Here is a 72089-nt window from a genome sequence, read left to right as displayed (position 1 = left end):
ACAAAGGAATAAATACACACAAAAAAAAAAAAAGAAAAATTACGTTGGGTAGTGTCCTTGATAAAATTAATGGATATCCTCCCTCTTTTTTTAACATTACAGCACAGTGTATTGATTATTGACATTGACATATAACTTCATAGATTTTTCTGGCTAATTGCTTTGAAGTGACTGAACGCCATATCCAGACTCCATAAATGGAAAGCAAAGGCTATTTACTTGATGTTGATGAATGTACCACCAGATAATGTAACAGATAGAAATACTGAACGCGTATGCCACAAGCCCAAAAATGTGCTGGAAGTTTTTCTGTTAGCGTTTTATGTAATGCATTTACATCAAGGTTAAAAACCTATTGTTATGTTTAAGTTATTGTAAATACAGAGCTATGAGACATCTGGTTTTTTCAATCAAATCGGTTCTGTTCGTTCAGCTGGATCCATTTACACTGCTCATCTTGGGTAGATCCTGTGCAATAACATTTGCCATAATGCCACATGATTTGTACACTAGCCTTGTCTTTGCTGTGATATGTCATGTTTCTCTTTTGAGTGTATTAGTGGAATAATAAACTATTCTATGCTGTCAGGCTGATGATGATGGTGAACAATGGAACTGATTGCACGGACGACCGTTTCGGATGTTGGGGATCATTAACCCCGCGCAGCATTTAATTGCCTGTCAAATGAAGAAGACACAGCAAAACGCTGTGGTGCACAAACATGTTTTTGACTTGCTATTCTCAAAATGATGACTATGAGGTGGCAACTTCATTCACAAATAGAAATGAGACACAACTCCTATTTTGTTCCAGCTAAATCTGGCTGATTTACAAAGTTTTTCTATAATGCATATGACTTCTTCCATCTGATTCCCATAAGGTTTCATGACATCCTCAACAGAAGGAGTTGGAACAAATAAAAATAATGGTCAATGTGAAGTTTATGGGTTTTATTCATGCATTGTAGTTGTACATCTGTGGTGTTTCTGGGTGGTTTTGATAGGCTGTAAGAACAGTAATGAGTGAGACCATAATAAGAGCAGAGTGTACCTTCCTGGTGAGGAAGAAAGAGGCCAGGAAAAAAGTGAACCTAAAGAACAGGTAGAAGATGAAGTCTCTGAATTACCTAATAGCACTGAATATGATCTAGACCTTGAGTCAACTGGTGGAGAATAAATAGTTGAAGAGAAATATGGCACCACTAAGGCAATGAATGATAGAGTTGTGGCTTTCAACCCCCTTAAAAGTCATGACAAATTTGGATGTGGATACAGCAATAGCTGGAAGGTGGTGGATCACAGAGAAACATAGCGCTTATTTTGATTGTATCTGGTGTATATGAGTAGCGAAAGACCACTATATTATTGCATACCACGTCTGGTCAGGATATTTTGGACTATATCACTCCAGATCTTTGACTTGACAATAGAGACATTTGACCTGCCTGTCACTGGGACAACTTGTAGCAGTCAGAGATGTCTGGGACATGTGGGTTGAGTGCCTGGCAATCATTTACAGTCCAGGTCCTGAGGTTGCTGTAGATGACCACCTTATCCTTCTCAAATGTTGCTGTCCTCAAAAAATACCGGCTAAATAAACCAAAAAATTCAACACAGAAACATGCAGCGCATACAATGCCAGGACCAGCTATGCTTAAAACGTACAGGTGTATACCAGCAAATGTGTTGGTGGATGGACAGGGGAAAATTCAAAATATTTCTCTCTTGCTTGAGATGACAGCTGATCTTAAGAAAACTGACCATGCTGGAGACAGTCTGAAGAAACAAGCTTGAGCTTCCTCCTGCACTGTTGGCAACAAAAGATAGGGCTTGACTCTCCTCAAAATTTGTGTTCATAGACACACATACTGCCCAGAAATACAAACATTTCCTTTTTATGAACACACAACAGAGGGAGATGTACCTGAAAGATGTAAAAACCAATATCATGGTCTACAAATACAGTAAATACTTGTGTAAGATGAATGTCAAAATTTACATACTGCCACTCATGTGCTTGATAGGATATACTGAAATTTGCCCTCACAACACAAAATGTGAGTTCATTTTTTCTCATAAGATTTTTAGAAATTCAATTGTGATGTCAACACCATGAATTTTACTTTTAGTCTTTTTTTTTATAGATCACAACAACATCACATCAGTCACTTTTAACCAGGAACACAGGAACAGATGTCATTATGTGTTGAAAAATTTTACAAAAAATTTTAACATGTCTGAAACAAGCATTGAGATTAAATGTTCACACACATACTGTAACCTTAACAAATATGAGTTATGAATTTAACTTACTTTTTAAAAAACTTTTAACTTCTTTTACCATACCTAGGCTGATTTAAGCATTTTGCATGAATTTTTCTCTTTTTTCCCAGAGATTAAATCACAAAAGCATTGCATTCTGCGTGAGGAGTAGACACTGACTATAAAGAACAACGGACCTCTAAAAACACAGGAATTTCTCCTTTCTCATTTCACTTCGAGGATCTCAAATCACTTAATTAGAAATTTTGTGGTGCAAGCTAATTTGTAAAGAAATATTTGCTACCCATTTGGATAGTGAACAGCTGGATGGTATTATGCTAACTGAATTCTTATTGTAAGTGCATTTTTATTCTCAGCAAGAGTTTGATTAATGGTTAATCAATGCTTTTTCGTCTTTTAAGCTTAAGTTAGTTTCAAAATCCTCTCGTGTCAATGTCTCCTCTTAAAGATACAGGAAACACTCACTGTAGTCAGATTTAGATAACTATGGTCTGGCTGGGTTCTAAACAATTTTTATATTTTTGTACTGTGTGTACCCTTATCAGTAAGATTACAATGCTTTGTGACCCACAAGCATTTTCTTGCATTTTCTTTCAATCTTTTTTAGACTGCACACAAATTGCCAGATGTGATACCCTTTTAGTGCAGTATTCACTACTGTACCTGCAACTAACTTAAAGAAACAAGAAATTCCAGGATGGTCTTTTCATTTCAGGTTTTCTCTGTTGTTGAAAGTTGAAAAAAGTCATGTACCATGAACCCAGCCTGAAAGAAAAATAAAATGCAGTGTTCCTAATACTGCAGCCCTGAAATAAATGCAAGTACACCACTACTGCTCACCAACAGCAGTGACCACAATTTCCAATTAAACTTATCTACTGATGGATGGAAAGTAGGACACATTTAACGTTATAGTTTTTTTTTTTTTTTTTTCCTGTTTTGCTTTATTAATTTCCCCCGAACATAAAGAGTGTACCTGCTGTGGGAGGGCTCAGTGACCTGGTGACTGTATATCATGGATTGTCATTGCTATCAAAGTTCACGTTTATGGAGTGCCACATAAAAGACTCTGTTAATTGAAAGCTAAATGATATAGTGGAGAACTATGGCAAAATCATTTACCCAACCTAGAAATTACAATGGAAATTCACTTCATAAATCAAAACAGCTCAGCGGGATCACAGGTAAAAGTAATTCAGTCTTGAGATAATGAGCAAAACACTCTTTCCGAAGTGCTAAAACTACCAGACAAAACAACTACCAAAAACAAATTCACCAGGAATTTGTCAGGAATAGAGAAAAAATATTATCATCGAATACATACAATACATACCAGTTTGACTCCAAACACTGGCTTATTTACAATTGATTGGAAACCTAACAGTTCCATTATTCATTTCTAAAAAATTGTGTTATACGACTATCAATATAGCTTGTGTAGTTTCTATTCAGTCTGAATTTTGATGAGTATACTGCTTGCCTTAATAATGTGAAAGTTTGATGTTTAAGTTTGTACTGATTCCCCCATGTCGAGAGTAGGGTATGTTTCACGTATGATTTCGATATAAGTAACTTGATCAAGGCAGGGTACTTAACTAGAGGAATGTCATGTTGCTAAAAATATATTTAAAAAATGACAAGTAAGAATAATAATAATAATAATAATAACTACAAACCCTAAACACTAATAATAATAACTACAAACCCTAAACACAACACTACCTCTTGCCCATTTATGTCAATCGTTCTATTTTAACAGAATGATGGCATGGCACCATTAAAATTTTTAAACCTTCTGTGCTCTGATTCCATGTTGTTTTTTTTTTTGTTTTTTTTTTTTTAAGAAAAATATGTGTAATATTTTGAGAACAGAAGCGCACACACACAAACAACCGAGGGGGAACCACCACTTTTGGATTTATCACCAACAATAACATCACTCATTTATCCTTTCTGCCTCTGAGATAAAGCCTCACTATTAATACAGTTTTGTGTCAGTACACATTTATTTCTCCCCAGTCTGCACCTATTGGTGGTATTAGACCTGTTTAATCTTGCTTGATCAGAAATGACACCTGGCTATTAAAATATATAGTCTCATAGAGAAGCAATTTCATAAATTATGTATGATTGTGTTTTCCATTTATCCTTCCATCAAAAAAGGGGGGAGGGGAATAAAAAAGAAGATAGCTGGTGTATGATTTAATATTTTATTTCAAAGTTCATTTCACTTTCTTTCTGCACATTTATTTGTATGCAAAAAAGTATAAAGATGTTGTTTTTATATCCCTTCATTTTGCTGTCATTTTGATGAATTGATCTTTAATGACTGACCATGCTACATTCGGATGCCTTTCACTGTGGCATAAGTGCTACATCACCTCATTAGTCAGAGAGGTGATTTTGTGCCAGTGATGAGGTTATTAAACTTGTTAAATGTCAAGTCTGGTAAAAATCAGGATAGATACAGATGGGGCCAATATACCCAGCTTATCCTGAGTGTGTCTTTGAGACCATCAGTATGAAGGTTAAATTAAGTCACCGAGCTATGACTTGCAGCCTGGAGGGGGTCTAACCTGGCAAGGGCCCTCAGAAGAGCCAAGCGAGGTCCACTAATGATCGTCCACAATCTGGGTCATGGCGAGTCGTGGCACTTCGCCGGGACCAGGACTTCATCATGCTCCATCTTTTTCATTTTCACAGTGCCCATTCCACCTCATCTGGAAAGCCACATTGCAATATCAATTCAGCTGTGAAAAGGTGCCTACTTACCTGTATTGGCAGGTGACCACACAGCAGCCCAGTGCTCACCAGAAGTCATAAATGCAATATAATAACAGTAGGTTGTCAATGTTTCAGATGGACGGTCAAAACAGGGTTGCATTAACTGCCAGTCAGTATTTTGCACATACTGCCCTCATGGACATCAGTGTACAGTCACGATACCCTGAAAATGATATTTGCTCTGCAAATCAAACAAGATCCTGGTGTTCCTACTAATAATGTATTTGTGGTTTATTCACATGGTGTGAACTCCACCATAACTCAGGGTGATCAATTCTTGGTGCTGCCTATGCCATAGTGGATATACAGTATGTGCTGCTCTCAATGTCCATCCAGCAATAAAACATAAACAATCTGGGTTCCACTGAACATTGTGAGATGACACTGGCAGTCAGCTAACCGATAATTTTAAAACATCTTAAAAATTTGATTTCTTGAAATATATGTTATTTTCTTATGAAATCTGAAAACCTTTTGTAATTGATGGCTTCCTTAAAAGAGGAAGGAGAACTTTCATTTTCTATTAATGTTTTGACATGAATGCCAGAACAAAGACTTGCAAGTGTCACTGGATATACAGAATGTCAAACACAAATTAAAACTGAATGAAAGTTTTATGTCACTGACTGTTTAAAATGATGACAAGACTGATGGGGTTTTTCTCTGAACCTTGGAGCACACATTACTAACATTTGCTCAGTTTAATAAGAACGAACAAGATCAATTGGAACACTTACCAATACTATCAATTTCTGAGTTTCCAAAAATATGTTATGGTATTGTGACCTGCCACATAAATCATACTAACAGTGCACAGCAGCTCTCAGGAGTTTTCAGATCTGCCCTTGATTCCACTTCAGAAGTGAGTTGCTGTCATGTGGTCCTGGTGCTTCCCTTCACCTCACAGGATCCACACTGAATCCAGAACATCATTAAAGTGAGACGAATGTGGGAAGGGAGGCTGAAACAGAAGACTCTTACAAAATGAATGATGGAGGATAGTGAAATGCTGGGGTTGGAAAAAAAAAAAAAAAAAGTTCTGACCTTTGATCCTAGTGAAAACTGAAAAGAAGCCAATTTGGAGTGATATCACTCAGAGTTTGTGCCTTTTCAAGTACAGTACACTCAAATACTATTATTCCCCTTTAAACATCTACCTAAAAGAGTGAATCATCCATGTTATGAAGTGCATAAATTACATTTGAGCTGGCATGTGAGTAGACACTGCTTATGCAACACATAAACTGCAGATTTTAAGTGGCATAAATAATGCATTTTTATTACAAAGGGGTGGGAGGATGTTATCGATGTTGTTAAACCATCAATGAATGTTGTACTTTATAGTTTTCATATATATTCAGTTTATAATGTTCTGCTTCCCTCAGCTACTTCACTTGGCTGGAAATATAGGAACACCAAGTAATTGCCTTAATGTCAGTTTTGTGCTGTGCATCAAGAGTCCATACTTTTGATGAATACAACAGATTATTGAGTTGATGGACCTCCAGTTTAGTGTACAAATATTACTATGCATAGGAGAAATCAGCTGTCAGGTAAAATGATGTCTGGCTGTCTGTTTTTTGAGTTCTACGTAAGTCTTCCACAGGACATTGGAGCATTTACACCAAAAAATTTACTTCAGACTTGGAGAAAACATCCAGATCACGTCAGGTGTCCTTCCTTGTAGCATGTTATCGACCGTTTTTCAGGGTATTGCATCACATAGTGGGGATGTGTTTTAAAATGGAGAAAAGGAATAGAGAATAAGATGGACTCATCATTTGTGAAGCAGAGCTTGCTTTGGGAAGGAAACTTTTTTTTTTTTTTTTTGCAAAATGCTTAAACCACATTTAAATGAGGAAGTAATGAAAACTGCCATTGCCATGGGAACAACATGGCAATGTAAATGCTGAACCAGAGAGCCACCAGAAAATGTTAACGGATACTATGTTACCAAGCAAACTTTCATCAGACAGACTTACAGCTGCTTCGAGTTATAAAACGGAAGAACAAGTAAACATTTTACATGACTTGAATTCGCCAAGAAATCCTTGCATGTTTTACATTGTATAATGTGTACGGTACAGAAATTTTGATGTGTTAATGAGAGCAAAAGTTATTGTCTATGGGTGAACAGAAAGACTGTCAGGTCTTTTCTCCACGCAGAAGCCTATTCGGTGAACCTCTAACAATTCGGAGGGAGACATCTCAGTACAGAAATGTAAAGAGAGAAAAAAAATAAAGTGCAACAGTATCATGTGGTTTACATTATATGAGAAAGGAGGAGATATCTTTCCCTTTTTGGGAGGAAGAACATTTAAATATTGCATGTCCTAATGAATCAGTTCATAAATCATTCACTTGTTCTTCCCTCCACCCATAATCACATTCTTCTACCCACCCCATATATCATCATCTTTTAGATGAGTTCCAGGACTGGACTTTTGTTAAATTCATTCAAGTAATACTTTGATGCATTTTATTAGCTATGTACTCAAGCTATTCTTTGTTCCCTCTTCTCTTTTGCATCCAGATTTCCAAGCAAACACCAACAGTGATCTCAGTGTCTCACGCCCATGAGCAGACCAATCCATGGAGCAAATGATGATGCAGCTCCAGAAGATGAAAGTAGTCTATATTTATCCTCACAGTATCCACGTTACCTTTGCGTTATGGTTATCATTCAAGTAACGGTCTCACTTAGTGGTACAAGAACAATGCAGTCATAATCTGTCATGTAGTCTTTGCATTGAATATAGGTCTAATAAAAGTTCTTTCCTACCATAACTTTTTGATCTGTGGAACATGTAGCAAAGTACTGAGTATCTCTTTTAGGAGTACTAGCAGCTAAGAGAGATAAAATAAATTAGTGCATTCAGGTATTGGTTAAACACTTTCAATTAAATGTTTATATCACCTAGATTTGTAATCACCTTGATTTGATTACTGCTACAAGATAAATGCATATGGGCCACCAGGTTATGTAGTGATTAGTGGTGTTGCCTTGTAATCTAAAGGCAGACACTTCAAATCCCAGCTGTATTACTCTTCAGTAAACTGCTAACGTACTGCACCAGTAAAAATGCTGTTCTGTTTACATGGGTAAATAAAGATTAAAAAGTAACTGAAAAAATTTAAAAAGTAAAAATTACTGTCGTTTGAATTAAGGTAATATTAATACTCAGCCAGCTTGTCTTAAGAATATGTCTAAATGTCTGTTTTTCTTTTTTTCTACAACTCATGAAATTCTGAGTGAGATCAATGCTGTACAAAGAGATTATTTTTGAATGTGGGAAATGGGTGCACTGCCGTAATGTAGCCAAGTAACAACCTGCAGGAAGCTTATTGCGGCAGCAGTGTGTGAATAACTACCTTCTTTACCACAGCAGCTACACTGCCATTTAAATCGGGAGGCCTGCCTTTGCTTGTGTAGGGTGTGTAAATTGATCTTTGATCTAGTGCACAACAAGACAAACATGTCTTACACATCTGGCCACATTTTATATGTGGACATATTTGTTTTGTATTATTCTCTTGGTTGACATATCCATCCATCCATCCATAACCAATTATCCAGTTAGAGGGTTGGGGTCTTGGTGATCACCTATTACGGAAGCACAGGGTGTGAGGCGAGGGACAACCTAGATTGGGTGTCAGTCCATCACAGTGCAATAGCACACAGACATTCACTCACTAGGGGCAACATAAAGTTGCAAATTTATTGGTAACAACAACAGCAAACAACAACAAATTCAATAACAATGACTGTAAATCAGTGGTTATAAGAGCACATAATTAAAATTTCCAAAGGGTTTATCACCATTGAAATTAAATTTAAAGGGCCACTTTAGACAAAAGTGACAAACTTTACAGGATGGATAATATGTTCTTAATTTATTGTTGAAATACACACAACAGAATGGAGACTTCATTAATCTCTTTGTGAAAAAATACTGAACCGGAAATGATTTCAGAATAACAAACTGGAAATATTTGCATCCAAGTTCTTGGGTTTGCTGTAGAACTGGAAGCCTTGAAAATGGAATCCAAAAAAGCCTTGACTGACTAATCACCCTGAGTAACAATATCACCATCCCTTCACAACTTTGTGCTGTACAAGTTAACTTATTCAGGAATAAATACATTATGTAGCATTGTTTACAAGAGACAACCAGTTTAACAAAAGTGTCATCCGTGACCAACAAGTTTGTCTTTTCACTTACATTGATCTGGATGGAAGGGGTGTGGTGGCACAGCGGGTTTGTCTGGGGCCTGCTCTCTAGTGGGTCTTGGGTTTGAGTCCTGCTTGGGATGGCTTGCAGCAGACTGGTGTCCTCCCTGGGGTGTGTCCCCTCCCTCTCCAGCCTTGCACCTTGAGTTAGACTCTTGTTTGCTGCAACCCTGCTGGGGGCAAGCAGTTTCAGTTAATGTGTCTGTACAAAAGAGCCACCTTTTATATTACAATATATCACTATTACAATCTCAAACAGTTTTTTTTTTTTTTTTTTTAATGGTAATGAAAACTCCCTTTTCTGTAGTTTTTTTCTTTTTCTTTAATGGAGACTATTGTTCATTATATGTATATATGTGTGTATAACCCACACATTATTTTTATTATGGACTGTATAGTAAATTTGTATGTGTATACAAGGATAAGGATTTCTGTAATCAATGTCTCATTTTGCAGTCTTGCCTTTTTTTGCAAGAAATGCATTAAAAATAGACTTTATAAACAGCACTTTGCAAACTTTAGTAAACATTAATGAAGAGAAATATGCCCTATATATGGATTATTGCAGGAACTGCCAGAAGAATGGCGATGGTATTTGAGCTCCCACACTACAATTCTGGGCATTATGCACAGCTTGTTTCTGAGCTTCCCTAAACAGTAGGCCAGCCGTGGACGGCTTGGCCTCCCTGGAGAGTGTCTCACTGTTGCTTTCCACCAGTCGGATGAAGACGTCCCCTTTCTGGGATCTGTGTCAGTATCGTGGCCAGTTTTGCCGACGGCTGCTTCAGGCAGACACAGACCACAATACGAATGAGCGAGGGGAGGCAGTTCCACCCCACACTCACTTCCATGTTGAATGCAATAGGAACAGGCTAGTTGAGGGAGACAGTTTGGTGATCCTGCTTCTATAAATCCAACCACCTTCAAAATAAACACCTTTCTTCAATATTTCATGTGCAAATATTTTTTATGCATTTAGATCAGAACCTTTTGTTTAGACATTTTGTGTTTTAGGTGTCATATCTTCCTGGATGCAGCAGACAATGTCCTACACTTTTTTCTATATTTACTTCTAGGCTTGAAAGCAATTCTAGGTTTGGAATGGCAGAGGAAATAACGTTTACAGAGATCTCTTTCAGCAGAGTTCTGTGCAACTCATAAAAGCTCGTTATCGTCACAGAAAATGCATTGTATGCAAATGATAGGCTACAGGTACTTAAGAGCAGTGGTAATAGTCAAGCTTTCACTCTTAAGGTAACGGCATGTAAAGATGTTATTATGTTGAGCATGATTGCGTTGTTTTAAAACTATCTTTTTAAACAAAATGAAAGTTGTTAAAAATGCTTAACCAGCACACTGACTTTCTACCAAAATGTGTTTTTACAGTAAGTTGAATGTGAATTAACAGTATATAATAACTCTGCTTGAATATGCATATCTTTTTCAAAAGCTGTACCATATCTATGATCATAAAACTGGAAGATAGTATTTAATAAGACAATATTTTCAGTCTGGCAAAATCCTGATAACTTTCAAGATAGACAAGACAAGATGTTACACCCCATGCCTATATTATTCTCATCTTTCGACTCTGCTAGAATCAGCTAGAAACTGACTTTCGCACACTTATACTTCCTAACCAAACTTGTCATTGGCAGCTCCAACATGCCCTTACCATATAATGCTACACTAGCTAAACAGTGTGGCACGCTTAGCCACCTTCATACCGCTTAACTAATAATCCGCTTGAGCTTTTCAACCCCCTGGGCATATCATAATCAATCAAATATCATTTCAAATCACATCAAATCAAAATCAATATCATAATCAATCAAACAGACTGAAAAGGGTAATCAAGCATCTCCTATCATATATAAGAATGATAACTAATCTTTGTAATTGTGAATATTACTAATGAAAGTTTAAGGCATAGCCATGATGACTTTTGGAATGACTCTTTCTACTCTTTCTAAGGAGCTGTAACACCTGTGGCAGAACTGAAGGAGGCAAATCCATTGTCTGACCACTTTTAAGACATGATTGTCAGGCCTTCAGTAATCTGGCACCCTGTGGTACCCCATGGCACTCTGATAGAATGGTGTTTCAAAGTAGGACAATGGCCAGCTGTGCCCAGGATCACTGGAAAACAGCTGAAGGCCAAAGAGCTGGAATCCTTTTCAAACCTACAACCTATTGACTCCTCAGCCTTAGTTTTAAATGGATTCTACCATGGTCCACTGAAGCTTGGAATTATTAGAGGGTTAGAATTTATTTGTTTAAAGTTAAGGAGTTTGATTTGTGAAAGGAAAATAGTTAATGCAAATGAAGTGTTACACTAAGGCTTACTGGCAGTGTTTTGTGAAATGACAAACAATCTTGATTAGCAGAGTTTGTTCTGCATGTAATATTATATTGTTTGTACTTAATATTGTTTCTATTTGATGAAGATTTTGCTTAAATGATAATCTGAACAATGTCAGTCCTTCATCTTGACTAACATGTAAGAAGTGAGCTGTCCGTTCTACAGCGGTGACAGTTTTAGCTGTAAAAGATCAATGGAGAAACATTTCCCCATCGACAGAGTGCCATGATTTTCATGGAACTGAAGCCTAGACCTGCAGCAAATTAATGCTGAATCTCAACAGGAAGAGTTTAACTTCTCGCTGAAGTGAACACTTTATTCTTTTGGCAAGACATGCATGTATTACAGCACATGTAAATTACTGTTATAGTTTTACTAAGCAGTTTTTTTGGCTCAAAATGTATTCATGAAATTTAATAGAATAGTTTTTTTGTTTAATTGCATTAAATTTTATTAAATGCAAGACCATTGCCAACACAAAGGTCTCTTTCCCTGTCATTCAACTATATTAATAAACACATGCAACAGGAAAAGCAAGAAATCTGGTTTCCCATAGAGAGTGTGAAGACTGTAGTGACAAAGTGATGAGTGAATATTGAGTTGAAATTTGGGACAAGAACATGGAGTAGATGAGTAACACAACTGGATGAGCAAGAGAACGGAAGTAAGTTGAGAAAATCACACACACACACTTTGAAACCACTTGTCCCAAGCAGGGTTGCAGCAAACCAGAGCCTGACCCAGCAATACAAGACACAAAGGTGGAGGGGGAAGGGACACACCTACGACGGGGCACCAGTCCATCACAAGGCACCCCATACAGGACTCAAACCCCAGGCCTGCCAGAGAGCAGAACCCAGCTAAGCCCGCTGCACCACTGCGTCCTGTTGAGGAAATCAATGGTCTTTATTCAGTAGTAAAGGCTGGGCAACTGGCATCTTCATCTTGTTGTTAAGTGGTGCTCAATCAATGCTGAATTTTTCCAACCACATGAAAGAGTCTCTTGTGGCCTTAGGTTCAAAGGTGGTGTGCCCATTGACGCTATGGTGGAGTCCATCCATCTGGTTGCTGGTTTCCTTCATCTATTGCTGTCAAAGTTTCCCAAGTGTATACTCCTTCTAAGACAATATGATTTCCTCATGACATGTCCAAAATGCAATAACTTCAGCCAATCATTTATGTATCAAATGAGAGTTCTGGTTTGACTTGGTCCAGCATCCATCTGTTTGTTTTCCTGTCCATGTTCTCCTTAAAGGAATTTGCTGCTTCAGAGCAGTCTATGTTTTTCTTATGCTTAAGGTCCAGCATTCAAATCCATATGTGACTGTCATGATAACTGAAAAATAATAGCTTATCATGTTATAGGTGGGTGGGGTTGTGCTTGCAGCACCTAACGACAGTGGGAACAAGAGAAAAACAAAACCTAATAACCAAACAGAGTCGACTTTTGAATACAAATTTTCCTTTGCTGATGCAGAAATACTAAGCGTGTCTGGACTGAAGTGTACCTCCCTTCTGCAGCTCCTGTAGTTAGTTGAATGCAGCTACATATTCCGATATTCATGGCCACTGTCCTCGGCACCAAGACTGCTAGCAGAGGTAACAGCAGTCAAAGAAACATGTTCTCCATACACAAAGTGCTACCATTATGGAATTAAGAACACATTTATTGATCAATGACACAATATGGTAAGAGCAGCCACACTGACTGATAATGTGAGGCTAAGGGTTGAGAAATTTGGACTAAGTCATGCTGTTATCATCCATATTTACCTTCCTGAAAATACGTTTCATCTTTCATTTAAGGGACAGATTGAAACCTACTGCTTCTGAACAGCATCAAAACAGTGCACGCAAAATGTGTTTAAATATGCACATTTTTGCATGCACATGTATACACTATAATACTATATACTGTACTATAATATAATATAAATTATATTGTGTACTATTCAAGTTGGCAAAAATTTTTGGCTAGGGAGGGAGTAATTTTGTTCCAATATGTTTAAGATGAAAGTCTGACTTGAATGTGTGACATTGCACATGACTTTTTCAAAGTGTTTTCGTTGCTGTTTTCAGTAACTGATTTGTAAAAATTGTTGTCCTCGGACAACAGTCTTGTCATGTTTCTTATGCATCTTACCTGAGTTAGAATTTAATTTATTTCCTCTTTCACAAATATCATAAATCAAATGTCAGCTCTTGATAGTTGTTGGTGCATTATTCCCTACAGGCCATTATAAATAAGTAAACTGACATCACCAATCTCAAACCTGACAAGGCCAGTGATTTTCATAGGATGAAATTTTGTCAAATCTCAAAGCATTTCCATGATTTCCCCTGATACCAAAAAAAAAAAAAAAAACTATGGATTTATGTGGCCGTTTATATCGGTGGCCTTGGTGTCCTTTAAGACAAGTTCATAAATGATGCATTTATTATTTACATTAGGACTGCACAAGATGCCAGAATCTGGAGTAATACTAATGCACAGAGTACTGCTATATTATTTATCATTTATAAAGTAATATGCATATCAAAACAGTAATCACAAAAGCCGGTGCTTAAATACCATCAATATTTTAGAAATGTCTATTATGTACTGTTGGGTTTCATGAATGAAAAATGCAGTGACCCTATGCATTATCTTTGCAATACAGCCAGTCTCTCTGGATCAGCTATGACGAAGGGGTCAATCTTTAAACTGTATCAAAACATGTCTGAAACTGCAGCTTTGGTAACTTAATATCCATATACTCAGAAAGAATCTTACATGTCTGTTCCATGTACCCTTACTCCAGGATTTTCATGACTCCACATAGGTAACTGCACCAGGTTGAGCATTTAGCAGCAGTTTATTAAATATGATGTCTTTGATATCATCAGTTGCTGACTCATTCAAGAACACATTGATAATCGAAAAAAGAATCTGCTGTTTACTTTCACATGTCATCTTGATCTATTACTACAATCACATAATTCATCTTCTAACTACATGGACCTAAATGGTACTTGTGAAGTGCAATTTGACCTTGACTATGAAATTCTGACTTGTTCATGCATGTAATTTTTCTTTTGCGTTTGTCTATGGTCTGAAAACATGGACTTTTTTTGCTTTTGGATGGCAGCTGTTGTCATTATTAAAGCTGGAAGTAAATTATGTGCAGCTTATTCCTTTTAAGCCTGAAAACCCATTCAAAAGACTCTTTTCCAAAAATTATGCTGTTTTCTGTTTAAGGGTGAGAATAAAAACACTGTTACTAATATAACTTCATAGTTTTTAGCTAAGCCCTTGGGTAGTAACAATTGCCTTCTTCATAAGATTCAACAGGGTGTGTTACCGTAATAAAGGGCAGCTATACATATGTTTGCTAACACATAAGGAATTGTTTAAAGTGGAAGTGTCTCTTTCAATTCAAGTTTTTCCCTCACAGTACTAAATCAGATCATTTTGACTATACTCCCTACTTCTAATCACTTTGCTGCTTTAATTTACTAATGTTTTTGGGAATTTGTCAAAGCCATATTTTTTGTCCTTTTATATCTAACCAACAATCATTCTGGTTATTCTGACCCCACTCAGAAGCACCCTGTTCCACACACACACACACACACACACACACATACACTTTCAGAACCGCTTGTCCCATACGGGGTCGCGGGGAACCGGAGCCTACCCGGTAACACAGGGCGTAAGGCTGGAGGGGGAGGGGACACACCCAGGACGGGACGCCAGTCCGTCGCAAGGCACCCCAAGCGGGACTCGAACCCCAGACCCACTGGAGAGCAGGACTGTGGTCCAACCCACTGCGCCACCGCACCCCCCTCGAAAGAGTCCTGTATTGTTATTTTTCATCACTACCTCCCCGCATCAGGAGTGGGTAATTTGCGCGCCTGCTGCCTTCCTTGGATGTGGTAGCCGTTTCTCAGGCTCCCTCTCCCTGTTCCAACTGTAGAATATTGATAGATGGATTCATTTCCCGAGTCTATGTTTCTGTATGAACTTCAAATCCAGTGACACACACAGGTGGGTGGGGTACCTTGAAAATCGTATTTCATCAAAAACACAGACCAGCAAAAGACAAATAGCGCCTCCACTGTTCCTCCTCAGCAAATACAATTTTCAAAATCAGTTAAACTATCCATGAGAGAAGGGGGGTGTGGTGGCGCAGTGGGTTGGACCAGGTCCTGCTTTCCAGTGGTTCTGGGGTTCAAGTCCTGCTTGGGCTGCCTTGTGATGGACTGGCATCCTGTCCTGGGTGTATCCCCTCCTCCTCTGGCCTTATGTCTTGTGTTGCCAGGTTAGGCTCCAGCTCCCCGCAACCCCATAAGGGACAAGCGGTTCAGACAGCGTATGTGTCCATGAGAGTAATACAAGCTTAGTGTCTGGTGCTACTCTGTGCAGCCAATATGCAGTGAGAATTCAATACATTGTGTGCTTTGCCTGGCTGTAGTAGGGTACATGTGTATATTATAGTAAAGAATCATTCAGAGTTTATTAACATTTTTTCTGTAACTTTCATGCTATGTTGTTTGGAGCACTAATTTATGTTGTTTAAAACATTTATTAAAATTCTTTTTTATTAAGATGTATTGTTACATTTAAATTTACCACAGTGAATCAGTAAATGTGTAATATCTGCTCTATTAGGTTTTTAACAACTTTACCATTTTATAGGAACTTATTTCTGAGTGGAATTAATTTTCCAAAAACAAATCATTAGTTGTATTTGTTTCTTCTTATCATCACACACACACACACACACACACACACACACACACTGTCTGATACTACTTGTCCCAGGTGGGATCACAGCATACCAGAGCCTAACCCAGCAACAGAGGGCACAAGGCTGGAGGGGGAGGGGACACACCCAGGATGGGATACCAGTCTGTCACAAGGCACCACAAGCTGGACCCAAACCCCAGACCCACCACAGAGCAGGACCCAGCTAAGCCCGCTGTGCCTCCACACCTCCTGGTTCTTATCATCTGAAATAATATCAACGGATTGTGGCATATACAATTATAATTCGTAATTTGACATAATCATGACCCCATCAACCTTTAGGAACCTTTAGGTCTGTAAAAGGAAAAGTTTTGGTCTCTATAGTGTAACTTTAATCATTCAATTTTTCGAGGAAAATTTAACTTGTGTTAATGAAATGTCTTGAAGATTAGAAAGACAATCCCACTAACATTTTTCTGAGAACAGGAGAAAATATATCATTGCTGATTTGGTCAAGTCTTCAGCTACCTGCTGTGTTGCTCATCTCTAAATGTATGTGAATTCATTTGAAAAAGTAAACCAAATATTCCCAGTCAGCACATCGGTGGTAAAATGCTAGTTAAAACAAAAATGTGGTTGTATTGAATATTTAACCTTTTGTATAGTTTTCGCTGAAATTCCACTGATGTACTTAAAAGAGTAATTTTTTTTCTGAGGCATACTATTGTGCTGTACATAATGAACAATAATGGAAGGGATACAATAGTAGTGGGGAAAATGTTTCCTATATTAATAGATGTAGGGACTGTTGTGATTTAACCAGTGGGGTAAGGATGCACTGTTCCAGTTAGCTAAAACTACAAAAAAGCCCATTCAACTTCATAATCAGCAATTAAACAGAAACAATAAATTTCCTGGCACTCAGCACTGTGAGTGCTCTTTTTTTCTATTCCCCTGTGTGTTTAACAAACCAAAAAATATTTTAGTTGTACTTTGTACATTTTATTTATTTACTTAAAATGAAGTCATTAAATCTTTAAACAAAGCATGACAAACAATTCAAATCCTCTTTGAGATTTAAAAAAAAAAAAAAAAAAACTTTTTTACTTGTGTATGTGAGCACACAAGTTAACAGAACACTATCAAAAACAAGAATTAGCCATTGTTAAATAACAGCAAAGTTTGAAGTAAAAAAAAGGAAATAAAGTTTTTGAATAATTTCTTGATTTAGAATGTAAAATCTCATGACTTTTGCAATTATACCCTAATTACTTGCTCCATTGTTAATGAATGTAACAATCCATCCATCCATCCATCCATCCATTTGTCAATCTCTCCATACATTTACTATATTTGTAACCACTTACCTACACAGAATTTAATCAAAGAAAGTAGTAAAATTTTGGATTCTTTGGCTTCATATGTTAAATGGAGAGACGGGCATTTACAACAAGGAAGCACAGGCGCTGTATAGCCGAAAGCACAAAATAGCAGGAAGGCATGATTCTGGAACTAGTGCTTAGCAGGGAGGAAATGGCTCCACAGGAGTTCCCAACACCAGACACCAGCAAAGCAGCAAGCTCTTCTACCCTGAGGGCCGAGGTCCTCTGGTGTTCCATTCCAGCCGCTCCGTGCGCCGCTCTAATGCAGAGCACAGCTTTCTGAGAGAGAGGGGGGTCAGACTAACACTCCCACATGCGCATGGAGAGCTTGTCGTTTTAATGGCGCTCCTGTTTATGCATTGCTTTGAACATGTTCCCATCGCCCACGTTTCCCTCCGTACAGTACGAAAGAATACCAAGAATCAGGTCAGAGAGAGACTGGAATGGAAAAGAGTAGCACACAGGAAACAGCATCAGGTATACGCAATGAGTCAGATGCAAAGGCATTTGAAGTTATATTCATTTTCAAACAAGTGTATAAAACCAGTGAAACTTGTAGCATAACAATTTATCATTGCTCGCAAAGCCTGTGCTTGTGTTTTACGTTTTTGTTGTTTTTTAAGGTTTTTTCCCTTTCTTTGAGCCGCTGTATCAGTTTATATGGAATTCTATAATGGTTGGCTTCATCCGAAATACATCCTTCCAAAAGACGTGATTAAGGAAAGTGTATAAAAATTCATACTCTGCACCAGTATAAAGTATGGATACATCAGCATAATTTTCAGTATAGTTCAGACATGGAATTAATATATACTGGAGAGAAATAAACTTCCCCTCATTTGCTTGCTCTGGTTAGGCAATTAGGTTATTATTGTGGTGTGGGCAAATTAAACACAAAGGGCTTTCAGTCATGCTCCCAGGTTGAGGATAAACTTACACAGAAGCACACTTACCCATACAAGGATATGTCAGCCTCAATTATGAGTGCGTCACATAAAAAGCCCACTGTCTGTTGTCCATTGTCATTACTGTCATTGTAAGTCATCGGCCTCTGAATCATGATGACTTGCTACATGTTTGCGCTTTTTGTAGCCTACAGTGGAGTCAGGGCACACTTTGTGTGCAGATTCACTATGCTAAGGCATTTAATTGAAAAGCCAGCTTGTGCTGCTTTGTATGGAAGATGATAAAAACATATTAGTTGCTGTGAGTATAATGCTCGACCATCTTTACGCTGCAATAAAAATGAAGAAAAACGTGTATAAATAAATATAATTATACATATATACACACACACATTTTCTGAACCACTTGTCCCATACGGGGTCACGGGGAACCGGAGCCTACCTGGCAACACAGGGAGTAAGGCCGGAGGGGGAGGGGACACACCCAGGACGGGACGAGACGCCAGTCCGCCGCAAGGTACCCCAAGCGGGACTCGAACCCCAGACCCACTGGAGAGCACCACCACGTCCCCCATCTATATATATATATATATATATATATACTAGTATATATAAAAGTGTGTGTGTGTGTGTGTGTGTGTGTGTGTGTGTATATATATTGTATATATATATATATATTTCTCTCTTATGTTTGCAAAAAACATGAAAGCCATTTTTTTACCACATCTATCATAAGTGCATTTTCATACATAGTGACAGTCACACATAATGGCATCCGGGAATTAGGTTACCTTGAACACTTCTAATTTATTTAAGAATGATTAAATTTAATAGAAAAATCTATTGCAGGCATTTTCAGAGGTCAACACTGTTAAAGTTAAGCTCTTTGGAGCAATTATAGTGTCCAGGTGTTTTATGGTATTGTGGAATGTTGATGGTGCAAAGGCTACTCTATATTCCTTGGACAGTACAAGGATTCTTTGACTGAATGAATGGACAGTGGGTTTGAAAAGACAATTTTCCACATCAGTTACTCGTGATCAAGAACCATAAAGGCCGTCGATTTGGGTCCCAGCTGATGACGTAAGCATTACTTTTCTTTCACACCATGGAGTCACTGCAAAGCTTAGCGATCAGCCTTTGAAATGCACATGCTACCAGCAAGGAAGGATTTAAGAACATCCAAGGCCCAATTGATGAGGAAGAACTTCACAGTAGATCCCACAATGGGAGTATATTTCCACCTCCTGGGAGTAACTTGCAGCTTAAATATGGCATAGTGGCTCCTACTATCTCTTTTTCTGTGCTGCAAAGTCTCCTCTGTGACCCCCTAAGGCATTCGTCTCTGTCATGAAAGACAGTTTGAAGTCAAGATTTTTCTCGACGGCGTTCTTAAGATCTTCAGATTGTGGGTCAGAGTTTGTGCCACAGGACAACTTCGTCAGGTCAATGAGCACAATCAGTCCTCCAACTTGAAAAGACACGGATAGGCTAAAAGTAACAGGCTGACTGACACTGACATATAATCAGAAATACCTGAAATCCTTTATAACCCCTTATATTCTCTATGCAGTCTCTATCGTTCTCACTTGTGCTTCTAAAATTAAGCTGTTTTGTTCTTCATTACCCATGTTTTTTAAATTATTTTTAACCGGGCAGCACGGTGGCACAGAGAATAGTGCTGCTGTTTTACAGTACTGGGGTGATGCAAGAGGACATGGGTTCAATCTGTGTACAGTTTGCGTGTTTTCCCTTGTCTGTGTGGATTCCTCTGGGTGCTCTGGTTTCCTCCCACAGTCCAAAGACATGCTGTTCAGCTTCACCGATAGTGTGTGAGTGACAGAGAGAGAGTGTGTTCCACTGATGTATGGATGAGTGACCCATTATAAGTAGCGTATCTAGCAGTGTAAGTCACCTTGGCGCTGATGACACTACACAGAGTTCATTGGAAGTTGCTTTGGAGAAAAGCATCTGCTAAGTAAATAAAAAATAACATTTTCTGTGAAGAATCAGATTGCTTCAATATCCCTCAAGTGAAATGAGTTTCAGATACTCACGTGATTAAGTAAATGACTTAAGATATAGTTCTCTTTTCCAAGCAAGCAGTGTCTGTCTGGGATGTGTCATCACCCAAATGGCAAAACACTGAAATTACAGTGAACTAAAAAAAGCTGTTACACACCAGCTTAAAAACATGGCATGTCCAGATTTACTAATTTTTTATGAACTGTAAGATACATCGACCTCTTGAAACAATTGTTACAACTCTGACTGTCTTGAAAATACCAGGCTTATTCAACAGTAGCACCCCTTAATGTGTTAAAGTGACTTGGCTTTTGAGTCCCAGCAAGAACATTTTGTCCTTTTCAACCCTACAAAGCTTCTCCATTCACAAGGTGCTGACCAGCATGTGCATCTTAAAGTTTTTAAGCATCATGCTGCTTCAGATTGAATCCACATGAGAAAACCTATGGACTCATTCATCAGTAAAGTTCCAAAGATCATTTTGACCCAGGGTAGTCGGCTCAGCGAGTCAAAGTGACAGGCTTTCCCACTGAAAAGACAAAGTATTCCAGGCATGCCTGCATATGAGTGACAGTGCATAGTACAAAATTTATTATATTTGTTCCGATAGAATGGCCTCAGAGAAAATATGCTCTACTGTACATGCACAAGTTATTGGCAACATTAAATTAAGTGACATCTAATTAATGTAATGAATTGAATTGGGTTTTATAGGGGTTCCAGCTCAGTGTTATTCCATTTAACTGTACTTCTAGATTGAAATGTTTTTGCTTTTATGTAATGCATTTTGCCCTTGTTTGTTTTTCTGGGTCCATGCTTATCTAACTATAATCAGCCTGTGATTTATTCTCATCTTGGATATTACTAAGTTATTTCTTTCAAAATGCGATTGAGTTTGAAATGTACATATCAGTTACCTTCCGTTCATGTTTTTGTTCATTGACAATCACTTTGCAGTGTTGTACTCTGACAATCTGGAAGTTCCTGAGCTAAATAATTTCATCATCAAAAGCATAAAATTGATCTTACTTTTACTGAGTAGCTGTACACTTCTCATCATCAAATATTACCATTTATCACTTTCTGAAGAGAAAGATTTAAAGATTTGGAATATTTCTGGCTGAAAAAAACTGTTATGAAGACAGTGCACTGTTCAGTTCAAAGTATCGGAATACAAACAGTGGCCTATGGTTTCTTTGATTTCTAGTTTAGAATAACACATACATTTTACATTGTCTGTTCTAAGATTAATGACTGAATGTCTAAATGAAATGATGTCTTAAAAATCAAATGATGCCTGCAAAGGGAGTAATGACTCAAATTCCTTGTCACGTAGGGCTGACATGGCAGAGCAAATAAGTGGCTATAGCTGTACTTTCATACAGTACAAGGCTTCGGACAGTTCTATTCATGACCATGAAATTTCAAAAGCAGGGTGGCGGAAAATTCCCGAGACCAAAAAATCAAAGTGAGTTGAAAGTTTGGGCGTGAGAATGGTCTTTTCAGTTAAGACCCCTTGTGGAACAGAATATTCTCATTTTGAAAGTGTGAAAATGCATTGTGATACTCTATGCTAATTTAGCTATTTCCCCACAGTGGGTGCCTGTCAAAGTGCCATTATCTTCCTGGAATTGTGAGTAAACAGCTACCATCTTTTCTCAATGTTCTTCAGAGCTATAAATTTTTTTGGATATATGTTCAAGCTCAGGGTAGGTACCTCACCCTGATGTACAGTGATGGATGAAGACATGCTCCCTGTGCTGCTGGTTGTGGTTCTATTTCCTCCTGTAAGTCACTGGGGGGCGTTTACTCCTGTCGCTCTGACACACCCCGCCTCCTTTGCGACGTTGCATTTGTGGTGTCACCTCATTACCGTCCTGTCAGACCTTTCTCTATTCCCAGTATGCATTTAACCAAAAAGTCTTGCTTCAGCTCTAGGCCTAGGAGAATGAATAAAGTTGGAACATTATTTTGGCAGCACAGTTTCCAATAGCAACAATCCATACCTAATACATGTGCCTGGCTGATGAATGCGATAAGCTGCCAGTATGCAATAACCACCTGAAATCTTTGTAAAGTCCCACAAAAAAGAACAACCACTAAATCTGGCAGGCACATACCAAGAGGCTGCCGAAAATCCAATTGGATTTAAATTATGGGCGAATGAGTTATGCACATATGTTTGGTGACTATAATGTGGATGGAGTGGTGGGAGCATTAATGAACAGCTTCCAGTCTGCTGTGGTTAGGCATGTACATATCCAGGACACCCCTTAAGTGACATGCATTGCAAAATAGCTAATAACGAAAACAACCCTTTGGTACCAGGAACCAGGTGCTGCTGCAAACCAGTGAAATGAAACCTTGTCTTGGATGATATCGGTGGCAAATTTTTGTTGCTATAAATGTAACAATCAGATCTAATAATCATATGGGAATGCATCATTAGTTTCGCATTATAGTCAGAAAGGGACTGGGTTGCCTCTTCCAAGTGCGTTTGATTTTGGCCTCTGGATTTTTTAATGTTTTTTATTTATTTCTTTATTTTTTTATTTATTTATTTATTTATTTGAACCAAAACAAATAGGAATTATTGCCTATAATGCAGTGTGTCTCATTGTTTAATTTAGGTGACAGCATGAACAAATTTACTTAACTTTAACTTAAAAATATATAGATTAGCACTCTGCTTTGTGCCCTCATTATAACGTTGGACAAATACACGATGTCAGAATCTACTATGCAAATTGTTTGTCTTTTTGTTTTTTTTCGTTGACATAAGGACACACTGAAACACGTCCATAAAAACAATCTGGAATTCACTATGCAGTTTCAAAGACCATAACAACACTCGACACATTGCCATTTCTGTACCAACTGGGCCACATGAAGCCATCTCAAGGTGAGATGGGGCCCATTTAGAGGAGTGGATAGTGCATTAGCCTTATTTAGAATATGAAATGTGAACATATTTGGGAGCAAAGGCTACACTGACCTTGAGAATCCACAAATTAAGAATTTTGGCTGAAACAAGCTGAAGGGAGATTAAGGTGGTTTACACAGTAGCTACAGCTGCTTTCTTGAAATGGTCCTGCCGATGTTCCGCAGGGAAGCAGAGACACATCAAGCAAATCTCTCAAAACTATTTAATTTCAAATGCCGCGGTTGTCAAGCACCATCAGTGATAATTCGTGCAGGGAGCTGGGAGTGTATTCAGCTAATGCATTTGTATGCACTTCAACCACCAGAGTCTTATGTGTCTTTGGAAACAAAAGTGCCTCTGTGGGAAGTAATTTATTCGCATTGCTGGAGTTCTAGCAAGACCTGTGAGCCTTTACAAAGCATTGTCAATGTTAAGAGAGAAATTCATCCCACCCTGATTTCCATCTTGCAGGAGTGATCCTAAATGGCTGGGTCACCATACTGGAGCGGTCTGAGCGTAGGACAAACCCCCCCTGGACAATTTTGTCCTAGGGGGTTTTGTCTGGACCCCGGAGCAACTTAGTTGAGTTCAGATGGAAAAGAAAAACGGCTGAGAAAGCTTGAGTTACCGCCCAGCCAACTTTCTGCATTTATGCAGAACATTGTTTAATACAACTGCCGTCATGAAAAATGTTGCTTTGGACCAAACTTTCCAGGACCACAACTGCTTTCTGAAAGTCTGTGATGAATTTTCTTCTCTCCCTTTCTTATTGTGTTCAGTTTTAAAACTGGTTACCTTCCATAAAATTTTAATAGTGGTGTGCATGCTTCTCCTAAGGGTAACACACAAGGGGTTTGGTGATGCAGGTTAGATACCGTTTGTTTTTATTTCCTGTTCAAATCAGATGAATTGCTTGGAGCACATTGTATCAAAGTTATGTGTGAGTGTGTGTGTGTGTGTGTGTGTGTGTGTGTGTGTGTTTTGCAAATATAGAATTTAGGGCACTAGCTGAGATTTACGTTATGTAACACAGGTTATACAGCATTCTTTTTCTAAAGCACAGTGCAGTCGTGTGGATTTGCATGAATTGGGAGAGAGTCACGACAGTCATAATTTTTAAAAAAAAAAAAAAAAAAAAAAAAGAATAAAGAGATAAATCCCAAAACCAGTCTGCAGCAATATATTAAAAATACAATGTGAAATAATTTTAGAAGGTGAATTAAATGTAGGTATTAATGGGGTTAATGATATGTTCTCTTGGTAGATGCGCAATCCCCTTTGCGTCTCTGCTGAAGCCTATCAATAATTGAATTTGGCTGTCTCGGAACAGCAGGAGTTCAGGGAAGAGTGTATTAGACAGTGATGTATTGAGGTCGCCACTGATTCTCCTGTGTTTCCATACAAAAGCTGTCCAGCACTTCAATAAAATTGACTCATGTGACAAGAATTGCCCATGCTTGAACTACCTAAGGAGGGTAACAAATCCAGTTTCTTTTGTTATGTTCAAGTCAGTATCTTCTTCTTCAATGACTTCTTGCTTGTTTAGCTGTTTGTTGTAAATTTCTCAGTGTGAAAGAAGGAAAACAATGCATTATGTGACACTCAATAAATTTTGATACTTGTTGAATGTATCATAGTTTGCAGAACTATGTTCGATCACTAAAGTTTATACACATTTGAATTTATATGTAAAGATGCTTGTATTGTAAGCAATGCCACACTTTCTCTGTTGCCAAACATTTCCAATTCCTTGCTGCGTCATTTTATGTCAGAACACATGACTGAACCGCTTCCATTCCCAAAAAAATCTTCAGACATGTCACTCATATCTTCAATATTTTATGCATGTCAGAAATTGAAACTGATGAGCGCAAAACTGCATCAACCATTCTCTGTCACATAGGTTTCTGATGCAACATGTCTTCAGAGGAATGTAAATGAATTCAGGAAGCCCTGTAGAAATGACTATTTTTAGCAGAATTTTCATTAGAAAAATAATGTATCTGCAAAGGTCAACATCTTTTTCCTGAACACTGTCACCATAAAAGATTGCAAAACAGTCACATTTTTAATTTCTGGAAAGTGTTCTGAGCACCTCACAATATAAACTTCATTAAATTATCAAAAATAAAATAAAATAAAATTAAAAAAAAATAAAATACAATAAAATCTATGACATATTAATATTTGTTGACCAGTCTCTAATGGGATATTGGATGAGAATGGATTCTGCTGGAGTGGAATTCTAACTTAACTCATATTTTTTAGTGCGATTTCACTGTCTCAACTATACTGTAGCTGTGAGTCTATGTAAAGAGTTAAAGATTCAGGTTAAACTTTTTGTAAACCATTTTATTTCAAGCAGTTTGAAGGGCAATGTTTCTAAGGATGTTCTGAGACACATGAAGGAATAAGGACCTGTGACATGCTGCGTGTGCCTGCTTCATGGAGTGACTAGGTGTGAGGGTGTGAGTTGGTACAGGGTGGACTTAGCGAGTTTGTTCATTCAGAATAATAATAAAAAAAAACCATGCAACACATTGAATGTGAACATTAAAGAAGGGCATCAAGTAGCATCTGCATCCAAAGCCAGAGCTCGGTTCAGTCCTCTGACTGTCGATTTAAATAGCATGATCGCACCACTAAATAGTATCACAAATTATTAAGTGAATTTTGAGATGGCTGGGAGAGGACAAAAATGTGTAGTTTGATGCATAGACTCTTTCCGAACGTTTGTCCTGCATCGCAATACCACTTGTTGATATTATCACTTGCTGTGTACTCCAGAAAACAAACTCTTCAGAACAATGTTGGCTTGCTATGCTTCTCCACAGATCGCCAAAAATTTCACTGAAAGGTCTTTCCTCTGTCCTTATAAACATGCCAGATCTGATGATGTCAGATAACACACACACACACACACACATTTTCAGAACCGCTTGTCCCTTACGGGGTCACGGGGAACCGGAGCCTACCCGGCAACACAGGGCGTAAGGCCGGAGGGGGAAGGGGACACACCCAGGGCGGGACTTGAACCCCAGACCCACCAGAGAGCAGGACCTGTTCCAACCCACCGCACCCCCCGCACCATCTAAATGAATAAATATAAACTAATACTTTTAAGGATTATGAACATGTGCTTTTTATTTTCATAACTGAGGACTTTGTCTGAAGGAACTTGTCATTCGAAGTTCCTCCAGAAACAATTTTTCATTCTTTGGTTGGGCAGTTTGGAACACTAGTGATCTATATTTCTGTATCTTGGGACAAACATAGATGCTATGGGTAATGACAAAGTTCCCTTTTTGAGTCCACCATATATCCCAAATGGTAATTAGTCTGCCTCTAGTGCTTTCAGGTCCAGATTTGATACATCTTCACCTGCAGGGAAAGTAAGACCTGAGTATTTTTTTATTTATTTTCTTACTTACTTACTTGTAATCACACTGAGAGGTTATATTTGTCACCATTCTTGTTTTAGATCTATTTTTTTAAATTTCTGTCTGTTAACTTCAAGAGTTATTCATCTGGAAGTGCAGTTTGGAAGATGATATTTTGATTCAGGTATTTATGTAAAGAGAACAAATACACCGAAGTTGCCAAATTCAAATAAAACATGAAGGGTATATTTAATTTCCTCTAAGTCAGCTTTAGCCCTTCAAAATAAATCACCACATTTAAGGTAAATTTAAATAGACTATGATGGTTGAAGTTTGATTGTCTTTTTAAATGCCTGTGACTGCATTTCCTTGAAAAAAAGACACTACTGATGGTGAAATAATAAAAAATTACAGCATGTGGCTTGAATTTTTTCTCAGACTGTCCAGGAATGTAGTGATTTTCATCTTTCCCCTTAGGTGCGACATAATTCCGAAGAGTCTTTTCGGCTTGGCGCAATATTTTCAAATAATATTTAATTGCCATTTCCAGTTTTGGCATTAAATTTAAAAAAATACAGATGGATGTAAATTCATGAATTCCCACGTCGTACTGAAACACTTTTCATCAGAATAAATATCTTTATAAATGTCTTCTATCGTTCACATTATCTAACGGCATGGAATGAGCTCGGAAAATGTTTAAGAAAGTGTTTTCGACTAACATTTTCCATTGATATCTGAAAGCACATGTGTTGAAATAAATCTGGAAGTCATGTACAAACACGATTCCCATCTCACAGCAAAATTAATAATGGATCCATTAAACATACTTTGGTGGTTAAATTCTGTGAAAGTTAAATGGCCTCAAAACAGCTTTTCCAACAAACCATTTGTATTACATTGCATATTTTCTGATAAATCACTGATATTACATATAACATAGATGTATAACGTATTAGCTGTCAAAAATAAAGTGTAGAGAAACTGCGATGGAGAAGAATAGATACAAAGAAATTGGGTTTCGGTAAGCAACTGCATAAAATATGACACCTGGGGCAAAAACAGTGTTCATTTATAATAATTTATAAAATAATTTATATCTCAAGGCTTATGATTTAGTCTCCTTTGAAATATTGATTGGTTCTTGTAAAGTCGTTGTTTACGGTTCCATTTCCATGATTACTTCAGAAGTTGACACCTCCGGCAAGAATTTCACCGGCATTTACTAGAAGCCTCCGTCTTCAGATGCAAGTGTGAATGCACTAGGCTGCCTTAAATCTCGAGTGTCAATGGGTGGTGGTGGTGGTGGTGGTGGTGCTGGGGGGGAGTGGTTGGCTTGAGAAAAAGCTGACCTAAATTCGAGGCAGCAGAGGACGGGGCCTCAGCTGGCCTAATAAGTGTGAAAGAGTTGTACGTTTTCTGTTTTGTAACACTTGCTGTCTTTGGATTCTCCAGAGGCTGAAATTTTTCCTTCATGATCTGTTGTTGCCATATGTAGTCTTTTAACATCTGTGTGGGCTGCAGAGAAAAATTTAGCTAAGAGTCCATTTGGAACATATACTATAATTGTAAATTACTAAAACACATGTTGAAATAATAAAGAATAAAATTAAATGATAGTGAAAACTGAATAAGTACATACTTAAAGTGTTACTACATAACACTGATAAATGTTTCTTTACATTTTGGCTTGAGTAGTGCTGTGATTTTCATCAAAAAGAGATAACTTTTAGTTTGACCTGACAAAAATATCAGTTTTTATACTATAAATGGGGAAAAATAGTGTTGTGTTAGAAGCTTGCTTTTTAAAATGAGAACCACTTTAATCATAGTTTTAATGTATTCCTCCGGGTAGTGATCTGTGATCAAATATTAGTTTTTTAAATTCTTATTTCTGGATTTTTAAAATTTCAATTAAATTTACATACAGTATATCTGTGGGGGGGCATGGTGACACAGTGGGTTGGACCACAGTCCTGCTCTCCGGTGGGTCTGGGGTTCGAGTCCCACTTGGGGTGCCTTGTGCCAGACTGGCGTCCCGCCCTGGGTGTGTCCCCTCCCCCTCCGGCCTTACGCCCTGTGTTGCCGGGTTAGGCTCCGGTTCCCCGCGACCCTGTATAGGACAAGCGGTTCTGAAAACGTGTGTGTGTGTGTGTGTGTGTGTGTGTGTGTGTGTGTGTGTGTGTGTGTGTGTGTGTGTGTATCTGCATATGTATGCATATGCCATTCAAATATTAACTTACAGGCAGTTGTCAAGTACATGTGTGTATACACATGTGTGCTGTTTTTTCTTTTTAATGATAAATTCATTTGGAGAAAATACAAGATTTAAAAAGAATTTAAAATCAGCCCATCACACTCTGTTGCTTTATATTTATTCTTTTTAAAATAGGAACTTGCCTTTTGGGGAAGTCTCCAGTGAGTGAGAAAGGAAATAATACTTGTTTAATTTCTAGGGCCACAAAACCCCCCTGGAATATGAATCACACATTGACCTAGTTTCGGCCTTATTGAATGAGGTGAATGCAAATCTGGTGGCAGTGTTAAATTATGCTTGAAAATAATAGTTTCTAACATGTACTCATAGACTGTTTTCTAATGAGATCTGAGAAACAGCCACATTTTGCGAATGAACTTTGTTGACCTGGGACTGATGTGACTAGTCATCATTGACTTTGAAATGAAGTTGGTACAGAACATCATCAGCAAACCAAGATTGCTGAATGTGGAGAAAACCATTAAGCTCCTGAACGTAAATACAGATTTGTTTTGGGAAGTAATATGATAAATAAGAATATCTGCCAGAAATTTACCCCTTCTTCCAACTTATCAGTCTTTAAGACTGAACCTAGGTTTTTTCATAATTTAAAGTGAAAATCCAATATCAGTTGTTTTAAGACACAAATTATTAAATCTTTGACCTTGAATTATCCTTTTTGGAGTTTTACTCTTACTGTACTAGTGTAAAGTGTGAGAACACCAGGCAAACCTGGACAATACCTGTTGGATAGAAACTGGGGTTTACTCAGACTTTTGACTGACACTGCTATATGTAAAACATAACTGCAAGAATACATAAAACAAGTTCTTTCAAAGTTTATTAACTATAACACAGTAAGTACAGTATACATAGTTTGTCACTGTCAGTAATTTTATCAAGTCTAAAGCACCAAAACATATTCTTACCATTTTTTTATGATTATGTTTTATATTACAGTTCATAAAAAAAAGGTCTATAAGATGTTTCAGCTTATCAACTCGTTTTATAAGAGCAATGCTTACTGTGCTATAAGTGGTGCTTAGGAAGAACCTTGCAAAAGTGATAAGTCTAACCTTAGTCATATTTCTCATATTACTGTCGACTTGTGCACTGAAATAGAATAAGGAATGAATGTCTATGGTTCTGTTGTGCAACAAAGGCTTTTTGAGAAGTAGAGGTATATATGTATGGCTGTATAACCTGCCAGTGAGTAGTGCTGCCATCTTACAATGGCTGAGTGGTTTGAGAGAACACGGGTTCAATCAGTATGGGTTTCTTATGACTACTCTGGTTTCCTCCCACAGTCCAAAGACATGCAGTTCAGGTGAACTGATGACTCTACATGGCCCTTAGTGTGGAAATGGGTCAGTAACTGTATGTTGCTACCCTATGATGGTGTATTCTCAGCCCCAACCCTTGTACCCAAAGCTTCCAGGATAGGCTCTGCATCACCCCAACCCTGCTTAGGACAACCAGTTATTGAAATATGTGAACCTAGGATGAACCTTAGTTGATGGATGGATGGAAAACTTGTGTACCAATATTACACCTTTGAACAGGTGGACTCACAACTGAACAAATCTGACTGATGACTTTGGTTTCATGATGTTATTATATCCAGCGCATAGTGTTACAAGTAAGATTTAAATTAATTATGTGTACTTGGTTCCAAGTTTGCTAATTTCAAGTTTACACCCATGACTCACATTCTTAGTCTCACACTTCAAACAGTCACATCACCTTCATTACTTAAATGCCGTCTTTGAATGAATTTCATAGACATATCTTGCTCCTTTTATTTTGCCACCAGGTTCCTCAAATCCTACACTCTGTCACAGCATGAATATGTAAATTCAAACATGTCTTAGAAATAGCAAATTGAATTCACATTAAACAATATTTACTGAGACAACGGAATAGCATATGCAATCCTACACATTGAAGACATGAATTTACATGAGGCAAGTGTTCACACAGGGTTTATCTGTCGTGGTTACATAATCTGTATGAATGTTCAGTCAGAATATAGAAGTACTTTCAGCTATTAGCAGCTTTTTCTCTAAAGTAATTGGTTCCTTTCATCTTGGCTTTTTGGCTGGGTTTTAAAAACACATTTTTTTCTTCTCTTGCAACATACAGAAAATCCAAATCAGGCTTTTAAACACGTTGTTATAATAATTTTTAACGAATGTGTTTTGAAAAATTCTCACAGTTTTATGGGTGGATTTCTGTGTGTGTGTGTGCGTGTGGTTTGATTACTTTTAAAGTTGTACTAAATGAGCTGGAAAGGCTCTTAATGTGTTGTAGATTAAGACAATTAAGAGCCAGTAAAAAAGAATGAGTCTTTTTTATACGTCCACTCTAAGGAATTTCACAGCTATTATGGAAATACTTGCGTAACTTTCCCTTCTACATTGTTTCACATCAAGCCTAAGGTATTAGGCAGAACTGTGTGAAAGAAAAGAAAAATGTTTCTTTAATAAATAAATAAATAAATAAAGAATGATCTGCCACTAGATAAATGATACAGCACCCCTGGGGACTACTGTTGAATTTAACCACTAAGATTAATTCTGTTATGATTTAGTCCCAAAATGACAGTGATAGCTGATCTTCAGACTTCTCATTCATTGCTCAAATTAGTCTTCATCCACAGATTCCTGAGCCATTTGTAAATAATGAGCATTCAGCAATATCCATCATGGTCTAGTGCCCAGTAACCAGGATCTCTTAGTTTCCACATACCACGTAAATTTAAATATCATACTTCCTTTACAACAATCTCATGAATCTTGCTGAAATTTAGAGGTGTCCCCTGTAGTACTTTGTTTTTTCATGTATTTTTGGTTCTTTTGGAGCTGATGTTCCTGTTAATCTGAAACCATGTTCATCACACACATTCAGTCACCTTGTAATCGTGCAGCTTCCTTGAATTTCTTTCATACTTCTCCATGGAACATTTGGCATCTATTTAAAACTGTATTACCAACTACATACAACATTTCTTCATAATAATCCTCACAGTAGGGGCTATGCAATGGCACTGCTACCTCATAGAACCTGAGCTGTTGAATCTGGTTTGAATCTGGTTCAGTGTGTGTGGAGTTTGCAAATCCTTTCCGTGTCTGCATGGGTTTCTCGGGTTGCTCCGGTTTCCCCGATATTCCAAAAAAAATCCAGTTCAAGTGAAATGGTGGTGTTAAATTGCCCATAGTGTGTGCTGCATAAATAAGCGTGTACATGGCTTTCCTGTAATGGAATAACATTCCATCCAAGGGGTACCCCCCAACCTTGCACCCACTGATTCTAGGATGGGTGCCAGACCACTGAGACCCTGATCAAGACAAAAAGTCACTGAATATGAGTGAACATACCGTCACAATAGAATTGCCGCAGATTTGCTGTGAAATATGCAAACCTGTCATTAAATGTGCAAAAAATTAAGGGCAGCTGTTAAAATGATTGCAACTAGAGGAAACCAAGATCTGACAGGAAAGCAAGCAAGACACATGCAAAAGAACAAAAAAAAAAAAAAAAAAAGCTGGAATTTCTTCATTTAGTTGATATTTTTCTCCAAAGCAACTTACAATGTTAAGTTACTTGCAATTATTTACAAACTTATACAGCTAAGTGATTTTTCACTGGAGCAATTTAGAGTATGTACATTACTCAAGGATACTACAGTTAATACCTTTGGGTCCAAATGGAGCAGCATGTTAGGAAAATGGGGAAACGGTAAAGTTTCCTCCATGTGATATTATCATTAATTGACTGTTGTAAGCTATTGGGAAATAGAGCGATTGACAGATTTATCATTAATTGCTATTTGTCATTGTACTGGGAGAACACACACACACACACAGCTTGAAATCGCCTGTGCCGAGCGGGGTCGCGGCGAACCGGAGCCTAACCCAGCAACACAGGATGCAAGGATGAAGGGGAGGGGGTACAACCCAGATGGGACGCAAATCTGCCGCAAGGCACCCCAAGCATGACTGAAACCCCAGACCTACCCCAGAGCAGGACCCTGCCAAGGCCGCTGCACCACCGCACCCTACTGGGAGAACATCTTTGAGTTATTCACTATCTCTATGTTCCAATGATCAACATGGGCTAAATGGCCTAGTTTTAAAGACTTTATCTAGTCAGATGTGTGTTACACCTCTCCAGCAGTGCATACAGCACACAGGAGATTTAGGGTGGAGGTCAGAGGAGAAATTTAAAATTTAAAACTAGCACAAATTCTCATGCAGGTCCAGCAAAGCTTGGGGCTGAGCATGATTTGTTACCAAACAAGTTAATCATCCGGGAGGATTCAGCTCTTTTTGCCAAGAATTAGTCAAGGAAAATCTCGGATTTTCTTTCTCTTTTTGTCAGACCAATGAGCCTTTGCCAGGGATCGGGTGTGAGGTCTCCCTGACTCTGACAGCCATGTAGCTTTTCTAAGACTGACAGATCTTGGCAGCAACTGGACACAGAAATGCCAGTCCTCCAAAGTACAGGAAACCAACAGACAGCATTTAGTAAAGATTTAATATTGGAATTGTGTTCCAGAGCCATAAAAATGATTTTAAGTCATTTTGGTTTCAGGGTCAGTTACAAAAGGATTTGTCAAGGAGAAGCCTATCACGTTCTCGGAGCTCCTTAGAGACAGTTGTTGATTCAGGTTTTATGCAATACCTGACTTTAATTTATAAAATATAAATATATTTTTATATTTATCTAAATATGAAGTGGGGGGGTGCGGTGGTGCAGCGGGTTTGGCTGGGTCTTGCTCTCTGGTGGGTCTGGGGTGCCTTGTGACGGACTGGTGTCCCATGCTGGGTGTGTCCCCTACCTCCCCAGCATTGCGCCCTGTGTTGCCAGGTTAGGCTCTGGCTCGCTGCGACCCCACTTGGGACAAGCAGTTTCAGACAATGTGTGTGGTTCTTCCTGTACACCATGTTCTCCCAGAGAGGAAGGAAAAGTTGTATCAATGTAAATATAAGAAACAGTTTCTCCTTAGGTCAGTTGCTAAGTCTAGAAATAGATTTTCTCCTTTGAAAAGCCTGAGGAAAAGGTACAGTGCATAGCAAAACTAAATATGGCAAGACCCCTTCCCATTCTTTTACACTGAAGTAAAGCATTTCCTCTTTTTTCTAGGTCTCTAAATAATGTAGTCCAGCTATGTGTTGTTAGAGTCTATGCAAATTAGACCAGCAATGAACTGTGTACATGTAAAATGTAAACTTTGTGTGAGTAGTTACAAAACTTTCTTTTTCTCAGAATCAGTTCATTCTGCACTTTAAATAAAATGGGGGAATAATAAAAAAAAAGCATTTTAGCTATACTTCATATTTAAAGGATAGATTATTATTTATTTTTTAAAGGACACTGTGTAGTGTAGCGGTTAGTGCTCCTGATTACAGACCAAAATGTTGTAGGTTTGAATTCCCTCTTCAGCTGTCGTACCTTTAAGCAAGGTCTTTACCCTTTAGTGCTCCAGTAAAAATTACCCAGCTGTATAAATGAGTAAATAACTGCAAGTAGCTTAACATTGTAAGTTACTTTAGAAAAAAAAATCACCTAAATGAGTAAATGTAATAGAGGGTTTTCAATTAACAGAGCTACAAAGGCTCTGCATCACTTCTATGCTTTTCATGATATAAGAATCTTCATTGGTATCCATAAAAAGACATAAGATTCTAGTGTACCTTCCAACTATATTTGTTTGACAGCTCTCCATAAAAGAACCTTCCTTCTGTCATTTCTGACAGTGACACATCATTTTCTACCTCAAAAGGGCTTCAGATCTTCCCCTCGCATGATATATATATATATATATATAAAACCTATGCAACTTACATTTACATTTATTCATTTAGCAGATGCTTTTCTCCAAAGTGACATACATCTAAGAGAAATACAATTTGTGCATTACATTAGGAGAAAGAGAGACATAGTTGTAGACTGGTGAATCTTAAGTAAAGTTAGTTTCTTTCCACCATATGCACCAATGTTCATCACATGAGTATTTTTTTTTAAATTTCGCAATTTGATTGCTAAATTTTTGATTGGAAAATTTTTGCAATTTTGCAGATTTTGTGAGTATTTTTTTAAACTTTTCCTGCAAGTTTTTATAGCAATGTTCACAAAGAACTCTTAGCTGAAAACAGTGAAGGAACCAAAAGCCTCTTTGGTGGTGGTGGATATCATGGATGAACCTTCCCTGTTTTACAGTTGCTATATTCTTATTTACAAAGATAGAGCCAATTACACGCTGAATTAAGGACCTTGATAAACTGGGTCAATCTGATATAAATCACATGGCATATTTTCACACAAAATATATTTGCATCCAACAGTACGGGGATCAGAAATGTCCCTGTAAGGCGCTGATAAGGCGGCCATGCTGATAAGAATCAAGCAAGCATTTCAGGTTTTTGGATCAATAACCGAGGCCCAGGGATCTCTGATATTGTAGGATGCACTGAGTAACTCTTCCAGAAAAGAATATGCAAGGATACTTGAATACAGAAATTTGGTGTACTGGACCTGGTAGGGGGGAAAGTAATGGATTATGGAAAGCAGATTTCACTAATTCGAAGATGACTGTGACTTTAATAATTTAGGAAATACATAATATTTTTGCAGTAATCTCAAGTTATTGTTTGGAAATTTAGCCTCCTTGACATTTTAATGCAACGTACTGACAACAAAAGTCTTCTTGTTGATGCAGAAGTCTTCCAGAAATGGATTCCAGGCCCCGCATTAATTAATATTACATAGTGTATTACACCCCAGTATTCATTATTCATTTATTTATTTACACTTGCCACTGTTTTATTACCTTTGGTGATTGTTAATACCCAGAGCAGTTTAGATGGATAAACAACAATACTATACTGTGGTTTATATCATCTTGGAAAAATGTAGGGTATACTTATTTCTCCAGTGTGTTTTCACTCTACAGAAATTATCTACACAGTTTTGATGGACTCAATGGTTGCTCATATTTTTACTTATGGTACAACCTCCGTAGACCCGACACATCTAATGAGTTTTATTTGAAAAAGAAGTCTAGAATATGCATAGTTGATCCAAGGAACCTCATCTGCAACTGGAAGAAAAGAGATCAAAGAGCAGCTTCAGAAAGAAATCATATCTGTATGACCACTGTACAAGTAGCCTGGCACTATTGTTGATGTCCATCTAAATTCCATTGAAGTTCAGCTGGATTCCATGTAGACTGAGGGGAATAAATATACACTCAAAACTGTAGACTTCAAACACTTTTGAAGATGCCACATTGAAAGTAACCATTCGTTCTTGTTCATATTGAGGTTTCCAGGTATTTCATTCCAAAGCAAGGTAACACCCGCAAAGGTCTTTTCAGCGGGATCTCAGCTTTACAGAGAAACATGTGCATTATATAAATATGAGAAGTACAGCAAAATGTATAATAATAATAATAATAATAATAATTGAAAAGAAAACATATGCATATATATTGAACATGACTGTAAAGTCATTCTACTTTAAGTGCTGCATCTAAAGGCAATTATGATGGTATTTATTTTAATTTCTTTGCCATTTTAAAGGGTTTTTGAAAAATCATATTAATTTCCCATTCTGTTCAGTATAATCAACAATTTCTGAACTCCCAAAGAGTCTGTGGCCACTGTTGTTTGGTTCTCCTCTTCATGATGCGCCACTCATTTTCAACAAGAGACGGATCTGGATTGCTGGCAGGCCAGTCAAGGACATGCACTCTGTATCTTCAAAGCTGCCGTAGCACATGCAGAAAGAGGCCTGGCGTTGTCTTACTGAAATAACCATGGATGTTGCCTTGATGGCAGCATATGTCTCTCTAAAATCCCGATATACGGCTCCATTTCAATGGTACCTTCACACACATGCAAGTCATCAATGTCATAGGGCACTTATGCATCCCCATGCCATCACAGATGCTAGCTTTTGCACCTTTCACTGATAACTGTCTGGATTGTCCTTTTCGCCTTTGGCATGGAAAACTCGTTGTCCTTTTTTTTCCAAAAACAAGCTGAAACGTGGACTCATCTAACCACAGCACATGTTTCCACTGCTTTTGGGTTCATCTGAGATGAGTTCAGGCCCAGAAAAATGTTAAATGCCCGCTCAGCGGTCTTTCTACTATATGGCTTCCTCCTTACGAAACAGAGCTCCAGGTTGCATTTCTTGATGCAGTGATGGATTGTGATGTATAACGGTTTCTCATGCAATGCCATCAGAGGGCATGAAGGTCACGCACATTCATTAGTGTTTTCTGACTTTGCCATTTATGCACTGAGATTTCTCCAGATTCCCTGAATATTTCCACAGTGTTACGTACTGCAGACGGTGAAAGACCTCAGTTCTTTGCAATATTGTGTTGAGAAATGTTCTTTTGCAACTGATTGACAATTCCCTCATGAAGTTGGGCACAAAGTGGTGAACCACGACCCAGTTTTACAAAGACTGTGCCTTTGGTAGATGCTCCTTTTATACCCAATTATGATACCCTCACCTGTTACCAGTTAACTTGTTTATTGCAGAATCTTCCAAAATGGTGTTACTTGAATATTCTGTAAAGTTTTCACTCTTATTTAACCTCTGTCCCAACTTTTTTTGAGTGTGTTGCAGGCATCAAATTCTGAATTTGTTTGTATTCTCAAAATACAGTAAAGTTGGTCAGCTAAAACATTAAAAGTCATTCTACTTTTCTCAGTTAAATAAAGGTTCAAGAGAATCTACAGGGCCTGCTGGGTTGAGGGTTTTGGGGTTTGAGTCCTGCCTGTGGTGCCCTGGGGCGGACTGGCGTCCCATCCGTGGTGTGTCCCCTCCCCCTTTAGCCTTGCGCCCTGTGTTGCCGAGTTAAGCTCCAGTTTGTTGTGATCCCACTCGGGACAAGCGGTTGTAGACTGTGGCATGTGTGAGTGTGATAATTTACAAATTACAGATTTTTGTTTTTATTGCATTTTAGAAACTATGCCAACTGTTCTGAAAATGGGGTTTGTAGAAAGAAGCTAGTAGGATTTACAGGTTTGGTAATGAAAATTTTATTTTTGATATGATGTAATGTTTGCTTGATTTTCTTAAATATGTTAATATATTGACAATACCTTATACCTTGAATAAATGTCTTTTCACTTCTTCTCAGTCACACCCACAATGCATCTAATTTCGAACTTTAACAGAGGGGGCTTTAATAGCTGCAGGGTCACACTCCTGTAAAATTTGAGTTTCATTCAGGTTGTAGATCATATGTATGTAATGGATTTTTATACACATTATGTAAACCTGCAAAATATATGCACAAACTTTGCAGTTTATGGATTCTGACTTATCTTTTTAAATTTTCTTCCTGTCAGTAATCTTAGCTCTCACCTCATCATGTCTTCACCTCTATGCTCAAGGCAGGCCAACATCTCCTCTCTTTTAGATCAGAAATTTCAGACACTACTACTAACATTCCATGTATGAAGTAGTTTAATGATTTTACAGAGCCAAAAATAACCGCACACCTAAAGGCAACTATGCAATAAAATTTTATTTTTGTGCAAGGTTGGAGGACATACTGTGTGAATTTAACTTAATTTTTATTTCTGGGGTGTTAAAATGGGAAAGAGAATAAATTAAGAAGGCATAGAACAAGCCAGTAGCATGCAACCACTGTGGGTATTACATTTGAAATTGTGAAGATATTATAATATGGAATTATTAACATTAAACTTCTTTCATATAGATATGTAACATAAAATACATTTTTTATTTCATTCACTTACAAAATTCTCTTTTTTAAAAAGAAAAATATATATATAATATATATTTGCAGATTACAGCTATAGCACCACAGAAAAGTGTTAATGGAAATAAAATCAATTAATGTTACTCATTTCAGCAAAGTAAAGTACTTGCACACATATAAACTGGTGGAACATAGAAACTCTACAGTAGCACTCCCTACTGTGCCACCATGTACAGCCTTGTTTGATTAAAACATGAGAAATTATTACAGTACAAGCCTCTGTTCAGGGCAATTCTCAAAGTTACGTATACCATATGAAGCCACTTACAATTATTTATCCATGTATACAGCGGCGTAATTTTTACTTTTTCATTTCAGGATAATGTCTTGCTCATGGGTACTGCAGTTTGAAACGGGATTCAAAGCCTGTCTGTTGGTATGCCCAGAGGGAGCTCTAACATCAACACTACCTGCTGCCCATCTCTTTTAATCCAAGTAGGAGAAGTCTCCAGTTCACTATTTGAACAAAACAAAAAAAACATGTCATCCCCCTGTTCACACCCCTGTAACGTTACTGGTCTCCAACCTGTGTAAGACTGAGGGGACTGACCCACCAACTTGGTACCACTTGACAGGTAAACATAGTCACTGTGTAACTGGCTGACACTTGACAGATACGATATTTATTGTGTAACATTGTCCCAGCCAATAACTTCCCCATGTTATTGAGAAAAAACTCAAGCAAAGCTGTTTTGTATCACAACTGGAACACAAGGCAGCACAAAGTCAAACCCTAATTTAAGCTGCGAAAATCAGGAAATATCATTATTTCCATTATTATATCAGTCATTTTACATTATTATCTCTCAAACTGAAGACAGGCAAGTTGTTCGCAAAATGAAAAATAAGGTAAAAGCAGAACAACACCTCATTGTTCAGTGATAAAGTTCTGATTCTTGTGAGGAGTTTGTGGGTCTCTCGCTCCTGGAGATAGCACGGGATCGGCTTTTTCGGACAGATTGCCAACGACTCCCTCCACTGCAGTCCAGGTAGTGGCGTGCTGCTTCCCTGAAGTCATTGCGTAGGAATATGTACATCACAGGATCCAACAGGCTGTTCAGGCTCAGAAGGCCCCGCCCAAGTTGGTATGACACAAACACAGATTTTTCCCATTTGCATTTCTCTGGCTGCAGGGCCAACCCAATGTATTTAATGCAGCCAATGAGGTGGTAGGGACCCAGGACTGAAACAAATATTACAATCAGTAAGTTCAGGAACCTCTTGATGCGTTTTTTCTCCTCCATCATCAAGGAACCAACTCCAGCTAATGACTTGAGGGTCATTGTATGGAGGATAAAAATAAAGGTAAAAGGCAGTGCAAAGGAAAGAATGAGAGTGATCAGTCGATAGGTGATGAACGTCTCCTCAGAGGGGTACTTCTCAATGCAAAGAGTGAAATTCTGCTTTGCTGGGAACAAGGTCTCAAACGCAATTGAAGGCGGCAATGTGACAACTACCCACACGGCTACTGCCAGAGATACAGCAAACTTCAGGCTCCGCAGAGCTTGGAACCTGAGCGGCTGGGCAATGGCTAGGTGGCGCTCCAACGCGATTATGCACATGGAGAAGATGCTCACATAAATGCTCACATAGAAGACAAGGCCCATGAATTGGCATGCCCTAGGCCCATGACTCCAGTAGTGGTCTTTCCTGTAGTAGTCCATCCACAAGGGCAGGGTTGACAGCTGCAGAAAGTCTGAGAGCAGCAGGTTGAACACAAACACCGGCAGGATGTTCTCAGTCCGGATCAACTTGTACAACCCATAAAGCGCCATCAGGTTCAGAGGTATGCCAATGATGAAAAAAACACCATACAACACTGGAAGAAAGACAGCATCCTGGGTGAAATCTATCCCACACGTGTTGCCTACAACACCATTTCCAGCAGTCTGGTTGAAAAACGGTTCCATTTTGTCTGGTAGCAAAGAGGAAAAAAAGGAAACATTATAGGGCTGTTTCACTTAACAATGCTATTGCAGATTTTCAAAGTGTAAAGTACTTGGTGTAATATTGTTATTGCAAAATTGCAATTTGAAATAAATGCATCCTGTGATTTAGTACTTGCTACAAACACGAATAAGGAATTCGTTGGACATAGAACATTCTTTTAGTTGCACAACATTACCTTTGGATACCAATATAAATGTAGATATGGCATTTTTCTGCCCTGCGTAAAATTAATGTGGTTTCTGAAAGGAAAGATTCCTGGCACCTTATGCCAAACAGATTTATGACTACGTGATTTGTTGCTTTAGTCCTTAAAATGGCCAAGTTCTACCTTTAAAAGTGTGCTCACATACACATATAAATAACTGTTTGTGTAAATAGTACTTTTATTTACTCACTGAAGTAAAATTGTGAAAGGCTTCGTTTTCACCCCATACTTATACAGTATTTTCACCTCATTCAAGAACTGACTGCAACGTCAAAGGAATGGGTATATTCAAGCTACAAATCCATGTCCTTAACAGCTACGGAATATAAAGTTTTTAAGTAGCTTTTAAATCTTTTCCTTCAGGCCTTCAGAATAAACAAACAAAAAAATAAATCTCACTCCAATTACAAACACCAAAATACATCTGAAATTTGAATCTTTTTAGAAATCAATGCAGTTTCATAACTGTTAAATTTTTTTCCAGCTATTTAAGCAAGTAACTGAAACACTCAGTGCTTAGGAAAAACAACTGGTACATAATGGTTTTATCAATTTTACTGTGGGCAGTAAGACGATGACCCTTTATGTCCTTCATCAGTTTCAAAGCAACAAGATAGCTCAATCGCGAAAGTACTTGGGCACTATGTTATCAACTGTAGTTCACTTTTTCAAAAGCTCAAAGAAGCAAAACAGTAAAGACAAATATATTAATGAAAAAGATGAACTAAAAAAAAATAAAATAAAATAAAGGAAACAGGAAAATAGAGCAAATTGCCAAGAACCCAACTTATTTCATATTTCCATAGTGTTTCCATTGCAGAAACATCTTGAAAACATTGTGTTCTGCTCATAAGAGAATTAATTTTTCAAAAGCCTCTTGTTTACAGAGGCCTGACTAAAGTTCAACACAATATCTTTGGGATGAAATAGAGCAAAAAATTAGAGCAAGGCCAAGATGGTGCACTTCTGCAATAGCCGTCTTTAATAATTCAGAGAAAGGACAGAATGCCACAGTACTTTTTTTTGCTTTTTTCTAACCAGAAATTCATAAAGTTGAATGTGATTTTTGAATATCAAGGTTGTCCAATTTAAATTGTTACAGGTTGATGTACTACGTCAATTTATATTATATGCCTTAGTTAAAATTGCTGACAATTGGTCTGTGACGTGCCTAAAGTGGAAAGACAATATTTCTGTTTTTTTTTTTTCTTTTTTTTTAAGCTGTGAGTGTACTGGCGAAAAGAGGAAGTGAGAATAACCGCTGCCAAGAGCTCCCCGTGAAGTGACATACAGAGAACTTCCTCCATAGTGCATACTGCAGACATCCCTCCTACAGAGCCACCAGGAACCATGGTTCCATGCAGTTAATTTATAATTACTTCTTTAAGATTTTTTAACACCCTTATTTAAAGCATCTTGCAACTATTTTCCCATTTATACTCCAGTTCATTCTTACAGGAGCAAATCAAAGTAAATGTCTAGCACAACAGAATTGCAGCAAATTAAACATCGAAACCTTCATATTATAAGCGAATGGTCTTAAACACTGTGCTTCCCCATATCTTAGTGCCATTCAGGAGACAATGTTTAGTTTTTACAGGTATGCCACAGTAAATTTTGATGGCAACTCTTGTTTAATATGTGCATGTGCAAAAGTAACGACAGATTGTGGTGGATGGTCCTGTGGGGGGTGACAAGGACTTTGCATGCTCTCCTTGTGCCTGCATGGGTTTGCTTTGCTCACTCTGGTTTCCTCAAGTGAATTGGTGATGGATGTGTGGTTATCCTGTGATGGACTAGCATCCTGTCCTGGATGCACCCCCTTTACGCTAGTGCCCAGTTTCTGGGGTAACCTGTTGACCACTACAGCCATGATAAACGTGAATGGTCAACAAAAGTGAGTGTGTGATTCTGTTTGTGGTATGCGTGACAGTTGCTCGTAAGAACACAAAACTGTTGAAGTTATTCTTTTTGTGAAAAGGTGCTGTTTCTTATTGAGAACAGATGACTGATTTTCAGGAATAGGATAGTCCAAAGTCTACCCCAGAATCACTGGGGACTAGGGGTACTCCCGGGATGAAACATCATGCTTTCACAGGATAGTCATGCACATTCCCTCATTACAAGAAATTTAGCATCACCAATTCCCCTAAACTGCATGTCTTTGGATTGTGGGTAGAAGCCAGAGTGGAAACCCTCAAGAAACCTACCAGGACATGGGGAGGACAAGCAAACTCCAGAAAGACTGACCTTGATTCAAATGCTCAAACAACCCAGACACTGTGAGTTGGCAGTGCTACCCACTACACCACAGTGCTACCATTCAGACCATATGTTAAAAAGAGTATTGATCACAATTACCAAAATAAGTTAACCATAGATTTTGCATTGAAATTCACTGGTGTGGCTATAGCGCAACTGACATAAATGTTTGGTGACAGCAGACGTGCTGAATCAAAAGAGAATAAGAAAGCCAGTTATGAGAGAGTACAAGGTTTTGTTACAGTGATTTAATAATAAATGTACTATACATATAATCGGAATTCTTGTCTCAGAGCTGTAGGGAGACATTCTCAGCATTGGTAGCCTATATTATATAGCATATCCTTTCAAGTCCTTGTGTTTCTTTTTAAAAAAAAAAAAAAATCAAATAAACTTGCCTTCTCGTTACATAGTTTCTATTGGTTGGTTGGAATATTTGCATAAATTTTAGTAGAAAGAATTTTGACGAAGTAGCCTATATTGTGTAAGTCTTTCCTGCACCAGAGTGAAGACAGTACTGAAAGCATAGAAAAAAATTGACCAAAGGTGTGAAGAACATGCTTATTTGTTAAATAACAAAGTTTTTTTTTTTAACTGTAAATATTACAATGGGAAATTACTTTATTTATTAGTTTTTTTTTAATATTTTAACTATGTCATGAAAATATAATATCAACATGGTAACACTCTTTTCAGTTTAAAAGATATTTTCTGTGTTATGTCAATGTCCAGAAAATGTCCCCTAAATTAAAGTATCCCCAATACAATAGACATTCTGTATAATGCTAAAATTATCATTGGGAAAAAGCCACATCGTTGCAATTAAAATAATGTGTCTTTATTAAATATATAACAATGTAACCATTTAAGAGGTCCTACCTTCCATTACATTCTGTTGGTGACTTTCTTTTCAGTTATGGACAATAATTAATCGAATTTAAGGAGTCAATGTTTAATTGAATTCCATATTTAAGGTTGTAAAGCAAAATAACTTACAGTCTCTCTTTTCAAAGTCACAGCAGAAATGATGAAGCTGAGAGTGACAGAAACAGAAAAAGACTCGGGGTTTATTGTAATTCAGGAAGTTAAGTAAAGACCTAGTGCTTGCACCATTATCTGGCAACAGTATGTATCACATCACATGGATGTGGTGTGAAAGACAATGTATGCATGACAAAACAGGAAAAGGAAGCTGACCCATATTACAGCTAAAACTCTATAGTTTGAAATTTGATAGTGTTTGGCCTGTGTAGTTACTTCTTGCTGAATTATATTTTCTTTTCTACCAATAGATTCCACAATGAGTATTAAGAATACACAGATTTTATCAATTCAGAGATGATATGTCATGCATTTTCTCAGATCATATGAATTTTCAAACACAGATGCTTCTCTTTTTATGCAACTGGTTTACCACAATCTGTCTCGTGTTTAGTGATCAGCTGCATTTGCACAATAGTATGGACAGCTGTGTGGTACTGTGAATAACAGCACAACAACAGTACAGTACCACTGACCTTTAATTAACAAAGATACAAGCAGCATTTTATAACCCTGTTTCTGGGTTTTACCTAAAGTCCATTAATTAAAAATGTGTGCTACCGTAAGTAAATACAACAAATTCTTTAATTATTACAATGCGACCTATGTGACGTTGACCATGAAAAAAGTGTTTAGTTTCCTCTGGACCGTCATCACATTTCAAGGATTTCGAGGATGGTCGTGGCTGACCCACTCCAGAAAAATATTAACTGAGGTGTAAAATGCTCCCCAGGCTGAGATTTAAGATCAATAGTTGTGTAGGAAATAAATTAATAAATAAAATATCTGTGCTGCTCAGGGATGGAGGCTATTGCAGAAGGCTAAACCTAGTATTATTGACAAAATGATTGGTTTTTTGCTTTTTCTTTTTAATAAAGGTAGTCCCCGATTTACGATGGTTTGACTTACGATTTTTTTGTTTTTACAATGGTGAGCTGGAGATAGACATTCAGTAGAAAACGTTCTTCAAATTTTGCTTTTTTTTTTCCGGGCAAGCGATATGCGGAGCGATACTCTCTTGTAATGCCAGGCAGCAACAGCTATCCACATCTCCCAATCTGCCACACAATATTGTATTAGGTGTACTAAATGCATTTTTGATTAATGATATTTTCGACTTATGGTGGCTTTCACAGAACGTAACCCCATCGTAAATCGGGGACCACCTGTATATATTTATTTTAAAAAATATATGTTACACAGGGGGAGTGGTGGCATTGCAAGTTGAGCCAGAGCCTGCACTGTGGTGGGCCTTGGGTTTGAGCCCTGCTTGGGGTTCCTTGAGATGGACTGGCATCCTGTCCAGGGTGTGTTCCCTCCCCCCTTGAGCCTTGGGCCCTGTGTTGCTGGGTAAGGCTTTGACTCACTGCAGAGTAAACTGGCCTTGAACTTGATTGGGCAAGTAATATAGAATTTATATATTTATTTCTTATTATTTTATGTGAAGAATATGTGAAAGATAACTGCAACAAACAAAATAAATAGAAAATAAGAAAAAAAATTTCAGTTCGCCATTACTATCAGTTCTTCAGCTGATGATAATTTATTATCATCACTCTATACTGTATGCAAGTACTTTGCATCCATATAAATATCTTTTGTTTTTCTATCTTATATAAATATCCAGTTACAGAAAAAAATGACAGCAAAAACACTAAAATTAAACTGATAAAATTACTCACTAAACCACTAGATTAAATTCTCAGAAATTAAATTCAGTGATATTAAAATTCATGTCTTTTGTCTGAGACAAAAATGGTGTTGAATGCAATCTCATTGCTGATTTATGGAACCGATCTCATCAAATCACCCACTACTGCTGACCACTTATCCTGGTCAGGGTTTCGGTGATTCAGACCCATTCACATAATACAGGCAACTTCAGCATTGCCAATTCACCTGAACGGTATGTTTTTGGACGGTGGAGGAATCCAGAGTACTCAGATGGAACCCATACAGTTACAGAGAGTACATGCAGACTCCACACAGACTGAGCTGGATTCAAACCTATGCCTGATAAGCCTCGGTGTTGTGAGGCGGCAGCGGTACCCAATGTACTAATGTGCCACCTCATTGTATCACAGTCAGCTATTTCTAAAAAAAAAAAAACAATTTCATGGATCTAATTGGTTACATGCAAAATGTCTGAAGTAAAAAGAATACATCAAGACTTGTGATATAATGCATATCAAAAGCACTGAGAACCTTAAACCAAACATCAAATATTCAGCGTTAAACAATATTGAGCCAACATGCTCAGTGCTTTAACATTCTGTCAACACATGCCCTCCAAAGTGCATCTGCTGTATAGATATAACTTACATCAAGCATGTGTCATGCAGACTATTACTTTTGTTGTACTTTTTATTGAATCATGGCCTAGATTTTACCCAAAAATTTGGCTTAAAAAGATGAAGAACAAAAAAACTCCATGTGCCTATAAGATTTGTCATAAAGTACACCATGGACCTTTAATGTTGCTCAACCTTGCCTTTGGTTCATGAAAGACTAATATATCAACTAAACCTCCAGCACTCCTGTGCTACTTGAAGGCACTTCCCACAGAGAGACACCAAAAGAACTGTTTCCAGTATAGACTTGACATTAATCAGTGAAAGTCACTGATGTCACCGAAAGTTCATGAGCCTAAGAGGTTCACTGTAAAGGGGTCTAAACATGAAAATGAAGTCATCACTGAAAATCTATGCCAGTTAATTTCTTTTTTTTTAATAAAAGGGACTGACAAGGTGCAACACATTGGCACAGCAGGTACTGCTAGTGCCTCACTACTCCCTTGCTCTGCAATAAGATCTGGCTTAGTCTCTGCATATTTGCTCCTTGTCCATGCGGATTTTCTTTGTGTTTTCTCCCACGGTACAAAGACATGTTTTTCAGGTGATGTCCTGACATCCTGTCCAGGGTATCCCTGGCACACACTGTATGGTTCTGAAGAAGGCTCTGGACCACCATGGCTCTGCAGTAGACAGGTGGTTATTGATGATGGATGGATTGCTGAATGGAAGGGACGGACATGAAGTGACAGAGCAAAAAAGACTGTACAGCTGAATAATAGAAATGGTACTGCCATATATTAGAGTACATAAGAGCCAAAGTATGGGGGGGTAAAAAAACTAATTGCTTAGTTTCTTTTTATATACTCATGCTAATCTTATATCTTAGACCAAGACATTTAAAGCATCATGATGAACGAGAGGCACATAATAATGAAAATGTATCTTGTTACAGCATCTGTTATGTTTTATGAGTAAATTCTTGGCGAAAGAGCTTTTAGACTTCATTTTCCTCAACGCATCTGAAAGCTTCTGTATTGATCTAGTGAGTGGCTTTTGGGCATCAGCGTGTCTTGTGTTGAAGCTGGAGAAATGCCCTTGATGCTGATGGTGGCTCGTCAGAGCACTCGTGCATTCACAGCATGTTTCTGGCCCATCAAGTTTTTGAGCCAAGTAAGATTGTTTCTGCCAAGAACTGTTTCAACACCTTGTAAGTATTTTAAAATTACACCCATCGATAAATGGGGGGGGGGGGGGGGAAGTAATACATGCTCTCTGCATTATTAAGACCATTTTTAAACTCAAAAAGCTTTCCTGTTTCTATCCTAAATGACCACCATCAAGGCATTTCTTTGTTTGGTGTTTACGGGTAGCAGTGATAGTCATAAACCATTTCATCATGCAACTGACATAACTAAATACACTGCAGAACGTGGGCAGTCAAAAAAGCAATCACTGCCTTTATTCTGACATGCCAAAGTAATACAATTTCCATGTTCCCCAGCTGATGATGAAATGTGAAAATCATGGAAATGTAATTAAATTAAACACGGGCTGATTTGCTGCCAGTATTTAAAAATACTTATCTCTGTCCAGGGAAGCTGTCATATTTTTTCTTTCTTTACTTTCATCTGAGAACACTTAGGTCACTAAAAAAAAAAAAAAGATTAACTTTTTACAGAATGATTAATAAGAAACAGATACAAACATTGATCCTTGAGCGCTTTTTAACATGAGGAAAATGCAACTTTGAAACCAAAAGTTTTTATTTTGAAGGAGCTGATTTATGAATGTATTTCAAATTTACAGTTATCTGACAAAGACATGTAAAATGGGCACATAAAGAAGCCATTCTGTGAACAGATGTTGTAACCTCTTTTTTGTTTCATTTATGCAATCATTGAACTGATTTGTATGCATGCTATACACAATTTTTATGCATCGTTAGACTGGTCTCAGAATGTTATCTGTGAGGTTGTTTTGAAGGAGATAAAGTTTATGCACAGCCCCAAGAAAGGTTTAAAAGGATGAGGGACTGAAGGTGATCGTTTGAACTTGATTAAAGCTCCAAAAATAGTTTGTCATGAAATTATTTAATAATAATTGCTAAAGGTTGGCTTTTGTGCAACTTATGAACCAAATGTACCCAAAACATGTACAGGCAGTCCCCGAATTATGAACGAGTTCCATGTCTTCAATCTGTCTTTAAGTCAGATTTTGATGTAAGTTGGAACATTTAGGTATGGTGGGTATCTAATGTCAGTTTGTCAAGTGTTTGATTTAGTACATCGTATATTGTGTACCTTTCTATGCATAAAAAATCTTAAAGAAACATTTTGAATACACAAAAAAATCTTTAAAATAACAATACAGTAATAACAATAATAATACAATGTAATGAGGTAATGATAATAATATAATGAGATGTTCGTCACTTTAGAGAAAAGCATCTGTCAAATGAATAAATGTAAATGTAATAATAATAATAATAATACACACACACACACACACACACACACACACACACACACACACACACACTTTCTGAACCGCTTGTCCCATACAGGGTCACGGGGAACCGGAGCCTACCCGGTAACACAGGGCGTAAGGCCGGAGGGGGAGGGGACACACCCAGGACGGGACGCCAGTCCGTCGCAAGGCACCCCAAGTGGGACTCGAACCCCAGACCCACTGGAGAGCAGGACCTGGTCCAACCCACGCCACCGCATAATAATAATAATAATAATAATAATAATAAATGTAACTACAGTATTTATAATAGAGAGAGACATAGAAATAAATATTACTACTGTGATGATGACCCAAGTGCAGGATCGTTTATTCAGGCAATTGTTATCAATGAGATGTGGAATGGGACTGGGGAACGATGAGGGACAGGACTTGGAAGAGCAGAGTGAGGGAGGTTTGTGAATATATGGGGGAAGAAGAGTCTTTTGTATCCGAGTGCTCTCTCAGAGAGAAAGAGGAACAGTGTGTGTGCATGCAAAACATTAAATAAACTTTAATGCTCGCTTTTCCATTGTTCGTTGGCATTTCACTTTAGCTTCAGTCGTGATCGTTTCCTTTTTCTTGGATACATTATTATCACTTGCATCACATTTACACTTTGGTGCCATGGTTAGGAGGGTAAAATATAAAAAATTAAATCCAAACACAGTAACACGATTCAATGTTAACAGGAAAAGTAGGAAGTCTGTCCTACCCCAGGCTCATGTGCCCCACCCATGAGCCAACAAACCGTTTTAGACACGTAATGTTTTGATGGACTTCGCAAAGTCGCACCTGTTTATTATTATGAACCATTGTATATACAGTAACTAGAATTTTTAATATAATAGGCTTAATTGTGAAGTTTTTATTTGATTGTTACTGCGGGGGGTCACAGTGAGAGGTCAGGCTTTGCCGGGTCCTACTCTCTGGTAGGTCTGGGGTTCGAGTCCTGCCTGGGATGCCTTGCGATGGACTGGCACCCTCCAGCCTTGTGCTCTGTGTTGCCGGGTTAGGCTCTGGTTCACCGTGACCTCGCTTGGGACCTATTTATCTATCTATCTATCATGTTGTGGCTGAAAGTTCTGATTCCTACACAGCAACATAACACTAGTTTCCTTTGTGATTGAATCATTCTGGAAACACAGTTATTACCACACTTAACAAGTGCATCCTCTGTTACTACATACCACTTAAGAAAATTTATTTGGTTGATCAAGACAGAAGGTATAGAATTTTGATTAGAAAGTTTTTCTAAAAGTGGGGGCTATGGTTGGCAGTGGTTTGGACCGGGTCCTGCTCTCCCGTGGGTCTGGGGTTCGAGTCCCGCTTGGTGTGCCTTGAGACGGACTGGTGTCCCCTCCTGGGTGTGTCCCCTCCCCCTCCAGCCTTACGCCCTGTGTTGTCGGGTTAGGCTCACGCTCCCCGCGACCCCGTATGGAACAAGCGGTTCAGACAGTGTGTGTTTGTGAGAGTGTGTGTGTGTGTGTGTGTGTGTGTGTGTGTGTGTGTGTGTGTTTTGAAACATGACACAGAATGAAAGCTTCAAAAGTTCTCTAACAAATTTCTGAAAAACTGGCAATATTCACAGTAAATTTACACTATGCTTTCATTATTTCTTGTAATGTAAGCAACACTTAAAATGTAAGTGGTGCTGTTGCATGTATTTATCATGACCCAGCAAAACATGAATATATTAATACAAAATGTTTTTAAACTATGATACTCTAAACATCAACTGTAAGTTTAATGAATCTGTTATGTGGGCAGAATAATATGTCAGTGAATAATTGAAAAACTGCATAAAGTTGTGGGCTGGAATTTTCTGTGAGCTCTGTAGAAAATTCCTTTCCATTTTTGTATGTCTGTGCATACATGCGAATGTGTGTTCACCCCATAGTCTGTCCAGAGACATGACATTTAGTTGATCTAAATATAAATTTGACCATTTTAAAATGGCCCATTGACTGGTTCATGGTGTACCCCTCCATGTGCAATAAGCTTCCCAGAACTGGTGGATGTCCACTGCCATCCCTTACATGTATGTGCCTAAGGATGCATAAATTAATTCAAAAAGTTGCTCTATATCATGAGATGCAGAACCAGGGTCTGAATGGATGACATAGGAATCCTTTCAGTATAAAGCAACAAAATGTCACCATTGGATTGCTAGATCTCCTTCAGAAAACCAGAGCTCTGATGGGTCCTCCCTACAAGCACTTCATACAGAAAAGAGCACATCTGTTCCAGGAGTATTTCATTTGGGAAATGTGAAAAACAAGAGAGTGAGGAAGCAACTAGAAATAAAAGGAAATCAAAATCTAATTAATTATAACCTTGTGTTGAATTTCAAACCTTCTCCAGCCTACCTCTGAGAAATGCTTGGCAGGCAATCTGATAAAGATGGATCCAAAGAAGCACCATCAAAGCTCAGTTACCATTCTCTTCATGGGCTTCAGAAAAAGTTTTTGACAAAAATCAAAAGCTATACTGAATCAAGGATACCCGGTAGATTATCTGGGTTAAATTAGTGAGAATGTGCAAAGCTTCTTTGAAGGGACAAATGGCTTAAACTGTACATAGCTTCACCCATAGTGGATTGCCAAGAGCAATATTGAACCATTTTTAACAATTCTTCAGTCAGGAAACAAGGAAATGGGACAGAATGAGGAAGTGATGCAAACCAAACTGAAAAAGAAATTTTCATCTTTCACAATACATACACACACACACACACACACACACACACACATTTTCTGAACCGCTTGTCCCATACAGGGTCGCGGGGAACCAGAGCCTACCCGGCAACTCAGGGTGTAGGGCCGGAGGGGGAGGGGACACACCCAGGATGGGACTCCAGTCCGCTGCAAGGCAACCCCAGCAGGACTCGAACCCCAGACCCACCAGCGAGGAAGACCCAGTCCAACCCAGTGCGCCACCACGCCCCCCCGTCTTTCACAATATGTAGTTTAAAATGCTTATAGCAAGAAAAAACTGCAGATTAGTTCATCTGCTACCATTACAAAATTTCAAGTGTTCAGCTAAATTCTCAGGAAAGTATGCTTAACATAAATCTGATTGACTCCTGTTTTATATGTCCACAGTTTGAAACTTTTGTGTATCGTAATTGCTAATATCTCACCATAAAGTAGTTAAAGTATTGTTGTTAGAGTGTTGCAAATACATCCACTGCAATAAGTACCTGTTTTCATGGATTCTTTCACACAACAACATTATGACCCTGGCAATTTAATCCTTAGAAGAATGCACTTCATATCACTCTCTCCCCTGACACAGATCGTTTTACATCTCAGGAGGCTCCTGATTCCCTGTTCATGCAAGTATTTAAAATCGTTAAATCACATTTAACTAGCACAATAACTGAATACACTTTTCCACACAGCCCGTTAACTATGTTGCATCATCACCATGGAAACACTGATGCTCCGTTATAGGGTTCCAGGTCAGCGGATCTCTGAATTGTCTAGCACGTAAAGCATCTTGTTCACATAATTTTTGGGAATGCCTCTAACACGATGCATTAGTTTGTCATTTTTTTTTTTATAATTAAATAAAAAAATGGCAGTTTGCCTCTTTCTCATGATGATCCAAGGATTTAAAACAGGAATAGAGTGCACCTCAGTTTTCTAGCAACCTTTTGTGCTGGAAAAGCGAATACAAGGAATCATATGAATGCAGTAAAAGCGTACACATATGGTACCCTTACAGGACCAGGTCATAATGCAAAATGTAGCAGGAAAGTAACAATAATTTAAAGTGAAATGCATGGCTTATTGTGAACTTTAATATTGGTTTCTTTATACAGTTTTTAATATGTTCTTGAACTTGGCTGAGAAGCACACCGCTTGGGAGTTTTATTGTGAATACTCGGCTGCTTTGGTAGCAAACACTACTACTTTATTGCATTTTACAGAACATGACCTGAAATGACAAAATGTTGGGACCATAACATAGAGAATCTATGAATAGTTCAACAAAGAACAGGACTGTTTGTAGTTTAATTGAAATCCATTCTGAAGTACATAACATGAACAAGAAAGAAAGAAAACTGATCTCATGAACAGAAGTATTTTAAAAATGTGAAGTAAAATGCTATATGTATGTGTACAACTATAATAGAAATAATTACGTAAACTGTCTAAAGTAAAAGCAAGAGCACCCATCGGATTCAATAAATCTGTTCCTATCCAGGCACAGCGTTGCACAGAAATGAAAAAGTCGCATGGGACTCTATGATTGCAAAGTGTGGACTGCAGAAAATGCAGTTATGGATGGTGGACAGTGCTTCTCACATGCATGACAGGCTACTAAACTGGCTGAAAAAAAGTATATGTTCCACTGGTACGTTACAGAATTCCTGTATAGACGAATGCAGAAAATTCTAAAAGTACTACAGCTTACCTTGTAGGAAGTGTGGAAGACAGGCAAAAGTGGAAATTTAACATACTATATAGAACAAATTTTGTGCATCAGATAGTCATTCATTTTACATAGTATTTGTAAAAAGTTTGAGTATACCAGCTTGAACCCAAACAAAAAGAATGTTTGAAAAGTGATGGCCTCCTGCAGGCTACGGTAGGATCAGACTTCTGCGGGACATAAAGAGGTTGTACATATTAGTTGCATATGTGTGGTTCGCGCTGTCCAGTATGGAGCAGAAGTGTCATGATATGGAGCTGCTTAGCTGGTGGCGGAGTTAAAGATTTTTACCAAGTCTATGGTGATTTCAACCAGAATGAGTATCACAGCACACTTTAAAAATATGTCATTCCAACAGCATTATGGCTGGTAAGGCAGCCCTTCATCCTTCAGCAAGGTATCACCTCAAAGTTGTGTAAACACAATCTGTCCAACAAGGAAAGTGAAGGACAAAGACTAATCATCTGGATGTAAAATGTTGTGAAACATAACAGGTATAAACAAAGAAATAAATGTTTCCTGCAAGGGCAGTCAAACCTTTGACTGGCATTTTATCCTATCGGAAAGACATAGACACACTTAAGGGCAGATATTCTGTTGAACGTACACTGTTATAAGCTTCTCATTCATACATACTTTAAGGGGGTCGAAGGATGGAAGTTGTGTCAAGCAAAAAAAAAGGCACCTGATGAAAAGCAAATGAAGTGAGATGCATGGGCTGTGCCCAGGTACGGACATGCTTGTTGCACTCCAGCTCCGACGCTGACGCTGCCTGACAGTGACTCTGACATGACGATGCCCCGTGGAGCTGTCAGTCATGCATTGCTGCAAGTAGACACTGGATTAAAGGACTTGCAAGCAAAAGAAGCCCACAGTCCTTCTTGGACTTCTAAATATGAGCAGTAAAAGAACCTTTCTACTTTCTTATCTGGGAACAAACACTTTATATACTTTAAGTACTAATGTACTTGTCTCAAGTGCGGCAGTTTAAAACTTCCATGTAAAACTACTTGACCGTGTTCTGAATTAACATTATATGTCCATTAAATTGTTTTCACTGCTAGTTCACAGTTTGCATGCTACTGTAGAAGGTAAAACAACCACAATTGCTCTGCTGAGATAATCAGTAGTTAAAAATGTAACAGGAAAAAATAATGATTGTGAACTAGTGTAGCAGGTAACACTGGTAGATAAATGGCTGAATCATGGTGGTTAGCTTAGTATGCATGCCACCCCCACACCTTCGGACCAACACGGAACACCTGTGACCCAACGCAGACCGCAGCATAAAAGGCTGCGTCGGACAACCAGCTGATGCGGAACCTTGATCTGCCTCCTCATTAGCGACTTTCTCCAGCCATTTCCTGTTCCTGAACGCCTTCCCCGAACCCGTCCCTTGTTCCCCCGATCTACTGCCTCCTTCGGAATATCGACCTCTTGCCTGCACACTGACCTCGCCTTTTGGATCCTCCCTGTTACGACGTTCGCACCTCGAAGACCCTTTGCCCGTCCTCTGACCTCCTCTCTTGGATTTCCCCGAAGACACCACGATTACCGCTCTGCACTTGGGTCCGCCGCTTCCCTCTGATGCGACCATGACAATGCAAATGTAACATTCATCAGCTAAACAATGCTAAAAATAAAAAGTTAAACAAGATTAGAAAAATGTTTGAGGGATTTTATATATGTGTTTATATACACACATACATATAATACATATATATTGAGAAGTTTGAATGGATTATTAGTAAGGCAGGTAAAAGGTGGCTAGGAGTGCCACGCTGTTTCACTAGTGTAGCATTATACGGAAAGGGCATTTTGGAGCTGCTAGTGACAAGTTTGGTTGAGGAGTATAAATGTGCGAAAGTGAGATTGTAGCTGACTAGCAGGGTCGAAAGATGGATTTGTGAAAGAAGTGGCCCCACTGGTGAGGACAGATAGGGGATAGAACCCCATAGATGCGATCCAAAGTGCAAAAGCAGCACTGCAGTTGTCAGACGTGGTTGGACATGTGCAGAAGGAGAGGGCAGGATTTAGCTCTGGCCATATGCAGTGGTTGTGGAGTGCTGTCCCGGAAGCAGACAAACAGCGGCTGGTTATTGAGCAGGTCCGGAGGCAGGAAGAGGAGGCGAAGCGTGAGAAGGTAGCCACATTAGTTAAGCAGGGTCAGTGGGTGAACTGGGAAGGCGTGCAAAAGAGGAAGTTATGCTGGCAAAATGTGTGGGCTATGGAGGAGAGCTGCATTAAGTTCATTGTTGGAGCGACTTATGATGTGCTGCCAATGACACAAAATGTTAAACAGTGGGCAGGTGGTGATGGTTCTTCTAAGGTGTAGCGGCGTGATGACGCCGAGGCACATTTTGTCAGGGTGTAAGATTAGCTTGGCGCAGGGGTGCTATACTTGGCACCATTATCAAGTTCTTAGATGTGTAACAGGTGTTTTGAGAGCAAGCAGCAAGTGTTGAATTCTTTGCTTGTTTGCAGTACAGCTAAAACAACTGGATTTGTGCTTGCAGGAGAGAGTAACACTATGCAAGAGCAGATGTGCCCTGGTAGGTGGGGTAATGCATGGGACTGGAAGCTGCTGGCTAATGTGAGCAAACAGCTCCAGGTACCGCAGAGCATTGTGGTTACTGCATTGTGTCCAGACATGGTGTTGTGTTTGGAGTTTAAGCGGACTGTGTCCTTTGTAGAGTTAATGGTGCCATTCGAGGATGCTATTGGGGAGGCATATGAGTGGAAACTGTTAAAGTATGCAGATCTGGTGGCAGAGGCAAGATAGCATGGGCGGCTGGCTCACATGAGACCGGTAGAGATAGATGTTAGGGGGTTTGTGACTAAATCAACTACATCATTGTTGGGGGAATTTAATATTAGATGCCGCTCGTTAAGGGTGGCAGTGAAGGAGCTGTCAGAGATGGCTGAGAAGGTAAATCAGTGGTTATGGTTGAGAAGATAGCAGGGTAGTTGGGGTTACAGGTTGGAGGGAGGTGTGTAGTGGTGGTAAAATTAGTGGCAGGTGGTTAGTAATGGGAGGCAGCTGGTGATAATTAAGGAGGTGTGGCCTTTTTAATTAGATTAGTTAAAGTTTGTCGAGTGGGGCAATTACAGTTTTTGTTGGCAGGTATAGAGGCTATCCATGATGGTTTGAATTTGTGGAGGCAGTGTGTTTAAAGGTATGTATGGATCTGTGGTTTTACCTGGGTAGTTGAGTCTGTGGAGTTGTGGTATTTGTTGAAGGTGAAAGCTGTCTAATATGTGTGTAGAGGGGGGTGGGTCTGGGATGCCAGACTGCACTGTTGAGCCTTGTGGAGGTGTCGTGGGCCTAATTCAACAAAACACCAATGAAGGGAGGTGCCCACTTGACAACCTCAATGAAATAGCCATGTTGGTATCCTGTGATTGTTATGGGTAGGGAAGGAAGTTAAGCTTCTTGGAGATATATTTGTTGGCAATGCTGGATGTTGTTCTCTGTGGCTTCATGGTGATGTTGGTTGGACTGGGTTCTTGTGCATAGCCGTTGTAATATCCGCATGGGGTGTAAAATCTTGTCCTGTGTATCTTAAAAGTGTGTGTGTGTGTGTGTGTGTGTGTGTGTGTGTGTGTGTGTGTGTGTGTTTAAAGCAAAAGGATATTTTTGGATAGTTACAGCACCTACTTGCATTGATTTGCCATTAAACAACCTTAGCCAAGAGATCCTTTCAAAGTGAATATCAGCACACGATGCATGGTCAACACATTAAAATTGAGAAAAAGGAGCACTTGTATGGTAAGGAAAGTCTTGAGTATAATATCCTCCAATTCAATAAACAGCTACCGTACTGAAACACTATGTTAAATTGCTGGGATAATATCCAGTCAATGTGCCACTGCATGGACACAAGGTTATTTTCTTGGTTGCCACGCAATTTGACGTTGAGTGTGTATTTGCACTGGAAGGTATTGTTTACAGCTGCTTTTCTCAGCCAGTTCTGATCCATTTCTTGTATGGGTAATTTACCCCAGGCACAGCAAATCATGTCTGACTTGCCAGTGTAATTGCTCACTGTCCCCCAGGAAACAGCCAAAGGCGGAAAAGAGAGAAAAACGACAACTTTGCCACTGCAATATGGGATATTTAGAAAACCAAAATCTATTTATTCCTTTCATTTCGAAGTTTCATTTAGGTCTTTACCCTATTTTATGCTAGTGAATTTGACCTCAGCTATCTTCCACTGGGAAAACGCAATATAGAGAATCAAATTTTTGTTGCTACTGCAGAACTATAATTTCAAAAAAAAAAAAAATCTTATGTAGCTTACAGACTGCCTATGCCTATAAAGTGTTAAATAATTTGTAATAAACTAAAACTTTAACATTATCATCAACTCAGTGAGTCAGTATTTGGTACCACGGCACACAAGCCTGAGGCGATGTATCCAGTTCTGTACAGTGTAGCCAACTGTATTTAGCTGATGGTAGTTCTGCATCTTTTAACACAAGAGTTAGTGTTTCTAGAGTGCATGCTGTTAGAGATTAGTCCTCCTTGTCTTCACTGACCCCCCTCATCTTCAACCCCCCCCCCAGCCACTGGAACCATCATGCATGGCTCTCTGAGCATGCTCAGTGCCTTTTTTGTCATCCGTCCTCGAACTGTTTTCAGAAATGCGACTGGAACATGTCTGATTTACAGATGATCATCACTCTTTTGATGTGACTGCACTGAAGCTACATTGGCAGAAGCCTTTCAGCCAAAGGGGAATGCTGTGATAAATACAAGAATACTGAAAAATATGTAATAATAAATTCTGAAATGCAATGTTAGTTTTCTGAGAAAGAAAAACAAATAATTCTGGATGGTATTAATTAATTACAACATTAGCTGCAGGTGACTTCCATTTCCAGCTTTATGGTGCTGAAAATTGTCTTTACCTATTAATTCAATTCTCTTTCCAAGTTTGTGCTTGTGATGTGGAAAGATAAAGGGATTTTATTTCTACAAAAAAAGGAAAAAAGTCTTTTGAAAACAGATCTACTGAAGAAAAGCTCATTCCGTCTTGGATGTGATACAGCAATTAAAATATAAAGGTTATTTTATGGATTCAAAAGGCTAATGAGATGCTTATTTTACTGGACGTTTTGCATATATCGCTGTCCTTTTAGTCAGTTAGTGGGTCACAGTTCGCTGTGTTTGCGCTGCTGTTGTGGTTTTCCCTGTTCTCCCAGCACAGAAAAAAAAAGTTTCCTGGGACTGTCTGCAGCTCAATAAGCTTTATGATCTATTCAGCTTGCTGCCTTCAGAAGTCAAGCTGGGCTCTGTATGTATGCAAGGTGAGAAACAGAACTGCAAGAATAGAAATTCTCGGAGTGTTACAGTGACTGCAAGAAAATGCTGATGCATTCTGCCATTGCGTGGTGTAAACACTTGTTTTATGAACACTGAGTCGAATGAACATGACAATACGGTACAGTCCCCTTGGTAAATATCCCCTTTGCTCTTCATGCGAACATGACAAATTACAAAGTTGCATGACCTCCAGCCCCTTGTGTGGTCACAACAAATGGCACTGTAAACACTTCCGTGCCAGACCATTACTCAAAGTTCAGAATTCACAGTAAAGTCTCAAATACACAGTTTTTTTATTGTGTGACACTGATGGACTACATATTATTTTTAGATGTCCTCTTCTAACGATGTGGCAGTCGACTGCTAAGAGGTCTTTGTCCGACTTTTCGTTCGGCTGATTTAAATTACAGTTGACGCAGGTCAACTCACAGTATCGATTTCTTTGCTGCTCCCCTTGTTGCCGGGCTCAAAGGAATTATGAACTTTCTTGAGACCGCATTATATTTTTTGATTGTAATCATTTCTAATGGACGGCACTTACCGCATACTTTGAGGAATAGATACATCATTCATAGAGAGCCATACCTCTTCTTTCACCTCACCAAACACTGGCCCCATTTAAAGATGAGAGTACCATTTATCTTAAATGACCTCTCACACCATACATCACATGGCTGCAGATCTACAGCATTTTGCCATGAGGAAATAAGAACATACTGGTACATAAAATTAGCGGAGGTGCAATATAATTAGACAAACTCGCTGATAAACATTAGTGTTGCTAAATTGTAATCTGCAGTTTGTGGCACGATGGCATCTACTCTGAGTGATCCTTGTAAACATGAATAAGATCCTTGTTACGGCTTTGATTTCACAGTTTCACAGAAAAAAAAAAACTGATTTAAACAGTAAAGCTATGACACAGTGGGTAAATAAGTTTGACTTTTGTTTCTCTAATGTTCCTCCTATTCTTTATTTCTGCACTAGTTATCCAAAAGTCAGATTAGAAGAAGAATGTTTTATTTGGACACGTAATGAATGCAGGGATATGAATTATGTATAGTTAGACAAAAAAAAAAACAAATACCACAAGATTGGCATGTTGATCAGTACAATGGTGTTGCAGTACAACAGAAAGACAATGGCAAGGGCAGAAATCCTGAGCATTTCAGGACAGACACGATTCATTTGAGAAGCTGCCACTGGCAAGTATGCAGCACCATGTGATGAAAAATAAACTCATTTCTGAAAAATCCATTAATTAATAAAAAACTTTAAAATTTAACTGATCTTCTTTGGTCCACTTTGGATGTGCAAACAATCTTAAAAGGATATCACCCAGATATTATTAACTAACTAGAACAGTTTTAGTGTTGATGGGTTGGCCAGATGTGTAGCCGATGGGTCCGGCAGCCACCCTGGCAGTAAAACACAAATGAGATGGAAGCAGTACAAAGGGAAGTGATCTGGCTGCTTCTTATTAGAACAAAAGACCTGCTGGGTAACATCCCTAGGCCGGGATATTTCAAAGGGAAAATTTGGTGTGTCACACAGTGACCAACAAGGAATCACGAGGAAGAGCAAAAACTGGAATCAGTTATACTCTGGTTCTCCTGGGACTGTCTGCCATGGCAGTTATGGCCACAGAAGACAGAGACCCACTCCATAATGAGTCAGGCACCCTCAGTCTGTTCCTGGGTCTGTTGACCAAAATTAGGGGTAAGCACCCATGATTCCCTCTAAATTATTTATCCAGCTCAGTGCTTCAAATCGTGGTTAGGGGTTGCTTAAATAATTTGTCCTATGCACAAAGTAAGAAACTCTATAAAATTTTAAGACAGATTTATTTTCCTAGTACAGTTATTTAATAGCTGTTTTCTGGCTCCTTTTGAAATATGAATTTTAACTGGAGAATGAATGAATGAGAACCTTATTCCAAAGATAAATATATTAAATGCCTAAAAAGACCTTGCAAAATAATCAATTTGTACAAAACATAAAGTAATACAAGTTAATAGTGAATACATAATTAAAGGCAAAGGGATGGATGGATGGATTTTAGTTGTGAGAAAAACATGCCAGTTCTTTCCATATTTAGGACAGCTGTTGCGATAGGGATATAGTCAATAGCATACAGTAGCCTACAAAGTTATTTTTAGATTTTATTCATCCAGTAGATGAATAAAGTTATACACATGCTTTATGACAATTTAGGTCATTAACAAGTATACATTATATATACATTTTTTCTACAATGCTTAACCTTGCTTTATCATGCTTTTTTATTTCCTATGATACTTTTTTTTTTATTAATATTTGACTATTTCAATTGGACAGCCTATTCCCAGGATCACATGCACATATAATATTTGCTGGTAAAGTGCACTTTCACTGTACGCCACATACTTTTCCAACTACGCCATCATAAAAGTTCATATCATTTGCTGTTATGCATGTGCTACAAAAACTGATGTTGATGCTAAATTGTCCTCCAAGGTCATATTCCTTGCTGGAGGGAATGCATACTATTTTCAGACAGAGCTGTGAAAGTGCCCCAGTCTATGCCCCAGGTAAGATCTGGTTAGGGATTAAGTCAACAGACTTTATCTTAAATAAGTTCCTTCTGTGGATATTACACATATTTATAATGTATACAAAAAGGTATATGTAAAACAGGAGGTATAGCCACAGTGTGGGTTTTGCACTTGTTTTGTGGTCAGCATCAGTTATACTTTCAAGATGATTTCCGACTTCTTTCTATTGCATTTTTTTTTCTCTCTTGCCATTATCTTTCACTGGATTCATCTTCTCCCTTGGTGGGGGAAATAGGCAATGTGGCAATGTAGTTTCTCCACTCTCATGTTATCTAAATGCCTATGGACACACTGCTTCTGAGACTCAGAATTGTGCAAATAGCGGCAAAGCATCCGCAGCAAGCCCCTCAAGCACTGGTGACCCCCTGCCTATATAAAAAGCCATAGTTTAGTTCCCCAAAACAAATCTCACAGAGGTCTTATGCACTTTTTCGTACTGCTACCGCTCAGCACAACATGTCAAAGGAACATATAGGTATAGCTCTGGACAGTCTCGATTGCCCTCTCTGTGGAAAATGGTAACTTTACATTGATCTGACCCTTTTTTCTAAAGTGACTTGCAATGTTAATGTACTTACAATTATCAACCCATTTATGCAGCTGGGTAATTTTTACTGGAGTAATTTAGGGTAAGTAACTTGGTCAAGGATAGTACAGACAGAGGTGGAAAAGTGGCCCTTGGGTCTAACAGTAGTAGCTCTGACCATTACGCTATCAGCCATCCCATAAAGCAGTCTTATTTTATGAAAGCAATGCCATCAGTTCCGACTGCTTGGCTAAAGCTGCAAACGTGCCAGTGATATAGACTTGCCAAGGCTTTTTCTGAGCTCTGTGTGCTTGAACCCTTTCTCGTCTCCCAGTTCATTTTAAAAAACATACTTTCAGGCCTATCATCTGCCTTCTGCTAGGTGGCACCAGAATTTATAGCCCACCTTGAATTACTGAAGTGGTTCCTCAGGCATAATCTGAGGAATTAAAATTTTATGATGTATTTAGGAAATCCCAGAGTAGGCCAGGAAAAAAAAAAAAGAATGAATGAATAAATAAATAAAACAAATAAAAACAATAACATTCTTATCATTTATTTATTTGTTTTCACATATTTCATATTATAAGTAGCTGATTACATTCCTTCCCAGGGAATGAATGTAATCATTGTGGTCATGATTGTACATCAAGAATTTTTTCTTGATACCACGTTCTTAATACTCAGATCATACCAGTCTGTAGCAATCATACTGGAGGACATACGTGTAAAGGTTAGCCTTATGTAAAGATGTATTTTCATGCCTTAAAGTATAAATCCTCTTACGGAACTTCTCGCTTACTTTTGGAGGTAAATATAAATTCCTCCCACAGATGTTAAGACCTGTATAATCTCTTGGGTAGATCTGCTCACAGCTCTCATCTAACAATTTTGCTGAGCTTGTTGGTTAATCTCTGTCTTACAGGTGCACTGTAAGAATACTGCCGTGTATGTGGAATAGTAACAACTTTTCAGATTAAACGGCCGCTTTATATAGCACATGGATTATGTAGAGAAAAAGAGAGCCCAGCGTGTTTGGAACCGGTCCATAATTGTAAGGTTGCTTGTATGGAAGTTCTGTTTTTTGCAAAAGTAAAACATACGGGAGGGTTTTTTTTTTTTTTTTCCCTTTTCTTTCTGAAGCATAAAGCTCACATGAAAATTGCAATTTGTTAGATGTATAAGTAAAACACTTGTCACTTGTGGATTTGTGGCACTCCCTTCAGCAAGCTTGAAGTGTTGTGGTTAAAGAGCTGAATTTGAAGCAAAAAAGCTGCCACTCAAGTCCCATGATGGGGTTGCCTGGAGCGAGGTCCTCGACCTGAGCTGCTTCAGTGAAACAAATAAATACACAGCTGTTTAAAAACAGAAGTATGAAACTGCATTTGTTTCCTAAGCAATTGTGTACATGCCGTCATCATTCTGGAGTTACAAAAAAGGAAGGAAAAAATATTTTAACCCAAAAAGACACTCCAGACATGCAGCAAGCTTTGTTCACTTGTCCAAATACTTTCACTTCCAGTTCTGAAAGTAATAGACACAAAGTGGCACATTAACATTATATTCCAACTGAGCTGAAACATTTATTGGAGCAGGTGGTGAAGTGGTTAGAGCTGTCACCTTGCACTTTATGCACCCTGTTTGTAATACCACTTCCCTTCTCTTGTACCTTTGAGCTTGACACTCATCCTAAACTGTTAAAGTGAAAATGAAAATTGCCTAAAGACACACCCAACTCAGCATCAAAATCAAATTATGCATTTGGGTATCTGAATGCCAATAATATGCAGCATCTGTAGGAAAAAAAAAAAAAAAAAGATGGCAAAACACGCACAAGCTTTCTAAAGTTAAAACTTTTTTCTTTATGCAAGTTTCCCAGCTTTATTAAAGGCCAAATAATAGTATTTGTGGGTTGCTTTCCAGAAATAAATGAAATTAAAGAAATAAATTTAAAAAAATCAAATTCAAATATTGTGAATTTTACTTTTATTGTTGTCAAATTAATGTCAGATTTGAAGCTAATTACAATGATTTGACTTCTCTACAGTACAGAATACTTACTGGAGCAATTTCAGGCAAGTACCTTTCTCAAGGGTAGTACAGAAGGTCTTACCATTAAACCAACTTCAGATTTTTCATTCTGGCCGCTTGTTTGTTCACTTGAGCACTGAGTGCAGAATGAATGGCTGTATAGTTGCTGTATAATATAAGCAACTGTATTATAATAGATGGACTGTATATTTGGCTAGAGCTCAGAACCACGTCACATCTTCAATCCATGAAATCTTAGAAATTTCACATTGGACTAAATTTAAACAGCAGTGAGTTCCTGTTACTCGCACCTCTGCCAATCCACTTTCTGTTTTTCACACTAAATCATATTGCACTATGCAGGACAGAGGAGAACTTATAACACGCCACTGTGGGCATCCAGCAGCTCGTACTTTTCAGCAGCCTGTTCAGGACCTCTCACACACTCTGGGTAATAATAAACTTGCATATTTTATCAGATACCTACTATTATATACAGTAGATAATGATAGAGAAAGAAAAAAAGGACTATTTTAAACCACTTCCATGTTCTAGTAACCTTTATTGTCATTTACTGTAATTATTTCCATCACCTACTGGACTGTATATACATTAAAAAACTTAAAAAGGAAAACATGCACTTTGATCTTGGTCTAATTATTTTTACATAACCTGTTTCTTTTTATTTCTTTGTTTTGGTAAAGCAGACAAAAGAAACAGGGAAATATACTGGGTCTCTACTGTGTAGCTTTCACCAGGGAAATAATGTGGCAAATTATTAATTAGGTAAAGATGAAGCACAGAGAGGAAACTTCTAGGATGAACTAATTTTTTTTTTTTTTTTTTTTTAACCGCAGATGGTTGTAGCTATTCTTTGAAGTATTTGGAGCAGCGAATGCTTGTTCCATGTCTGTTAAATGACAATTGTCTTTCTAACATTGTCTGACATTTCTTTCAAATTAAACTTGCATAACATTCTTTTGTCTATTCAACTCTACAGAGACCTTAACTTTAGCAGAATGTATAAAAAACTGTCATTTTTGGTTTATATATACTGGCCTTGTTAAATGTAAATGGTATAAATTCATGACTTTGTAATGACCAGGCAGAATACACACACACACACACACACACACACACACACACACACTGTCTGAATTCTTCTGAACAGAATTTCAGAAGTTCAGTACTATTAGTATTTTTAATTGTGTCATTACATTATTAAAGTGGACCAGATCTTTCAGTGAAATATTTTCCAATATTTAAGATTTTGATGGTATGACAGAATTTTGTCCCAGCATTATAAACATGCAAGAATGCTGGGCACTATGGCATTTCCCGTGCTTCTGGGATGGGCTCTAGGCTACCTTGAGCCCAAAGCGGACAAGCTGTGATTCATAATAGGTTGCCGGATATGTAGTTTTCTTTCAACTGTGGGAGTGAGTGTTGGGGGGGGGGGGTGTTATAAGAGTGGTATATAGCATGGTCAATACATTTATGTAGACTCTATTAAACAAAAATCCACCACAATTTAACTTTACCTTTTTGACACCTGCAGTGAACTTATAACTCCATACCTTCTGCAGCCCACTCCATTCACTAAATGTTCGTGCCCAGCATTATTAAAAAAAGGAAAAAAAATAAAATCTATGTTACTTGAGTACTACATGTTCTTTCAATGGCATGCAAACAAACTGAATATAATTTATGTAACATTCAGTGGCAAACATTATGACAAGATGTTAATTCTCTCTTAGCATCCAGCGTTGTTCTAAAGAATGACATGTAATTTGGTGTTATGCAATGTGTGAGAACCTCTATAGCTGCTCCGGGTTAGCAGAAATTTGGTCACATGTGGGCTGCAGTTTGCTTTATGTCAATGAGGAAACTGAAGGAAAAAAAAATCCTACACACAGCCCACGCATTTTTTTTTCATATGCATGATCAGGTCAATTTTTATGTAATAAGAGACCTTTTTGTTGGATATTTTTTAAAGCCTGTTTTGCAACAGAGAAGGAATATGACAGTCTGTGCTAATCACAGTATAAGGACACAATCTATTTACTTTAATTACTTATTTATTGGGAGGTGTGCGGTGGCGCAGCAGATTTGGCCAGGTCCTGGTTTCTGGTGGGTCTGGGGTTTAAGTCCCGCTTAGGGTGCCTTGAAATTGACTGGCAAATGCCCCGGCTTACCGCGACCCCCGCTTGGGACAGGCGGTTTCTGTCAGTCAATACTTATTCATTCCTTATTTTAGTGCTTTGACAATGGAACAGTAATATTGCACACTGAAAGTATATAGACCACTGCCTTCTCCAGTTCCACTCTGCTGGTATTTACCCCTGACAGCAATTCACTTCAGTTTGGTTCAATGACACTCAACAAAACCATGGAAGAATTATTCAAAGGATATATATGAATAATGAAGAACTTCTCCCTTGAGTACAACCTTGAGGGACTAGGTCTGCTATTCTTGAGCTATCACCAGTCAAATTAAACTATTAATATATGTTAGGTTTTGTTACAAGTGAGGATTTATGCACCATTAAACCATAAATGTGCTCAGACATTTTATTATGAACACACTATGTATGCACTTTGCATGCCCGTAGTAGTTTTGCACAGTAACTAGATACCGTCATTTAGAAAAAAGACATTCGGAAGTAATTTATTCTGTTCCCTACAAAGCACAGTTTGTTTCTCGTCATTATTTCCTAATTTGTTTTTCCCCTCTGCTTCTAAATTACTGACCAGCTGTTACACTATGAACACTGATTCTACTCTGTTTGCTTACTTTAATTCAGCTGTTCTCTCTCCACACTGCACTTTGTATAAAGGGTGGTAACATATGCAATTCAGCACAACTTTTACAATAGATGGATTGATGGATGGAGAGATGGATTCCATATTTTGCAACCTATGTTTTGGTTTTGCAATTTTCATTCAACTTCTGTGTAATAAGGATGTCCTCACATTTATTCTTAGCCTGTAGCAATGGAAAGCTTTAATCCTACTCACTGGTTTCTTCACTAATATTGAACAAGCCCTTGTATTCACTGATGTCCACACCAAGTACCACATTTTTTCTTTGGGGAAATTTGTTTCACTGTAGTGTTTCACATACCTGTCCCAAGCTTGCAAATGCAGTAAATAACTCCTCTTCAAAGAAGATGACACATCTTTGTCAAGCTGACAGCCATCATCGTCCCTTTCTCAACACCCTCCCAACACCCCATCTCCACCACCGACACACCGCTCACACGCCCAGATGAGTCGGACACCTGAAAGTGCAGTCGGTGTGATTGGTTGCGGCGTTTTTTAGCGGCCTGTCCTACATGGAATTCGGCAAGGCTCTCCGAGGTGAAAGACGAGACGCTTCCATCGCAGCCATCTGGCGCACGGGGGGCGCGTGGGGAACCGTGACCCACATGAAGGACTTTTGCAAGGGAACTGCTGAGTAGCATCTGCTTGCACTGGAAACGCCTTGGGTCCTTCCTATGACATGACAAATTATGTTGGGCAGTTTACATTTAATTATTCACCTGAATGCCCACCTACATGGGGGATTACAACTTACATAGGGGTGAATTAATGCAGCATCTTTGTGGGCACACAGATTAAGGACTTCTAGATGTCTGAGCCCAAAAGATGTCCGAATCCAAACTTTTTGGAGATTCATGATGCTGCTGCAAATGCAAATGGACAGTACACTTATTAATCCATGTCATTAATGACATGCAATATGTTAAAGCTATTAAAAACTAAACGTATTAAAAATTCAGCATATGGTGAATGTCTGTTTATAAACTTTTTTTTAGGGCAAACTAAAACAAGATTACAAAAACTGGCCATTTATAAATTTTACAACATGAAGTGAATTAAAATTTTTGCAGCAGCTTGTTTATCGTTTTCTTGACAATGACTTGACTAAACATTTCAGCTAATTTTTTGAAAGATAACAAAAGGACTCCAGGGGTAGTTGTTGTGGACAAAATATGTAGTTCTGGACAAAAAAGTATTTGCAAGTCAGGCTTACTGCTCATTTCCTGTACATTAAATAATGCTCAGTAAAATTAACTGTAAACATATCTTTAAATCAATAGGTTTGTGTTTGTTAGAACAAATAGCAAAAAAAAAGTGTTACAAGAAGAATAGCCAACATATTTTCATTCCTACAGATTATTGAAGGTCAATAAAGAAGAAGAGATATGTTATTTTTATTACATTTTTGATAGGAACTGACTATCACTGACACCCAGTTTTCCTGCAGGATGTGACCCCTATGATTACTGAGCCAAAATGAGTGCATTACGACTGTGACCTTACCCACCAGAATCAAGTGAGGAGTAGGATTTATTTGCTTAGAAGTGTTAATCATCTTGCAAGGACATTGGGCAGATTGTGCCCATTGTCATAAAGGTTACCTGTCTGATCAATCCAAACCATTTAGAGAAAAAAATAAAAATGCTGACAAAATGCAAACAAGATATACATATTTACCTGTGTGTGTGTCTGTGTGTCTGTGTATGTTGCTGAAATATAAGGTTTATTTGCTAAGCCACGCTTTCTGTATCTAGAAATTGAAGACTCCATGAATCACTCTTTATAATACAGCTTATAATGCTGTGACTTTCGTATGTAATTATTGTGGGCTATTTCAGCATAGCTGTAATAAGATTTAAAATTTAAATTTTTAAATAAAAGCTGTATTTGGGCTATTTCAGCATAGCTGTAATAAAAAATATATATATATATATATAAATTAATAAATTGCACTCTAAAAAATATACATATATATTTAAAAATATATATGTGTGTGCCAGCTCATGAAGCAACAATAATCCTGCTCATAATTGTTATACAATCAGTAATTGTAATTACTGGATAATTAATGCTCTACAGATGCAAAACTATACTTCCATTAAGACTGACATTAAAGAAAATTACATTTAAAGATGACAACAAATGTAAATAAGACAAATTTGTGTACTTACTACATCTGCAGAATTTTATTATGGTTGTCACAATTTTTTATGATGGATGTTAATTGTTTTGCTAACAAATAAGCTAATATTTTCCCAATGATGTCTAAAGTGAAAATTAAATTCCTACCCTGAAGAACACAAAAAAATCCATATGGTTTTTTTTGCATGTAAGTCTTTATATAGACATATGTATGAATGGGTATAGGTTTGAGCATAGGTTAGAAAGCAGGGCATCTTACTTGCATATTCTTCTATATATATAGCTGAATGAAGAATATTTATGCATTAATCACTGGTCAATAACAACTTCCCCATTGTGGGGTCACGCTGGTCCAGAGGTCATCCCAGAAGCACATAAAGTAACAAAGGGTACACCCTTTAACTCCAACCTGCTTATTATTCTGAGACTTGAATGTTGTCATACATTCAAGTATTGTACTGGTATCATTGTGGTTAGAGCTGCTGCCTTTGGGCAAAAAAAGTTCCAGGTTTGAATCCTACCTCTAGTTGCAGTACCCTTGAGCAAAGTACTTACCCAAAACTGCTTCATTAAGAATTGCCTGGCTGTATAAGTAATTGTAAGTAGTTTAACGTCGTAAGTTGTTTTGGAGAAAAGTGTGAGCTAAATGAGTAAATATAAAACATCTACCTGAAAGATGTGTTCCAGGGCACTGTAACATACAATTTGATCTTCTGTATTACACTGTACTGGGAAGCATTTTAACAAAGCATCAGTACCCAATCAAAATGCTGCTAAATGTTGTTAGCTAAATATACCTAGATTACTTGAATTTTAATCTTGAAGAAAATGGTGATGCCAGCCAGAACATAATGGCCTAGAAAAAGAAACAGGGCATTATATTTTTGATGACCTTGGCATAGAAATCTGGCTAAATTTTAAAACGTGTTCCAGTTGGATTGGCAGAGCTCTTAAGTATACAGAAAAGAACAATCATATCATTACTGATGACCTCATGTGCAAAATAAATCCTACAGAAACAAAGAAATCAAAATTAATTACAGTAAAGTATACGTGTCAAAACATTTTGTTATCCCAATTCGCAAAATCAGACAGGATTTGTAGGACAGGACTCTCTGGTTTAGTTTCTACAACAGTGAAAGGACAAACCAGAACCTTTCAGTGTTTAATTTTAGTCTTGTTCATTATTTTTGAGTTCGCACATAAATAAAACACTATTCTTGTGGGTGTTCTTGTGGACAAGGTACTTTTCACACACGCCGGCTTTCGAAAAGGGGACGTTACATGCAACTTTCGAAAGATAAGCTGTTTGCAATATTGATAAGCTACCATAGACTGGGCTGAGTTGCTCTTCCTATATGAATTATGGATGGTTCATCTGGCTTTTTAGGAAGCTGCCATGGTTCAAAACCATGCAGTACAGTAATCACAGAATACTTAAGATTTAGATGCCTACAAGATAGCTCAATATTTCTTAACGATGATGACATTTAACGTAGTTTAACATAGCATTTTTTCATGTATTTTTGGGATAAAGTACTTTAATATGTTACTAGGAAGTATTGCTCCTCTTATTAACCAAGAAAATGCAGGCAATATCATGTGATTTCTCCTGCCATGCAAAATGACTTGATTGATTGCTTAATTGCATATGTCTGCCGTTTCTCATTTTTAAAAAGAGAGTGGCAGTACTTGGAAACTGCTAAGTGTTTTGGGCCCTTCACCCAAGAAGATGTAAGTCAGGACAAGAAAAAAATAAAATAAAATCAGTGTTAAATGAAAGTGATATTTGCACCTGTGATATTTACCCTTATTTAGGCTCTCTGAGGATCTCCCATTTCTGCTCTCTTGGTTACACAGCATACGATTAGCTACAAACACTGGGGTAACATGCAATGCATTCTTTTAATTATAAAACTGAGACATGCTGTTAGGAGCAAGGGTGCACTATGTCTCAGTGCTTTATTCATACATTTTAATTATTTAAAGTGGGTTAAGTTATTTTGCTATTATTTTTCTGTTCTAAGTTCCACACCACTTAACCCAGGTGTAATTAACTCTGCTGTTAAAAATGGCTGATAATTTTGTCCTTTAACAGCAAACTATACCAAGAAGTGGTATAGTCAGTTCAAATGAAGCCTGCTGCGCCACCATGCCCCCAAGTAAGATTTCTATAGAAGAAATTACAAGAAGAATGGCTATTTGTCTTTAGAGGGTCAGATTCCTTGAAGTTCACAGAAACTCTCCCAGCCACCATGATTGCTTACCATCCCATATAATTCCACAAATTCTCATTCCCATCCTCAATCCAACAAAAAAAAGACTTACTGTAAACTAATGGAAGTAATGGAAGGAGTGCTGCAAAATGGGCTATTGTTGCTTCCAAATGTAGTTGTCACACCACCTTATGCCTTTTGATTTTTAGTAGATGTGTTCACATTTCTATTGAAGCATTTCATTTGTATGAGGGTTTTAATGGGGCAGTAGGTAGGGCAGTGTTAGAGCTCTACGAACAAATCCCTGCTTCTACTGCCAGATCTTGATCAAGGTAGTTGTGCTGAATTGTTCCAGTACAAAATGTCCAGCTATTTGAATCATCATATACAGTTTAGTATACAAACCTAAATGACTTTGGACACATGCTGTATATCAGCTAAATAATGATTGACATTATTGCTTTGTAACCCACTTCAATTCATGCTGATATATGATAGTGTCAAACCATTATCAATATGGTGCTCTACAAAATTGTTCTAGAAAATTTAGATGTCTGGGAATTTCTAATAAAATAATTAAATGAAAGACCAGTTAACCTTAGCCAAATCTCCAGTCCAATCTAGATGGGATGTTATCCATGGCAAAGAAGTATATGTGAATTAGT

The 72089-nt window shown here is 38.1% G+C and overlaps 1 protein-coding gene across 3 annotated transcripts; it reads right to left on the bottom strand.

Annotated features, from left to right (window-relative positions):
* Positions 1-39158: 39158 nt before the first annotated feature.
* On the bottom strand, positions 39159-44518 carry LOC108932806 (G-protein coupled receptor 4). Of its 3 annotated transcripts, none has more exons than XM_018749395.2 (2): positions 44483-44518; positions 39159-40984 (listed from the first exon to the last, which is right to left on the bottom strand). In XM_018749395.2, the coding sequence occupies exon 2, from the start codon at positions 40977-40979 to the stop codon at positions 39945-39947; it is 1035 nt and encodes a 344-aa protein (XP_018604911.2). In that variant the 5' UTR covers positions 40980-40984; positions 44483-44518; the 3' UTR covers positions 39159-39944. The 3 variants fall into 3 exon arrangements, with proteins under 3 accessions (XP_018604911.2, XP_018604910.2, XP_018604912.2); XM_018749394.2 differs by lacking the exon at positions 44483-44518 and adding an exon at positions 44366-44447; XM_018749396.2 differs by lacking the exon at positions 44483-44518 and adding an exon at positions 44366-44447 and having other exon boundaries at positions 39159-40888.
* Positions 44519-72089: the final 27571 nt, after the last annotated feature.

The sequence above is a fragment of the Scleropages formosus genome, chromosome 4, assembly GCF_900964775.1.
Source record: "Scleropages formosus chromosome 4, fSclFor1.1, whole genome shotgun sequence".
In the NCBI taxonomy this organism is placed as follows: domain Eukaryota; kingdom Metazoa; phylum Chordata; class Actinopteri; order Osteoglossiformes; family Osteoglossidae; genus Scleropages; species Scleropages formosus.
This window is presented reverse-complemented; position numbering and strand designations above follow the sequence as displayed.